Below are 72,089 nucleotides of genomic sequence, written 5' to 3'. Positions count from 1 at the left end.
CCAGCGTAACATTTTCTGTTAAATTTTTCTGTCGAAAGGATTATGAACCTTTGAGAGTTTGTACCGCCAGCATAACATTTTCTGTTCAATTTTAAAGTACAGTCAATTTTTGTTGATGTTATAATGAACATTTTGGAGGTTGTACAACCAGCGTAACATTTTAAGTTGAATTATATGATGTGATAATGAACCATTGGAGTCTGTACCGCCAGCGTAACATTTTTGTTTAATTTTTCTGCGAAGTGATGATGAAATTTTGAGAGTTTGAACCACCAGCGTAATGTGAACTATGTTTTGATGTGATAATAATCCTTTAGGAGTTTGTACCGCCAGTGTAACATTTTCTGTTTAATTTCTAATTTGTACTGCCAGCGTAACATTTGAGTTGAATTATTTGTTGATGTGATAATGAACATTGGGGAGTTTGTACCGCCAGCGTAACATTTTAAGTTGAATTATTTGATGATGTGATAATGAACCTTGGGGAGTTTGTACCGCCAGCGTAACATTTTCAGTTCAAGTTTCCTGTCTTAATGTAAGTAGGGTTGTACTGCCAGAATAACATTTTTGTACTTTCTTATAAAAAGTGAAAAAAATGTGTGTTGTTTTTAAAGAAATTTCCTTGAAAATGGCCATTTTAAAAGGGATTCTGTGGAAAATCCTTTTTTAAAATATACTGCTTTCAAATCGTTTTTCCCAGCATATGCTGTCCTATTTATAGCTGAGCTTCCTATGCCTTTATCAATGATAATCAGCGAGGTATGCCGATTAGAAAAATCGAGCTATCTCAATCGGACTGGCTCGGTCTTTTACATAGGACGCCATTGTGAAGAATTGTTTAATGGTATGATAACTAAGACGAGCTGCTTCGCAGCATTGTCAAAAAGGTATGTGGTATTGTGTGGAGATACAAAACACTTCACATCATTTCATAAAATAATAGTTACAAAATAAGTAATGCTAAAACACTGTCATCAACCTACAGTACAAGAATATTTACGTATATGAAATTACAAAGTGGTGTTATTTAATTACCTTTTACAAAATTAACATTGCTGGTTTTGTAGTAGCCATAAAACATTAATCTTGGATTAACAAGTAACAACCAATTTATTAATTACACAATAGAACGGAAATCATATTAAGTGCATTATGCATTTACTAAACAAGCTATTTGCTACTGTTTAGAATTACATTATCTTACTAAAAATGATCAAAACAGGTACTTAGTGCTTTTACATACTTGTGGTTAGTTTTGTATTACTAGTTTGACATTTATTTGCAGACACTTGTCGATATACAGACTAAATTTGCATGGGAACTTTCATATTTTTTCAGTATTATTGCCTTCAAATTGTTAATGTAACAACCCTTTGACATTGTTTGCACATCTGATCTTATTACATGTATACCATAGCTGATTTTTGTTTATAGATAGACATATATAGACTTTTCAAAGTTCTATAAAAGTTCACACATGTTCCATCCAAGTAAACCAACAGAACTAATTAAGATCACCACAGATAATAACTGTGTGTATAGCTTGGAAATAGTGATAGTTCCGGAATCCCTCCTTTGTGGATTTCTGTATACCAAAACTGTCAGTTTTGCTGGATAGAATGGCTTGAATGATGCCCAGCTCTTGCCTTGGCAGAACAGCTTCTAAAAACGGAAAACCAATTAATAAACTTATTATAGTGATATGTAACCTTTCGGGATATCGGTAAAGTGCGAGCAGACGAGGTGTAAATACATTAAAAATTAAAGCTAAAAGACAAAAACGTTAGATCGGAATATCTTTAAATTTTGTGAATAAATGTGTTTCTGATGGATAACAACGACAACTTATACTACTACTACTACTACTACTACTACTACTACTACTACTACTACTACTACTACTACTACTACTACTACTACTACTACTACTACTACTACAACTACTACTACTACTACTACTACTACTACTACTACTAATACTACTACTACTACTACTACTACTACTACTATTTCTACTACTACTATAACTTGTACTACTACTACTACTTCTACTACTACTACTACTACTACTACTACTACTACTACTACTACTACTACTACTACTACTACTACTACTACTACTACTACTACTACTACTACTACTGCTGCTACTACTACTACGCCTACTACTACTACTACTACTACTACTACTATTACTACTACTACTACTACTTTTACTACTACTACTACTACTACTACTAATACTACTACTACTAATACTACTACTACTACTACTTTATCCAATACTCGAACAGCAAAAGTCTGTGGATTAGTCCTATTTGTATTCCCCCAGTAGGGTGGCATTTGTCTGTGAGTCTGTGCGTACGTCCGAAAAATTTAACATTGCCCATAACTTTTGAAATATTGAAAATAACAACTTGATATTTGGCATGCATGTGTATCTCATAGAGCTGCACATTTTGAGTGGTGAAAAGTCAAGGTAATCCTTCAAGCTCGAAGATCAAATATATGGCTTTAAAGTGGCGCAGTAGGGTACATTGTGTTTCTGACAAACACATCTGTTGCTTCAGAGTTGTTCCAGCCTTACATTTGTGTAATTTCAGACTCAGTTCGGCCTTTTTGCGTGGGTCAACTATTGTTTTATTTGAACATTAATGTTGTTTCCTTGTGCATGGCAAAAGTTTCCTACAATAAACATTTAGAAACCTCAATAAGAACCCATTTTAAAATTCTTTATCAATAGTATTCTTAGTCCAACATTCTGCCACATGTTTGTACCAAGTACTAAAATTCTGTCTTGCTAAAATGTAGAGTGCTATTAATCGGCCTTGTACAAGTTTAGAGTGTTAAAATTCTTTTTGACAATATAATATGTACAGATACAATTCTGCTTCTTTGTAATTCTGCCCGGAAAAATACATTTTTTTTTTGTACAGATTTAGATACAGATTCTGTATCTGTATCTTGTCTGTACAGAATAAATGAATTCTGTTTTTATTCTGCCCATATTTGGTACAGACTCTGTACAGAATCAGCACAGTTTTATCGTACAGGAACCTGAGAGTATAAGTCATGATTATGCTGAGTTCACAAGTCACTGTCTCCTTTTCAGCTTCTCACATATACGTATATAAATACTCCCAAATATGTCTATGAATCTGAACGTGAACATTATCATATCAAAGCTTTGTGCTGAATGAGTTATTCTGTGGCAAAATAGTTGTGTTTACATTGAATGTTAATTTAATGTACAACTTATAAATACAATTCAATTTTTTTATGAAAACGTTTACTAAGTTATCAGTTACCAGTAATAATTTATTCTGTACTTTTTTCAAATTAAATTTACTAATTGATTACTCAGCTTCATAGAAATTTCATAAGTCAAATATTACGCTCTGTAAAAACCACTAAGTTTAGAATTCGGTCTTGTGGCTTCACAAATATTGTATTAGTATAAAATTACGCCCCGCGAAAGAAACAAAGTGCAAAATTCCGTCCACAAATCTGCTTCACACAAATTCAAAGAATGAAAATACGCCCCGATTTGTTTTACGCCCGAATAAAAGTAGAATTACGCCCAGAAATAATTTTAGTTCCGGGCGTAAAACTCATTTAACCAGTTGTACGGGCGAAATTCCAAAAGTACTTGCCAATTCTGTCCCAATTACGCCCGGAATCCGCCCCATTATTTTGTACAGACAAGAAGTACAATCGTTCATGAATTGCATAGTGTTCTACTTGCAATTAAATGAAAATGTATTGGATCAGAGTTGTGTTAGTTTTTTAACCAATGCAAATAATTATCGCAAAATTTATGCAACATTGAAAATGTTTTGGTATATTACAGTTATGATATTATCTAATGCGTGTTTTAAGTTGAGAACAAAACATTAAAAAGTGTAAGATAATTTGGTTTATTTCTTCAATCATTGTGTGCCAAGTCTATCATAACTTACTGTAATAACAGCGATTTCGATGGCGAAACCATAAACAATCATCTTTTAACAAAGTGCATTTACAAAACCTTTCAGTGGAATTGCCTTACCACATGTTTTACATGAGCAAATCTGGGATTCATTAACACATAGGACAAATATATTATTGATATATATTTGGTGTGAACGACAGAAGAACATTATTACGCAATATAAAACAAATCACGTTGTTGGTTGCTTTCAAACAAATTTTGTTATTAATAGGTTTGCCAACCAAGTGCTTTGGTCCATAATAAATTCTCCCAGCATTTAAAGAACAAATGACGCATTTGTTGTTTTTTCACAAACGTATTATTCACAAAGCCACAAATCAAAGTCTCAAGTCAAAGTCACAATTATAAAAGTTAAAGTCAGTAGCTTAAGTTTTCTAATAGCCTTAATTCATGACATGTATGGGATTCCATAGACATGTGCCTTAAATAGTAACCATGAACCGCGCATGTCTGTGCGCTGTTATAGATGAATCATTAATAAACAAATATTTCACTGGATGAACATCGGCCGAAATGGTTGGGATTTATATTTGCATAATTGCCGTGGTTATACTTGCTCGCGATGCTCTGTGTTTAAGTAAGTGATTCGGTTGTTTTGTTTTACATTTTACTGAAATCTGGTCTGCGTTTCAAACATTATGTCAACAAATAAACATAATTGAATTCAGTTCTTGAAATAAGCTATAGAACTTTTTAAAACTAGATTATGTTATAAATTGTTAATGGTATTAGCTGTTTAAGCATTTAATTAAACCGTCATTCGGCGAGATGTTTGTAATTCAAATGAGGAACATTGTGAAAATGTGGGATGATTGTTATCACCGTTATACTTTAAGGTTTGACATGTTGACATGTTGTTTAAATTAATAATGTAGATCATATGCATGTAACTTAATATTGGTTTCATGATTTCATTTTTAAAAAAGCGTAACGCCTTAAGATAATGTACATGTGTACCAATTTCGAGATATAACGCATACGAACAGTTAACACAAATCACTTAATGGTATTTTGCAACAAAATCTGAAGATTGAAACATATCACCTTTACGTTAGATTGATTTTCTTAGGGCGTACTGTCCTTAAAGCCACACGCCTTGAAATGAAATACATGTTAATCAATACATTTAGATGCAATTTGAAAGTGTGCAAAATTGTCATTTAATCTATAGCCTAGTTAGCAAGTTATTTTTTTTAAATTTCAAAATCGAAAGTAGGATTTCTATACGTATACGTCCATTTCGTCAAACGCGATTATTTTTAAGTTTTAAGGTAAAAAAGACGGATTTCTACCTTGAAACCACCAGATATATTCGTATATGCATAGATAATAATAAATCTATAGCCTAGTTAGCAATTTTTTTTTAAATTTAAAACCGAAAGTAGCATTTCTATCTTGTAACCACCAGATGTATTTTAAGTGGCATATATAAAATATGTTTGTTATTTATGCTTAAATTTACTATGCCAAATAAGTTGTGTGGCTTTAAGTAATGCGTCCACAAATAATCAATAATCACGCATCATTAAACGAGGCGCTAATTAAATATTCTGTATTTGGTTAAACTAACCGTTTAAATGAACAGTTGTTTAACTACCAGTTAACATTATTGAAATTGATTTTATGTCCACCATTTACAATTAGCAAACAAATAAAAGGATAGAAAAAGTTTAATAACAACAAGTTAGAAACATAGAGAATTGGTTTTGCCTATAATGGGCAAAGCTCTACCCAATTTTCACAAGTTTTTTAAGTGGTAAAAAAAATAGAACAAATATGAGCATTGCAAAAATAAAAAATAAAAACATATGATGACATAATACAACTTGGTACATACATTCAGCTTTGTGTTTTGCATAGGTCAGTGTATTCCTCTGTTCATCTGTCTGTTCACAAACAATAAAATGATGAGAAAGTGACATAAAACTTGATTTTTCGATTTCTCAGAAAGTATTTTAGAGTATGTGACAAAATGTGCTATACCTATAAATAGCTTTTATATAATTCTGCAAGACCTTTAGGTTTGACTAGAAGTCGAATGTCAAGTCACTTTTCCTATAAGTATGACAAAAGTAAATCGTGAAATATATTTATATATATATATATATCCGACATGCCGTGATTTTACCTGAATTTACTTCATACTATCGCATGTCGCCCTGAATTGTTATACCGCCCGAAAGTGTAATCAACCTATTTCTTAGTTTAAAGCCTCTGACCTTGAAATGAAATACATGTTAACCTGTACATATAGATGCAATTCAAAAGTGTGCAAAATAGTCATTAAATCTATATACGTATACGTTCATTTTGACAAACGCGATTATTTTTAAGTTTGAAAGCGCAAAAAGACGGATTTCTACCTTGTAACCACCAGAAATATTATAATTGGCATATATATAATGAAATATATAGCCTTGTTAGCTAGTAATTTATTATTTTGTTTAATGTCAAAACCGAAAGTAAGATTTCTAGACGTATTCGTCCATTTCGACAAACGAGATTATTTTAACGTTTCAAAGCGCAAACAAAGACGGATTTCTACCTTGTAACAAGCAGATATATTCTAATTGGCATATATAAAGTAGGTTTCTTATTTATACTTAAATTAACTATGCCAAATACGTTGTGTGGCTTTCAATCACATCTTATCGATTTTTTTCACAAATTCTTGCGATCTGAAATGTTATAGTATTTTCTTCATAATTACGATCGCGTGTCGTCCTTTAAGTGCCCTAGGGACCGTTTCATCAAAATTTCGTACGACAAATTTAAAATACGAAACGAATTTCAAAGAAACGTTATTTTTTTAGACAGATGCATATTATTACTTATTTTAAGCCAAATAATTTATTTCATCATTTTCTTTTCCATGGTTTATATCTTGCAGAGCTATTTATCAACAGATTGTATTTTTTTAGGTCCTTAAATTTAAGTCGTAAATTAAGTCGTTTTATCTTGTATGAAACAGCCCCCTGAAAGTTTATTAGCATATCTCTCAGTTTAAAATTGTACATCATCGAATTCTAAACAAATACCTTTGCGATCTACAATTTAAACATGTATATAAATGAGGTAATGTGACCGATGAAGGATAAATACACATGCTGTTTAGCAACCTGGTTTGTATAGACTTATTTAATTATTACATTCACTTGCACCCTTCCCCCCCCCCCCCCTAAAGTGTAATAACGCCCTGAAATGAAATAAACTCGTTTGTTGGTTTACAAATGTATATAATTTAAAATGTATATTTAAAAAAGGTAATAAGATGGATAACAGAAAAACTAGGATTATGTGATACATTTTTTATACATCTGAATTGTAATACATGCACTTAATGGCAATATTCGAATTCCATTCTCGCCCTGAAGTGTGATAACGTCATGAAAAGAAATCAACTTTTTTTTGGTTTGGAATTGTAAATCATCGATTTTTAAAACTAAAATTCTTGCGAAATGTTTGTAAAAAGTATAATAACGCCCTGAAATTTTATAAACATGTTACATGGTTTTAACTCGCATATAGCTCTCAAGTATTGTGGAATTTAAATCTGTTGTCGATCTTATTTGATAATCATTGATAATTGAAATTATTTACTATATGAAGTTTGACTCATTAATAAACATTTATGATAGTGTGATTTCAGATATAATCGTCCTTGTTCTGTCCGATTTCTTGTACTTTATTGGCAAAATTGGTGGCACAGTACGAGCCTTATTAGGGTACGGTTCCGACGCCCAAACCGAAAATGCCTCCTTTTTCTTATAAACTATTTTATACTTTGTAATCGACAATATACAATATTAATATAAAATATATTTTATTAATAATGTATGTCTTTACCATATATAATATTTGTCTTTTAAAGAAGCGAACATTGAAATCCGCGATCGCCCATCGACATTAAACTTAATTATTTACTATATGAAGTTTGACTCATTAATAAACATTCATGATAGTGTAATTTCAGGTATAATATACCTTGTTCTGTCCGATTTCTTGTACTTTATTGGCAAAATCGGTGGCACAGTGCGAACCTTATTCTGGTACGGTTCCGACGCCCGAACCGAGAATGCCTCCTTTTTCTTATAAACTATTTTATACTTTGTAAGCGACAATATACAATATTAATATAAAATATATTTTCTTAACAATGTATGTCTTTACCATGTATAATATTTGTCTTTTAAAGAAGCGAACATTGAAATCGGCGATCGCCCATCGACATTAAACTTAATTGTATTATAAATATCGATGGCCAAGCTCGCTCATCGACAAGCAGATTAAACAATGGCTTTGAAAAACGAAAGGCGAGCTCGCTCTACGACATTCGTGTCTTTTAAAGAAGCGAACGTCGAGATCGGCGATTGCCTATCGACATTCATCTTTTACTATGAATATCGATGACCCTGCTCGCCCATCGACATTCAGATATAATATATAATGAATTAGAAAAATGGCTTTGCTTATCGTTTTTTAAAGTCATTATACAATCCGAATATCGATGTGCGAGCTCTGCCATCGATATTCTTAGTCGACATCGTAGATCTCTTATCTCCTATCAACACTCAACTTGTACTATATCGAATATCAATGGCCCTGCTCGACATTCGGCACTCAGATTATATAATGACTTAGAAAAATGAGCTCGCCTTTCGTGAAACAACGAACATACTCTGATAAACACTTTAAGAGATCTTTTCACGTTTTGGTAAATTGACAAAATTGAAAAAAGTTGTTTCAGATTCGCAAATTTTCGTTAAAGTTATGATATTTGTGAGGAAACAGTAATACTGAACATTTACCATGGTCTAATATAGCCATTATATGCATCTTTTGACGATTTAAAAACCTGAAAATTATAAAGCGTTGCAACGCGAAACGATTGAATAATTTGGAGAGTTCTGTTGTTGTCGTTTAATTTCGTTAAACTACGAAGATTGCTTATATAAAGTATAGAATATATATAATTGGCATGATGGCCGAGCGGTCTAATTGGCTTTTACACCAGGATTCCGGGGGTCACTTGTTCTAGCCCTGCTTCGAGCTACTTTTTTAATTTTTAATTTTATTCTTGATTTTTACTGGAGCTTTTTCGATCCAATGTTTACATTTATCAATATAAAGCATTTTATGACAAACTTCAAAACATGCCAAAATCTGTGGAAAGGCCCCTTTAAGATGGAATGACAGAAAAAAATGGCGATACTACAAAGCGCAATTCGTTTAAATTTTCGACACAGAATCAATATGCTTTACGTAAGTCAGACATACAATTAGTGGTTATGTGTCGTATGAATATACATATTACTGATAATTGCCAAATTTAGTCCATTACTCATGAACAATTTTAGTGTTTGTGTGTCGTATATAAAATGTAGATAACATTACAAAGGCTGATTAGTATTGACTGACTATTCAAACGATATATATATAATACGATAGGAACAGGCCTCATTTCATTTCTTGAAGTTATCCTAATCACTTATTTATTTAAACATAGTCAAACGGAAATTTAAAGAAACGAAGGGTGCTGGCGCAATAGATGTTGCATAATTATTCTTGGAAAAGTTAATATACATCAGTAAGTTGGACCAACGTGCGACGTGTTTTGACAAAGCATCACAAGCATGGCGAAATCAATGCTACATTTTCAAACAAACCACCAATTAAGCCGATTCATGCCAGCAACGTATTTGAAAGAGTTCAGATAGACTTGGTCAAAATGAAAGAAATCTCAGTTTCTGGCACAACGTATACATACATTCTTATAATTGTTGATGTATTTTCAAGGTTTGTTTTTCTACGCCCCCTTAAAAGCAAATCCCCCGAGCCCTTTGCAAGAGCATTAAAGTCTGTATTTTCAGAGAATGAGTACCCGTATATTCTCCAAAGTGACAATGTACATGAATTTTTGGGAAATGTCAAGCGGTTTTGGGGAAGAAATAAAGTGAAAGTCATTAAAATCCGTCCTTACCATCGTCAGAGCCAGGGGAAAGTAGAGCGACAAAACAGAATCCCACGGTCAAAGATCAGATATGATATGATGAAAAGGGCCAGACCTGGCTATAATTGGGTGGAAAGTCTTGAAGACGTAGCCGCCGTTATAAATAGACAACACAAGGAAGTTTTAGATTATCAAACGCCATTCAACATTTATTTTGGCAGAAACATTGATGTCAACGAATCACGAAAAAGGCATCCAATGCATCTGCTAGATGTGATAGGCGAGTTATGGCTAGATACTGGAAAAGTAAAGCATGCTCTATATATAAAAAAGGAGACACAGTCCTATCAAAATATCCCTTTGGTTTCAAAAGGGTTCCATATAAGGAGTATATTGTTCGTGGTGTAGTTTAGAAAAGGAACAAAGCGTTTGACACGTACCTTGTCAAATATCGTGACAATGAAAACGTCACTCATAGAAGATGGCTAAGCATTGAAAACATCACCAGTAGAACGATCAAAGAAGAACACAGACGGAGAAAATGGTCGATAAGAGAGTTTCAATTGATGGAACAAAAACGCCAACACAAACGAAAGTACTATATTGTTCTTCATAGCGACAACGTTTGCAATGAAGTCAACAATAGTCGAAGCAATTCGAGCAATGAAACAGAAGACGATCAATTAGAATACCATTTCAGTACAGATGGACATGAACAGATGCAATAATGGAACGACTACAGGTCAAGAATTATTTATAACCCTGAAGGTGAAGGAGACTGCCAATTAAATACCATAAGCAATCAACTGACAAGAGTTGGTTTGTACCAAAACGCCGCTAGCCTACGCGAAAAGGCCGTTACACATCTTGAAAAGAACAGATATTACTGCAAAGACTTTGTCCAAGGAGATATGTATCAGTACTTGGAAAGTATCAGACAACCAACCATTTACGGAGACCACTTCATCTTGTTGCCCTTTCCAGATAATTTAACTGCCAGTTCCTTATACTAAATTCGAAAGACATTGACCTCACAAGACTGGTGTCTAAGGATGGAGAATATGCAGAAGATGTCGCTTGTTATGCATTCGGTTACTTTTCTGAAAACATTGGCGAACACTATGTTCCCCTAGATCTGGAAGAATCGTACAAGCAGAGATTGCTACGAACGTTTCACAATGAAAAAGGATCGAGATCGAACAGACATTTGTATGCATGAAATCGAGACAGAAGACCAATCAAGACAAAACGAAGATGAATACGCACATTACATCCTTATATGCGCTACACATTGCAACGTGTTTCGCTATATTTTTCCGAGGTAGTTTGCCCCATTGGCTATCGACGCATGTTTCTTAGTCCTTCACTTATGCCCACTGTTCCACGACCTGTCAGTGTAGCGCGATTAAGTCGCAAATTCGGGCGAAGAAGTGACGTCATGCGTGACGTAAGATCACTCCTTAGATTTTCTGGGCCGAGGTGGTATACCGCCTGGCATTGGTTGTATGCCATTGGAGACAACTGGTATTTGTGACGTGACGTAACCTGGCAGTGAAGTGAATATTTGAGTATGTGCATCGTTTCACAGTTTCTTTTTACACGAAAATAAGACAGAGGAAGTATCGGTGGTAAAATTGTGCCAATGCATCCAAAACAAAGGGATGTTTTATACCAGCTCTCTTATTGGTGGACATTACTGAATGTTTCGTTTGTACAGGGCACATCGGCGGAATTCCACGCCCACCTCCAGCCCCACTCCCCCTCCCCTAAAAAAGATATTCAAAATTACATAAAGTCCATTTTTTTAAATTCTTCCAATGCATATAATAATAATTAATAAAATATATTGATGAAATCGTTTAAGAAAGAAATTAAATGCCAACACATATTATTTCCAAGAAGTTCCCAAAGGGGCTCGAATTTACGCCATAAGAATTTGCTTGGTTTAATGAATATCCTCTACACTGAAGTACCGTTATAGTCCATTATCGTTAGCGAACATGCGCATAGGGAATGTTCATGGACGATATGCGAAATATTTATAAAGATTTTACAACTACAATTTTCCAGCGCCCTCAAAAATGCTAAGGGGACAACTTTTTTTTTAATTATAAAATTCATATTTTGCAGAATATTTTCGTGCTACATGTATATGTTTTAAGTCATCATTTTCTGAATACTTAAAAAACATTTAAAAAGTATGCCCGTTTCAGTATGTAGGTTTTAATTTGGCTTTATGTACACACGATCACTTTGGCAAATTCAGTTAATTGTGTTCAGAGTTTTTATAAGATTGTTTGCTTATATTCAAGTTTACTTGGATCCTGCATGTATAATAAGATTTGAAAATAATTGAAGAATCACAATTTCAAGATAAAAAAACAGTGTTTTATTTATTTTTTACTATTTCGAATAATCAATGCTTTCTGTTTTTCATACGCTTTCTGTCCTGTGTAGAATGACTCATAACTGCAATAAACATGATATGAATAATTCAAAAGCGATGAAAATCCGACATTATTTATTAAATTTGTATTTCAATAGTAGCAAGTATTTCTTTGAAAGTTCATCTAATCACATGTTCCTAAGTGCGCACAACCAACCACCACCCATCCCCGCAAAAAAAACAAAACTCCTCTTTGTTTGGGGCCTATACATGGTTAGGAGAGATACATGTAACCATTAGGCAGATATTGGGTTTCTGCATAAAGGATACATGGCTAGCACCAAACATTTCACATTTCGCTACTTTATGTATTCCATATTTCCTGTTCCATAGTATGATGAACAGAGTAAATGTTTTAGATACGCCACTGTTCTTGACATTATTACATATTGGTCACCCAAAGTACTTACCATTGGCCGTTACAAGCTTTGTTCTATTAGGATTGTAAGCTGCTATGCCGTGCTTAACAACTTGTCACTAGCAATAAATAAAGGATCATGTATCTCTGTAAAATTGGAATATTGCTAGAGCAAATGGAGCTGTACTGCTTTATATTGTTTGTTGGAACAATTCAATCAAACTGTAAAGTGTATTATAGATTTAAAGATTGCTTAATCGTCTTTATTGACCGTTCAAAGCCGGTCATCCCAACTTTTTTTATTATAATGTATAATGTACGGTGTATGTTGTGTGTATCATGCAGTGCAAGCAATACTGCTGGAGCATCTGTAGTTTCTTTATATGTCGAGTATCATGTCATGTTTTTATCGTTCATTGGTCGCATTTCAATATTTATATTCCTTTTTTTTTAGTCTAAAATATAATAAGTTTAGAGCATCAAGACATACAGTCTATACTAAGAAAGAATATTATTACACATCAGGGTAAGAGTTACAAACGATTGCAGTTGTATAATACAGATTATTACAGTACAGCTGTGGCCGTTTCATAAACGTTCGTGCGACAATTTTAACTGACGCGATTACTTTGTAATCTTAATAAGTAGAAGAACTAGCTCGCCATGCTCGTCAAATATATACGGCTCTTGAGATGCCAATGTAATTAATTAAGTACTAAAAATTTATAATCATATAATATGGACTTTAGCAATTATGTGTCTTCGAAAAATGTATCGTATCGTAAATGTGTACCACGATGTTTATTGAAACTGTCCCCAGGTTATTATAGCACTTTTCAACAAATAAAATAGTTAATTACATTTTAGGGCGCTAAAGCACTTAAATGCGCCAAACATGTTAAAATGAAAAAGATACATTTGGAGGAAACAAATATATCAATAGGGTAGAATAATCCATCATTTTAATAAATGGGTAACTTTCCAACAACAATTAGTGCATAACAGGTGGCACAAAAGAGAAAAATTGTAACCGGACCGGGGGAAACTGTGCCTTATCATCAGAACCACAACACAACTCGCTTGCTGCATTTACTCTTTACACTTTCGGGCGATATTACAATTCAGGTCGACACGCAATTGTAATAATGCAATAACTTTATTACAATTGAGTTTGTATGAGAACACCTTTTTGTCATTCATAGGTCGTATTACCTTATAAAGATACATTTGTATATACATGTATACACTATATTTTGCAATAATATGTGTTTGAAAATGCGATATGATCAATTTAAAAACAAAAAATAAGTTTATAACACTTAAAGGCGTTATTATAATTCAGGGCGACACGCGATTGTTATAATGTTATAACTTTATTACAATTGAGTTTGTATGAGAACACATTTTTTTGTCATTGATAGGTCCTATAACCTTATTAAGATATACTTTTATATACATGTATACACTTTATTTGGCAATAATCCGTGTTTGAAAATGCGATCAGATGCAATTTTAAACCAAGAAATAAGTTTATTACACTTTCGGGCGTTATTACAATTCATGGCAACACGCATTGTCATAATGTAATAACTTCATTACAATCGAGGTTGTATGAAAACATCTTTTTGTCATTCATAAGTCTTATTGTCCTATTAATATAAATTTTATATACATGTATGCATTATATTTTGCAATAATCTATGTTTGAAAATGCGATCAGATGCAATTTCAAACCAAGAAATAAGTTTATTACACATTTTGGCGTTATTACAATTCAGGTTGTAACGCAATTGTAATAATGTTATAAAGTTTATTACAATTCAGGTCGTTATTACACTTCAGGTTGTAACAAAGCCCAAGCGAACACAGTCGATGGGGCCGAAGGTTTCTCAGTTCTGTACATTGCTGGCCTACCGATAATAATCTTCTTGGCGTCAATTTTGTACTTACGGTTTGTACAAGATTGTCTGGATATGTTATATTCGTTTCACACGATTGAGACGTGTTAACAACGCCATGACTTTTATTACCCAACCTTTAATGTTGGTTGCGTTCAATGGTGACCCGGTTCGTGTGTACTTACTTTCGGATTATAGCTTAAGGTAATATAAGCCGCATTATTATGTGAAGCAATGAATGCTTACCAATTATTATATGTTTTATTAAATAACACAATCTGCAAATTATACTTACCTTTGTTGATGTTTTGTGTTTTGAAACTCTGCTCAACTTTTAAGTTTTAATTGCAAATTGTGGCACATTTAACTACTACTTTTTTCAATATTTTTATACTAATTGTTTACTAATTGGTTGTATGAGAAAGATGTAGTATATAAAACATATGTGCATATCTCATTATTCCAAAATTAATCGGCAATCGTAAAGTTTAACCATGAAACGTCAAAGCTATGAATTAACAGGATAAAGGTATGTTGAATTATGTTCAAAGAAATAAATAACAGTGCACAATAAATCTTTTCCAGTTAAACTATTAAATAAGAACCATTGTTCGCGACATCTGTTATAAAAGCTGTATGCGCATCAAATACAACCGGGATCGCAGTTTCCTGGCGGGTCACTGCCAAAGGTTATTTGCAAAAGTCAAGAGGCAGATAGTAGTCACCCGTCAAAGCAGGCTAGTATTGACGTTAAGACCTAGCAATGCAATTACGCCCGAGCGGAAAACAATCGTGTTGACGTACATTGTAGAGAAAACAATCGTGTTGACGTACATTGGCGAAATGAAACAGTAATAGAAACGCACAAACCGAAGGCATTGAAGGGCCGAGCTGTGTCAGGTTTTGTCGTGTTTTCAATTACATCAGTCAGTTTTGCCCGCCGTGTAAAACAACACGAACCATATCCTTAAGCCGAAGGACCAGGGCACAATTAATTGTCATATACAAGAACATCATTATATTAATTTTATTAATATTACATCATTGGGATTGCTTCAGCAAACGTTCCCATCATCAAGTACTAGTGTTCTATTAACTTTATAAAAAATACTATATTGATTAAATGCTTTTGTCTCTATTTAAGATAATATTATACTTAAAACAATATTATCAACTAATATCCGAGGCATACATTAGCAATATTTCAATGTTAAACAAAAGATATTCTAAAACAAAGTTTAACCGCTGTAAAAAAATCGGTTAACAAAGAGACCCAATATTTTGCAATTCTCTGATAGTTACTGTCATTTGTATGGGCATCCATGGCATTCAGACAAATGACGAACACATTTCTGAAAATAATGTAAACTTGTTTTACTTTTGACCTTAAATAGATGTTGTTTAAATTAAGTATTTTCTATGTTGGTTTTTGCTTGAAATGTCAACCTCTTGACAACTTATTTTATTCATAACAATGCGATGCACATGTTTGATAAATAATATATTATTTTAGCTACGGTAGAGGGACATGGCGAAACATGAACAACCCACATGCAGGGAGCGATCCCGCAAATCCACAGCCAGGGAGCGGTCCCGCTCATCAACAGCCAGGGTGCGGTCCCGCAAATCCACCGCTAGGGAGCAGTTGCGAAAACTCGTCGGACAATCCCGGCAGCATCCGAATAACCAATTAAAAACAACCACACAAATATGGTTGTTCAAAAGTGTAAAATTAAAAGGAACTTTAGATATTTAAGACTTTAATAATGGGTTCATTCCACCTTCACGTTGGTATATTAATACACAGTACTTTTGGTGTATATTATATCCTGCGTATACTTGTACAAGTGTTAAATTTAAAAATAGCAATTCCAAAATGTTAATCTACCGATAAGCAGAAGAGATCACAATCACAAGAATTGAGTTTGTAGTATTGTATGTCGTTATTATGTTACAAATAAGTTGTATTCAAAATAAACAAACCAATATATATATAAACATTATATAAACAGTAATACACGATTTGTAACCACTGATGAATACTTTTCATTTTCAATGTGTGACAGCTTTCCGTTAATTTAGTATTATTCTAACATGGTGTTTATTTATTAAACGGTGACGTGACTTGATATTTGAATAATACAAAGATTTTTATACTTTGTTTGAATGTATATTAAAAAAACACTCTTTCAATTTGATTTATTAGTTGTAGCTTAAACGATTGTTTTACTTTAGTTTCAATAATCAACTGTTACTTTTTGCTGTGTCATTTTGTATTTTTGTAAATATAGTTCAGTATTTCTTGTCTTGAAAGACAATTTCGTTCAAGTTTTACAATATTTAAAAAAGGCAATTTGACATGTTCTCAAATATTTCTCCCTTTTTGTTGTCTTCGTCAAGATTTGTTCTTAAACCATTCATTATGTTACTTTTTGCGGTGAATAATGTTTTTGTGTGTTTTTAATTCATTTGAAGTGTCATATATGTTTCAATGTTGATTCAAATCGGATTTGAAACCTTTGATGAGTTACGTGAATAACAATTGAGTATGTGTTATATCCCATTGATTTCTAGTAATTAAGACAAACAATATAATAAAATGGAAGTGCATGACGAGGAGGAATTCGTGAATTTAGATAATATATCGCTTTTAGTGCCAAAGAAATGCTTTCACTTATTGCACAAAATAGGCGGACATTATGGCAGACAGAAATTCCTATAATCTTACAAAATCCAAGCAAATGAAAACTCGACACACCCGATAAGATCCCGTTATATTAATTGATTTTCTTTACGTCCATCCCAACCTCTAACACCACGCTGATTGATATTTTTAGAGCTGATTGATTGATTGTATCATTTTATGTATAAACCGGTTAAGACTTAAAGGCATCACTCCACTAAATGATAGATGAAGAAAACTGTAGTAATGACTCTCCGAAGATTCCTTAGCAAAATTAAAGTTTGTGTGTATACAAACGACCTCCATGTTAGTCGAATTTCAAATGATGTTTCGTTCTACATATGTTGATGCCACCTGAATTATGTTATATATATATAAATATATATATATATATATATATATATATATATATATATATATATATATATATATATATATATATATATATATATATATATATATATATATTATAAAATCAAGAAATAATATTTAATAAGAAACTATATCATAGGTAATGTAATTTATCTTTGTATTGCATTTTTACCCGCCTCTTTTATACATCTATGTACTGTATTTCTCCTATTGAAAATGATTATCCGTTCTACCTTCTATATGGTGTTGGCACTTAAAATATGTCATCTATATTGTATAATCAAGAAAGAATATGTAATAAGAACCATATCATATGTAATGTTATTCATCATTTTTATATAGTATTGCCAGCCTTATCTATACATTTACGTACTTTTTTGCTCGTGTATTGATGTCAAACATAAATTGAATTGAAATAAAAGGTTTTTTGACTTGACTTTGACTTTGATAAGCGGCGACAGGGTTTGTCGAGCGTATTGAGATCCACCTACATTCTTCATTTATCTACATACTATAATGATCTAAGCTGTCGAATTCAAAATACAAAGATTTCTCACACGAATATCATTCCTTCCCGTTATAACTTCATCTCCCATTATAAACGTCATCTATATTAAAGTAAGCATATGTGTTTTTAACAAATATTTTACGTTCTTTTGGTGGCTGTGAAGGTTTTTGCTTCAAAAAATGTAAACATAATGAGTAATTATTTCATATACATGTATAATATAGTTTAATTGAAATAACTGAGTATGTGTTAAAACAAATACTTACATTATTAAAAAAACAAATGTGTTGTTGTTATAACAGTGAAAGACCTACTAGAAGGTTGCATGAGCATAACTCATTTTTATCTAAGTATATATTGAATATGTTTTTTTCTAATAGATACTTCAAGAATCGTCTACGCTGACCAAGATGTTTAATATTTGGTATGAAACATAACTTGTTGGCCTCGACGGGGTTTGTTATAAAGATTACACCGATGTCGACCATTAACCATAGACTTAAACTTGGCAAACATTTAAAAATCTTTTTCTTCGAAACCGCAAAGCCTAATGCTATTGTAATTGATATGCAGCATTTTCGAGAAGTCCTCTACAAAGTATGTTTAAATTATGATCTTTGGGACAAAATAGGCCTTGCTCGGTCGGTTTGTGATGTATTGCACTATACAGGCAAAACATGTAAAATATATTGTCTGCAACTGCAGATGGCTTTTATATATAGTAAACAGCTTTGTACACTGGTTCTCTACATAATTTTCCTTTCATAAATAATGACATCATTTTTGTCTTCTCTAAAACAATTTTGTATAGATTTGATAGATTGCATATAATATCGTAAAGTGGTTATTTACTGACAGAGATGTGTAAAGTATATCATTTGGATCAAATGGAAATAATTTATATTTACTTAGATTGCAGTATATGTTATCAAATCTTCTTCTGAAACCACGAGGTATTTAGTATCGTGATGTCCTCCATTCATTCTTTCGTGTGAATGGACGACCGTCCTTTAATTTTCATTCAAACGACATTTTTTCCTTAACCTCAGTTGAGAGAGTTTCTTTAATATTTACTTGAATTATCCTTAGAGGACCCTTTGCCCAACTCGTTTTGGTCCGCATCATATATAGAGACCAACAGAGCTTTCATTTTTTTTATTTCAAACATAAAACATGTTTTCCTTGAAAACCGAAATGCTCAGAAGGTTTCAAATTTGGTATGTAACATCATTTAGTGGGCATCAAAAAAGTTTGTTCCAAACATTAATTTAGGCTCAAAACTAACTGCTCTCCAGACTTAATATGACTATAGATTTACACAGGAAAATAGCTAAAACTGTTCTCTTAACAAAAAATACCAAGGGGTGTACATTTTAGTATTTAATATCGTATACTGGGCAATTTCTAAATTTCTTCATATTACCCCAAGTATTAAAAAAAATCACAAAACCAGTCGTCTCGAGTATTATACCACTAAGCTTAAGTGTGTGCTTTTTATGAAAAAAGTTAATTGATCCTCAGTGCTCTCTTGTTTGTTTTAATAGTTTCATTAAAGGAGATTTTTATTTATGATGCTTGTGATAACTTTTATACGTTGAATACACTTTTTCGGCATTGACAACGGCCGAACACTCTTTGTGAAAGTTGCGTTAAAAAGGCACTTTCGTCTTTTCAAAGGGCGATTTATTGTTGACGTACATAGTTCATTAATCATTGGATCAATCAACACTCGTTAAAATATTATGTAAAGAGTTTGGCAAAAGAAAGAGAGATGCAAAACGAATCTTCCAGAACGTTCATTTGCTGTAGTTATTGACTCTTATAATTTGAAATATTGTAGACTCGATGTTAGATATTTAGGTTCCCCCGACAATACCAATTTAACTGCATAAGTGTCTGCATATGTTAGTAGACTTTTTATTGAAACCTGAAGGCGGATTTCGTGGAAATTTCACTTAAATATTTTTGGAGAATTTCTCGCAAAGATTCCCAAATGGAACTGAAGCTGTAATTCAAGTATTACCTGAAAGAAAATATTCTAAGCCGCGTGGTAGATTTCCAACTCGTTTCACAGATATTGACTCAAAATCGTCCTCTACCAGCATTGCACAAAATTGACACCCTAAAAGACCGGAAAGACCACATGTATACATATAATTCAGTTTCAAAATATTATAACAAAACTGTTTTTACGGGGTTATATAAAAACATTTAGTAAACAAGGTCTGATCTACCAAACAAACAACAATTTCGAATGATTGCGGGTAAAGTAAATCTTGAATTATTTTTTTCCGTTAAAAAAACTCAATAGATTATTAAACGCAATGCTGCATTGTTTTTTTTTATTGGATGGTTGGAAGCTTGAGAGCAATGCACTTTCTGTTGAAATATTAATTATTGTGTTATACCGGCGCAATATTTTATATTAGATCTCTAAATAAGTAATGATTCGAAATGCGAGCGATTTGCTTTAAAGTTGAAATGTTTGGAAAAATGTTTTGAATTTTGTTTCGCTGGCATGACATTTTAAGGTTTGGTCCGTAAATAAGAAATTATTCGAAATGCACGTGATTCACTTTAGAGTTAAAATGTTTGGAATTTTGTTACGCTGGCATAACAGTTTAAGGTTTGGTCAGTAAATAAGAAATGAATCGAAATGCAAGTGATTCACTTTGGAGTTGAAAAGTTTTAAGGTTTGGTCTGTAAATAAAAAATCATTCGAAATGAAAGCGATTCACTTTGGAGTGCTTGGTAAAATTGTCAGGGTTTTTATGTTGTTTAAAGTGCGTAAATTTACGAAGAGCTTGGTTTATGCTGAAAGATCACATATTTAGCTTAAAGTGTTGTTGGTTTTGTTTAATTTCAAACTTTAGCATTACTACTTTTGCAATTAATTGGTTCGTAAATTTATGCAATACTTGGGACAATCTGTGTTTATTACTTTAAATCGTTTGTAAAATTATCTGGTCTTTTGATGTTGCTTTAAGTGAGTAAATTTACGCAAGGCTTGGCTTATGAAGAAAAGTGCTTTGGACAATTTTGTTTCTTTGAAAAATTGGTAATAATATCAGGTATTTTGATGTAGAGTTTAAGAGTGCGTTTCACTCAGCTGCGTACGCAAATCTTGTTCTCAAAAACGCGTTTCACTAAACAGCTTAAATTAACGCAGTGCGTAAATTCTGTCGTAAATTTACGCTAGATATGTACTTCGCGTAAATAAAAAAAATGGCGTAACGCCGATCTGTCTTGAATGACAGTTTGTTTTACCCGAAGGAATCGAGTTGAGATCGAAAAAAGATCGGACGATCAACGAACGCTTATCTCCCTGCGTGCGCCCGACATCGGATTCATTGTACGTGAATCATAACGAGCATCGTCCGGCGTCCGTCGGGCATCGTGCGGAGGCCCTCCGGCAATCAGACGGTCGCCGGCCGATGTATATGCCTCTGGGAAATACCTTTACTGTTGCCGATACACGTTCAATGCATCCGATGTCGGGCGATCGCCGGGCAATACCCGTGCGTTGATCGTCCGGTCTTGTTTCGATCCCAACTCGATTCCTTCCCGGGCCCGACGTCTGGTAAAATTTTAAGTGAGAATCGAAATTAATCCGGACGCCGCCCGATGCTACAAATTGGCCCGGTTTCCGTGAGATCATCGGCCGGTCGCCAGCACGATGAGCGGGAAATACGTCGGCCGCTGATCAGACGGTGATCGGTGTCTATTTGTGACTGAGGTATAAGCGCAAAGGAAATCGTTGAAAGGTATCGTCTGTCGCCGGAGGGTCTTATAAAGGAGGTTTTGGCGTGACGTCACAAGAGGGTTTAGCGTTACTAAAAATAGATTGGTCGTCACACCTCTCGATCGCGGCCATTTACATATATCAGAGTAAAGGTCGTCGGTAGACTGAATACTGACAATTTCACAAAACAAAACTATAAATACCCGTTTTCTTTCTTAAAGTAAGACTTTAATAAATGATGTTTAAAAAAATATAAACATTTTGATTATAATTATAAGTGGTGTGGATGCGATAGTGTTATTTTTTATCAGCGATCGAAATTTAGTGTAAAAGGTGCATTGAATCAGTTATAAAACAAAGCGCTAAAAAATCGCAATACATTACAATCTTCAAATATATTTTTTATTTTATTTTACATTGAATGAATTTTCGTTTTATTTACATTGAAAGAAAATGTAAATAAATTTCAACATTCAAATAAAAATAAAAACATGCATCTGGGACCTGCATAATTTGCAAATTGAACTGTCTTTGCATGTACATGAATATAGCAAACTTTTTACTAGTGATACTGATCGATACAAATCTAGCATTGTATGATACCATAAATCTATACATTTAATTTATTTTACGCAAGTATTTTTATATCCTTATTATGATCAAACGTGATTGCTTGTTTTCATGATGTTGTTTCAAAACTGCAGTATACAGAATTGTATTGATACGCATATTGTTAAGTTGCAAATATATGTTCACTAAAAAATGCAATTTCAGTCTAGCAAAAATTCATCACATGTTATACGTTTACCACCAGCACCAGTTATAAGCTCCAAAAATGAAAAAATACAAACGATAAAGAATAAATACATGTTTTCAGATTTAACACTGTAACTTAAATTTAGCAATGACATTACAAAAAGGGGCTTCAGAAAAAATGATCGATCATCAGTTACTAAAAAGTTTATATCTAAATTATTGTCTGAATTTTCTTTTGTTTCTTTAATTTTTGTGTTGATATGATTAATCTGGGGCTTTGCATGTTCAACCGCTTACGCGTCCATTCCATAACGCTTTCCCAGGCTTTTCGTTTGTCCGAACCAGTGAGGGAAACGGACAGATCACCCTCGAGCACGTCAAACTTGTTTTCAGACTCGGAAACGAGCGTTTCAAACTCGTTTTTTGACCAATTCGTTTTCTTTTTCTTCGTCTTCACGTCCATTGTAACGATGGTTTACAGCGAGTATAAACGATCTTGTCAAATATTTATTAATTAATATAAAATGTGTAAACAACTTATTAAACATATATTTTTATATAAATTAAAATAAAAGTTAAGAGGAACATATGTCGAAAATGCTAAATAAACCAGATATTTAATTCTGAAATCGAAAAAGGCTGTGCAGTCGAATTCGCCACCATGTAAATCATGCATGTACGATGTAAATCTTAATTTAGTTTCACGGTTTATTTTAAATTCCTGCAACGATATCTATTCATACGACACACGAACACTAACGCTCGGGACGCTAATTTGTCTTTGCTGCATGTTATGAAATTCGTCTTCAATGTTGTTGTTTTGCCTTTTTTCTGTAATTGTAACATATTTTATCAATATATTACAGTTTAACACATGTAAAAATCGTATAATCTCGCTTTACGTTAGAAACTGTTGCATACGATTACTTTCTTACGCGTCCGCGCGCACCTGACAGGCTAAACAACACTTACACGCAGCGTCAATTTTGCGCACATTTTAGTGAAACGGCGTACGCATTTATTTACGTTCGGCGTAAATTCTGTTCGTAAACCTATAGTTGCGTAAATATACGCTATGTTAGTGAAAATTTACGCAGAGCTTGGCTTATGCAGAAAGATCTTATATTTTAGTTGAAAGTGTTGTATTTTTATGCCTCCGAAGGAGAGCATTTAGTGATCGCACTGTCCGACTGTCTGTCCGTCTGTCTTTTCGTCACACTTTTGCGTTTAGGTTTCGAAAAATGCTCATAACTTGTATGTCGCTACAGATGTAACCTTCATATTTGGTATGCATGTGTATATGGACAAGACCTTTCCATACGCACAACAATTGTGACCCCTTCGACCTTGATCTTGAACTTAAGGTCCGCGTTAAGGTTTCGAAATCTGCGTTTAGGTTTCGAAAAAATGGTTTTTCGGGGGCATATGTCTTCAGATGGAGACAGCTCTTGTTTGAATTTCAACCTTTAATATTACTTGCTTTTGCCATATATTCGTACGTTAACGCATTGCTTTGGGCAATTTTTGTCAATTACTTCGATAAGTTTGCAAAATTATCTGGTATTTCTTTGATGATTTTAAGGGGTAATTTTACGCAAGACATGGCTAATGTAGGAAGATAGTCAGACAAATGTTGTATTTTTGAAATTCAAAGTACACAATAACTGGTGTTTTTACCAAATAATTAGTTCGTAAATTTACGCAGTGCTAGGGACAATTTTTGTTTACAAATTCAAATAGTCTGTAAACTTTTCAGGATTTTATATTAATTTTAGTGCGTAAATTTACGCAGAGCTTGGCTTATGTAGAAAAGTGCTTTGGACAATTGTGTTTGTTTGAAAAGTCGGTAAAAATACCAGGTATTTTGATGTAGATTTTAAGTGCGTAAATTTACGCAGAGCTTGGCTTATGTAGAAAGATAGTTAGAACAATTTTGTATTTGTAAAATTCAAATTATAACTCTACTGTTTTGTGATACCATGATTTTGTTCGTAAATTTACGCAGTGTTTGGGACAATTTTTGTTTATTATTTCGAGAAGTTTGTTTAAATATCTGGTATTTTGATGTTGATTAAGGTGTGTAAATTTACGCAAGGCTTGACTTATGTTGAAAGCTAGTCAGAAATCTGTTGTATTTCTAAAATTCAAAATACAATATAACTGACCTCTTTACAATAAATAAGTTCGTAAAATTACGCACTGCCACTGGAAAAATTGCAAGGGTTTTGATTTTAAGTGGGTAAATTAACGAAGAGCTTGACTTATGAAGACAGATCCTATATTTTTGTTAAAAGAAGTAGTATATTTGGATTTTAAAGTTAATAAAGTATAATATTGCTATCTTTTGCCATAAATTAGTTCGCAAATTCACGCAATGCTCGGGACAATTTTTGTTTATTACATTAAATCGTTTGTAAAATTATCTGGTATTTTGATGTTCATTTAAGTGAGTAAATTTACGCAAGACTTGGCCTATATTGAAAGATACTTCGAAAACAAATCGTATTTGTGAAATTCAAACTACCGCATGACTTTTTTTCACAAATTAGTTCGTAAATTTACGCAGTGCTTGGGACAGCTTTTGCATAGGTTTTCGATTTCTATGTAAAATGATAAAGGATTTTATGATGATTTAAGTGCGTAAATTTACGCAGTGCTTGCAAAAATCGACAACTGTATTTTGAAAAGTTTTACTATTTTTTGCCATAGATTAGTTCGTAAATTTACGCAGTGCTTGGGCCAATTTTTGTTTATTACTTTGAATCGTTTGTAAAATTATCTGGTATTTTTATGTTCATTTAAGTGCGTAAAAGTGCTTGGAACAGCTTTTGCTTAGTTTTTCGATTTCTATGTAAAATGATAAGTGTTTTTTGATGATTTAAGTGCGTAAATTTACGCAGTGCTTGCAACAATCGACAACTGTTTTTTTTTAAGTTTGCCAGAATGAAATGTATGTGAAATAAAATAAGAAATAAATCACATGTTTTCTTCATTTCCCAACGAAAAAAGGGAATATTGAGGACTATTCTCTTTTAAAATGCCAGTGAGTTCCTAATGGTCTCAATAGGAAATTGGCCTCGCAAGGTGTTAGTCCTAGGGCTATTGCCATTGAAAAGTAGGTTTACTAATAAAAACTGAATAGAAAAAACACAAATTAATAACAGATGTATGAATAAGTCTTTTGCTTTGAGGTTTCTTAAAAATAATTACGAATATATAATTCTTTAACATTTTCGGGAAATAATTTATATTTACAAACTCTGGTTGTTATGTAAGGCAGGTGACAAATCAGCTCTAAAATACAATGCACAAAACTCGATATAAAACAAAAACATATTTCAGCTGGTGTCACGCATTTGAACAGTCAATGCAAAGCAATTTGGAGTTTAAATCTGTAGAAATTCTCGTTAAACCTTTAACTTATCCCAGAATCCATCGAAAATCACACCCGTGTAAATAAATATTACCTTAATAGCAATTTATGTAATACGAATAAAACAGCACGACAGTAGAATATATATTTTATTTTATTTATTGGTTTAACCATTTCATGGATTATATTAACACGAGCAACATAACACCAACTCCATGAAGCACGATGAAAAGTAATAAATATCAGATGAATATCTTGCTGCTATCAAGATTTCATAAGTTAGCATCATTTTGTAAATCTACCAGATCATTTGAAGCATGTCAGAATGAAGCCTTAAATGAACATTTATAATCGCCAATTACATAACTTGGGTGTATATGCATTATACTGAATTCTTACACTAGATATATACACGTGTTTTCCGTTAAAGGAAATGTTTACAATAAGTTTAAGGTGCACTAATATATTATATATGCATACAATCCTTTGACGTCTTATGTTTATTTTCTTTCCATTAAAGATATAAACATTTGAGTTGTTAATATATTTAAGTAGTCTTTAAATGTAGTCCAACTTAGCGAAGAATAATCAATATGCAAGCTACTAGATGGAAGCCTTGATTCAATTTTTGACGGATGGTGTAAATGCGTTGAGTGCTTGCTTGATTTCAGCATGCAACTGTGTTTTATAAAGAAGGCAATTAATATATGTGTCGTGTATGCAAAAAGTTATGTATATGTCTACCTATTTTCCTTATTTTTCTTTTTTGGAAGAATCACGGCACAGAGCCTGCAGTATTAAAGCTCGCCCACACAGACGGCACCAATATTGTAACACTGTACACATTAATGGTATGGCCTAGCGGGATTGCCATTGACACATCGGGTATCGAATTTACGTGTTCGTTTAACTCTTAGTGGCAGATATGTTTGTATGTGAATTTGAACGTATGTGCTCTTATTATCTCCACCGAAATGACATTTTGGAAGGGGATATATTAATAGTTTCCGTCTGTCTGTCTGTCCGTCCGTCCTTCCGTCCGAAACTTTATTCAGAGCATAACTCCAAACCTATTCAATGGATTTATTTTAAACTTATACTATTAAAACATGACAATTAGGAGAAGTGCAGTGACCAAGAACCATAACTCTATCTACCTTAGTTTTTGAATGATCTGCCTTAATATAATTTCAAAGTACATTTTTGTCCGGAGCATAACTCTTAATCTACTGAAGGGATTTACTTGAATCCAGAAATACAAACAGATGAAAACTAGGAGAAGTGCAGTGAACATAAACCATAACTTTATCGGCCATATTTTTAATTATCTCCCATTATTAAATTTAAAAGTACATTTGTCTCAGAAGCATAAATCTACTGAAGGGATTAACTTGAAACCAGAAATATAAACAGATGGCAACTCGGAGAAGTGCAGTAAACATGAACCATAAAACTATCGGCCGTAGTTTTTGAATTATCTCCCTTTATTAAAGTTGTAACTTTGTATCCGTTTTGTCACAGATGGCACAGGTGCCATGTTATACAAATAGTCTTCTACTCTCTAAAACAAATGTTCTCATACAACACATTTCGGTGGGGATGGCCATGCTAACATGGCTCTTGTCATTTATATTCAGATGTAAATACAAACGGTAATTGTGTCGGTGTTCTTTTGTCAGGCGTGCTCCATTTAATTGTATTTGTTTTCTTTAGAATGGTAAAGATTGATTTTAACAATACATATCGTTCTTTATCGTTTTATGCAAACATAAGGCTATATACTACTGGAAAGATATGGTTTCCTCAATTGCATTTAGCCTAAATAAAAAAGGTTACCAGGAGTCAAAACTGTCTCTATTTTAATATGCATTAATGTGTTTGATAAACAAAAGCGTCGGTGTCGCAAAAATGTGTAAGCATACAATAATTATGCTAAGTGATATATAGCATACGAATCTTGCTTTATCTTTCTTTATGTTATAACGCCAAAATAATAATGACATAGTATACAGTTGGGATATTAATCTTCATTTAAATTGAAAACACAAAAAATAATACGATTAATCCGCTTTATATTAGGAGCATGCCATATACATTTCATAAACGAAGTTTATGTATATGAACGACTATGGGTTAGGATAAAAATTTGAAACAGAAATGCATTTCTAGCAAAACAGATCACATATAAGAAAAGTGTTTCCATTCGGAATATTTGTTTAAAATTATATGGCGTTTTCAGCAAGCGAGTTGTACGTTACTTATTGCAAAACAAACATTATCTACCGCTGTGGATATGAAGCGAACACGTGTTTTCAGTACTTAAGTGACACTGGAGCTCACCTCATGCACCTTAAACCTCTCGGCAACTATCTCGTATCATATAACTCGTAAAAAATTGACACATGTGATGTAAGTCCCAATACAAACAAGATAACCATAAAACTGTGTGTGTATTTTTTGGGGCTTAAAACAAGGGTAATGCCAGCGTATATTGTGAATGAGAGATACCGTTTAAATGACACAAACTGCTGATCTTTCATATATTCAGCTATAATACAGTTGTTACTGTAATTTTATAAACATTCTTTTTCATTATTGACAACATTATGTATTTTTTCTAACAAACAACATTTACAAATAAATTTTAAATTAAACTTCTATGAACAGGAAATCCATATATAGCTTAAACATCGATTTTACAATGTATAGATACCGAACAAAGACACACGCTGTTGCAAGGTACGTACCCAATCTCCTAGGCATTGTATGAAAATGCTGCTGTACTCCTACAGCAAGGCGATATCTGCATAAAACCAGTGGCGTTGGCGGAAAATCCCGAAGGCGTAGCTCGCTTCCATGTATGCAGGACATCTTATTTCTAATATAATTAAATAAAATTGAATATTTGAATATATTACAGATTGTATTGTGGAACTTTAAATTTAATAATGTTCAGAAAACCTTGAATATGAGTATAATCTAAATATGTTCCTTTGCGTGTGTCATGTATTGAAAATGTCTCGTATGAATAGTTTTTAAACATGTGCAGAAAAATGAATACATTGCACGGAAAAGCGAAAACCATATTTACGACGAAATCGATCTTATCGGTGACTGATCAACTACTGATGTACCTTCCCCACCTTCTTATTGGCGACACATGTATCACAGCAGTGAAATTTCTTTTTTGCATTGAACACAATCGGAATGGGTTTGATCAGTTATATATTATTCTGACTAATTATTTGACATTGTCAGTACTGCCCAACAAAAGACAAGTATTGTATATATGTTTGGCTTTCGTCATTGCCATCGACGCAATATATAATTATTTATTTGTTTTCAAAACATGTCGTCTTACTGTCTATACTTCACCACCGCTGTTTTAAACAATTAAAGAACAAATATGTAATTATGTGTTTATAGGAAACTTATATATGTGTAAAATTCACTCATATTGTTTTAAAGTTTTTCGTAATTATACAGTTAGTATACTATAACTCGACACACATAAATTATTCAGTATATAGATTTAATATTGGTATTGAAAGAAGTATTTAAATAACAAATATGTTGTGTATTTCTACAAGACTAATATTTTAATTCAAAAACTCCTAAGAGCAGGTTATTATTTGTTTATTTTCTCGTGCTTTAATTATTTATCATAATCCGTTCAAAATTTACTTAATTCAAGTCGCTACAATAATCGTAAAATAAAGTTAATTCATAAATAATCTGTGTTTCTTACAGAATGAGCCATCTTTTCAACGCTTTATTTGGTATGGTAACATTGATTTAAAGAAATACATAATGCTCGTCTTCATTTTTTGTGCCACAATACGATAGTAAATTTCCCGCCACGAAATACAAACATTTACGAGCGAACGCGAAATTGGTTTCGGGAAGCGTCGAAAGAGCGATGTTTTTATGAGAAGTACCTCGTGCTTCCAACGCTTTCCGAAGCCAATCTCGCGTCCGCTCGAAAATAATCGGATATCGGCGCCGGAATTTCTCATGGACTATATTGTCAAAAAAATAAAAATAAACGAGCATTTGTATCGCATTAAATCTTTAATACAAGACAGATCTAGCGTTGAAATATTGGCTGTTGTTATAAGGAACGCTGATGTCTTATGTGTTAACTTAATTGTTTCGAAATATTGTACGAATTATTCGATGACTTTGCGTGTGCATGGCCTTTTAAACAATCGTGATTTATGCCCCTCTTTAAAGAAGGATATATATAGCAGTCCCACTGTTCGTCGGTGTCTGCGCTCCCACCAACTGTCAGAATGTACTTTAGAAATGTCCTAACTTGTCACAAATGTAAACCAACACGAGACAATATGTTGCGTGTAAAATCTGTCTCTCTATCCCAAAGGTCAAGGTTACACTATGAGATAAAATGTCAAATTTTGCCGTAAAACTGCAAAACATAAAAGTCCTTTCACAGACATACCTTTGCCGTATATCGATGCATTTTCAAACATATTTACACACTTAAATCTATAATAAAACAACGCATCGAGTGAGAAACCCGATAATCTACCTTAAAGGTCAAGGTAACATAGAGAAAACAAAGTTCAAAGTTGAAAATGTCTGTCTTAGCCATACCTTGTCCACAAATTGATGAATTTTTAAACTTTGCACAAATGTAGACCGTGTTGAGTCAAAGTTTTCATTGTCAACCGTCAACCGTGCCTCAAATGTCATGGCCGCACTTAATAGTCAAATAAAAAATTTGAAAAAAAAAACTTGAACTTTAGGACACCTTTTTCTTTGGACACATTTATATTTGTACAATATAAGAAACAGATTCTTCTGATCTAGAGAAAATGCAGACACAGATTACAACCTGATCACCATACACAGCTGACCCTACTCTCAGAAACATGGTAAATGGGATAGTGGTTGGGTCACATGTGAATGTTCATGCAATTGAGGCTGTTGGGAAAACGATTATAAGAGATATCATAGAAAAGTCGGTCTTTGGTTATAAATTCACAAGCAAATTCAGAGCAAAATTTCTTTGGAATAGCTTGGCGGTTAAGATCGCTTCTGACAGTGCCATTATCATTCTCTTCTGTTCCAGCGTTTTCTGGTCGTGTCAAAATATGGAGATCCTTCCCTTGCAGTTGTATTGTCTTATGAACTGAGCTCCCATCCTGCTGTCTTCTTTGAAGCCAAGAACATACTTTGTACAGCAGATAAGCCTCAGATCGCTCAGGTTATTTGAGAGTATGCTGTAGACACATCATGTTAGGCTGTGATGAACTGTATTCATGAAACAGATGCATGATGGTGGCACTTCGCTGCATCGTTAAACATGGAGAAGGGCGACTCATATAACGCAATAACCGAGTCTTATGTAGATTCAGTGAAAGGCATAACGGACCAGCGACAGTGGGGTTTTATGTCTACGAAGACGGTGATCTTCAAAAGTCAAAACGCACTGGAAACGTGAATCATATTGTGAGTTTCAGCAAAGAGACAGAATGCTCATGTAAAAAAGGAAGACTTTTGTCTCGTGACAGAAACAAAGCCGTCATGATTGCTCTAATCAGCACAACTCTGACTAAAATGGGATGCTAAGTTGTTCTTTCTTCAGGGGATGCAGACGTTAAAATTGTTAAATACAGTATAACGATCCCGTCGTAGCACCACAACGTTGGTGAGCGAGGATACATATTTGCTCATCTTGATTCTGCATTACTCCGAAAAGGACAATAAAACCATCTGCTGCCGCTTTTATGTAAATAAACAGTCAAAGGAACGCAACGTGTATAATATTAACCTTTTGAAAGAATTCGTGCTTATTCAGGCTGTAATTAATCTTCAATGATTTTCAGCAACGGTAAAAAATCAAGTCTACAGAAGTTAGCAAAACCTGATCCTATCATGAATTCATGTGCTGGTTCATTCTCTCTTCCAGATGTCGTAAATTGGAATTTATGAGTATTCAACTCCTTAGTGATAACCTCAGTTCGATGAAAGTGTTTCTTGTCTCCTAAACTATTGCATTTTACATAACAACCATAACGTTTGAGTAACAAGTTATGGACTTGTGGTCCTTCGTATTGTGTTGACGACCATTGAACGCCGTGTTGGATTTTTGTTTAACATAATTAGCTGACATTTTGTCTGATGATATAAATTTGATATTAATGTGTTGTTTGCTCTCTGAAACCTGGGTATATACATCAAATTCATCAAATTTGAGTGGATAGTTACATAGTTATATTTTATAATAATAAGTATGTTTTGGCGGCCATCTTGGCGGCCATATTGGACGCGGTGTTGGATTTGTGAGTAATATAATAAACTTAAACAATGTCTGATGATCTGAATGTGTAATTTGCTCCCTTAAACCTATGTATAGACACCAAAATCGTCACATTTGAGTGGCTAGTAGCATAATTATGATCATTTTATAGATTTTGGCGACCATCTTTGCGGCCATCTTGGCGGATATTTAGGACGCCATGTTATATTTCGGTGTTACATAATTAACTTACACTTTGTCTGATGATATTAATGTGTTCTTTGCCCCCTGAAACCTGGGTATAGACATCAAATTCATCAAATTTAAGTTGATAGTTACACAGTTATGATCATAAACAGGTTTTGGCGGCAATCTTGGCGGCTATTTTCGACGCCATGTTGAATTTGTGTGTACTAAATTAAACTTAAACAATCTCTGATCCTCGTTATGTGTTCTTTGTCCCTTGAAACCTAGGTATAGACACCAAATTCATCAAATTTGATTGGATAGTTACATAGTTATGATAATTAATAGGTCTTGGCGGCCATCTTGGCGGTCATCTAGAAAAAAACTTTCCGGAGGTCCGATTGTGGTAAACGTTTGATATGTTTTAAGGACCTTCTACCCTATCAGGATCAATTAAACTAAGTTTTGTAGCAATTGTTTGGGGGTCAAAGTGTATGTTTACCCTACTTCGGTTCAATTTCTCCCAGACAATTTATGAAAATTAAGCTGATTGAGGCCCCATCTTCAAAGGAGAAAAAATACCAAAAGCTGCCAGTGCCAGACTGTTATCAACCATTTCCAAATGCTACTGGCATGCATCTTCCAAGATATATAGGTGTAGTTTTGCCCCCTTACTGGTACACCCCACCTTAATTTTGGGTACTTGGCTGAAGGACTTATATGTCATTTTCATTGTTGCTGGTGTGTATTCATCATGTGCATTTCGCGAATATCATAAAAGCTATAGCAGGTATGGTCCACTTGTTTCCCATTGTTGTAGATTCAGTCAAAGGTTATGTGGAAGAAATTCTTGATGTTGTCTCCTGTGTTGCGGCTTATTATTTCAGAAAGCAGCTCAGTACCCCATTCGTTAACCAAGATTCGATGCATGAATCCGGTTAAGAGTTATTCGGATAACAAAGTGTAACCGTCCTTTACCTTTTGTCAATGTCATGCACGTTCGGTTACAGTAGCCTACTTATCAAATTGATCCCGTTTCTTTTGGCGACTTCCACTTGTTCTACGCGAATTTATTAACAAGAACAATGAATAATTACAAGAAAAGCCAGCTTTTTCAGTTCATATTAATTATAATGTTTAAATGTGATACCTTACATAAACACATTTTATATTCTATATTTGAACAATAGAAAACATATGAGAGGAACAATACAAAAATATAAATGGAATTAAATGACCAAATGGCGAAATAAAATTTACACCAGACTAGCACTAGAGTAAATAAACCTCAGCTATAGACTAGCACTATAACTGAGCCATGTCGAGGAGGCGACCGGAAATACTGCCCTAAAGATAGCCCTAACCACAGTTGCACTATTGATTAAGCTTCTCGTTTATGCAATAATGCCAACAGACAATCCACACCATTCTATGCTATTTCGCAAATGTATGCAATTCCTATTTCAACGAACACGATGCTGGTTCGGAAATAGATATTATACAAGCGCAATCACAAAGGCCACCGCAACCGGCCAAATAAATTCTCGGTACGCCGTACCGTGCAACATTTTATACATGCGCAATCGCTAAGGCCACCGCAACCGGCTAAATAAATCCTCGGTACGCCGTACCGTAGGTTTTCCAGTGCAACACATAGTACAATATTAGCAAAGCCAAAAAGAGCTTTTCCAGGTACACATAAGCACGCCGTGCCATCGAGCGAGTACTAGAACACCCATACTATACCGAAAATAATTTTGAAAGTATTCCTTCCATCCTCACACATACTAGCACTACGTGATAGGTGACAACAAAATGCTAAGTTTACCTCCCCCGGTCGTATGTATATCATTATATAGCTACCTATTTATACTTTTAATGGTTCCGATCTGCTCGAAGACATAGAATTTCCGCCACAAAAATAAATTTATTTATTTGCCCCCAAATTCTATGACATGTTTGAAACTAATTTTAATAAACACTCGCGCAACGAATCTAAATATATATATATCGAGTCCGACGTCAGATAAGTGAACGCCATCATTTCTAAAAAAAGCTGGTGTTTTTCCATACTATTATGCTCGCCGGAAATGCCCTATTAATATATTCAATAGATTGTAATTCGCTGATTCTGAATTACCAATAATAAATGCCAACGTAGAGATATTCTTGAACAATAAAGATGCAAGTTTATCATGAGCGACCATATGCAGAATCGAGCATAACATAGAAATCGTTATATGGGGCTCTTTTATCCACGAATGGCTTTTGCCTGTGACAGCCCTGAAGTATTTCGCTTTCAAAAAATATGTCCGAAATGCAGTACCAAACGTTAATCCTATGATAAAATGACAACCCCGAAATATAGTTATAGAAGACGGCGAATAATGCTTCTCAAAACAATACGTAACCAACAAAATACTAGTAACATGGCTATACAGAGCTGGCCATACTAGAGCTAACCTTTACAACTCCCTGAATTTATTAAATGAATATATCGCCGTTATATATGCTAATTGTGTGTTTTTAGAAATGCCTGCGAGTTCCAATTATTAAGCTTTATATTGAATACGTTCCATCGATAAGCCGGCATTGGAGTTGCTACCGTTTCCGCAAACGGGCCCAGCCTCCGAAAACGCTCTAAACACGTGACAATTACATCATTGTTTACAACGACATTTGCATGAATGATGAATAATAATGTCATTACCAGTTTAAATATATGCTTTCTTACACTTGCACATTTCGTTTAAATCATGTTCACATTTTGTTGATTTATAGTGCCGATTTGTAAATACACTCCGTCTGCTTCATGACTACAGTTTCAATACTCGTATAACCCGCCCCATGTTAACTTTACTATCGACCGCTTGTTTTCACGTAGTTTAAATTTCAGCCGATACACTTATTTTATCGTATGCTATGATTTATTTTACCCTGTCAATAAACAAGAGCTGTCAGAGGACAACGCGCTCGACTATTCGAGTGCTTGACAGTATAACGTAAGCCATCATGGAGAGGGGGTATAATGTGGGTGTGTGGTCATTTAATAGATGATCTTTAAAAAAAAATTAAAAAAAATATTTTTTTTTTTTTTTTTGGGGGGGGGGATTCTGGGGTGGGGCGTGGGGGATAATTTGAGTGGAGCTATTGTGGAATGTCAGGTAAGTGTTGTTTTGTCAAAGTATTAATAAAATCTGATCGTAAATAAAGAAGTTATGGCAATGTAACTAAAGAAATATGCATATTCTAAGTGAAAAAAGGGTCATAATTCTTACAAAATACTTGGACAGTTGTCTGCTCTTGTTTATAGATTGGGGTCATGTTGATAGAGAAGTTTGCAAAATATGAAAGCAATATGTCAATGGACATTGAAAATATTTGGGTTGGTACGCAAACTTTAACATTTGCACGCTCACGCTAACGCTAACGCTAACGCCGACGCCGGGGTGAGTAGGATAGCTCCACTTTATATATTTCATATATAATAGTCGAGCTAAAAATGCCCATTAACGTTTAATTCATGGGCGCAGCCATCTTTATTTTTACGTCATTGACTTGATTATTTTAAGCTTGTGTATAGTGTGTCGTGTATTTCCAGTTGTAATGCATTTTTTTACACACGCAGCCATGTTTGTTTCTTATTGATATCGTTGTATTAAATGTTGATAACTTGCTAGTGTACAGGATAATATGTATTTAAACGTACAAAGTATTAACCTTAATGGATTTAGATCCAAACACAAATACAAACACACTGATTTTGTTATTTAGTTGTTCTTCTTTGTTTTGAAATGCGCAGAAGCGGACATCACGTGAAATTGGCGCTCACGTTACCCAAAGCGTGCATTCGTCACAAGTTAATAATAGGCTAGAGGATTCCGTTATGTACATGATTAGGTTTCATATTTTTGATGCTTTTGGCATTTTTGGAACAATTTTTGCGAAAATCAGTATGGAAAAGTTTTAAGCTTAAGAATGTAACTGACGAATACTGATCAATTCTGGTCAGTTGAGATAGCTAAATTGTTGTGAGAAATATCAACTCGGGCGGTTTCAAGCAATAATGCAAGATTAACATATTCGCCACAACACATAAATGTCGATGTGTAAACGACGCGGACACATAAATTAATATATCATTTTTAGTTTGTCTATGAAATATATAAATTATTTGAATATTATCCATTCTAAACAGACTTTACTTAGGTAAGATTTCGTTTGCATTGCACGCTAGTGCCTCGTGCTTATCCACGTTGTGTCCACGTGGTAGCTCATCGGCTGTGCGGAAAATATCACAGAAATCAACTACCTCACCATTTGCGGCGTTATCGTCTGCGCGTTTACGTTTTGAAGTTGGCACTGCTGCGAATGCCGCCTCTGGCTTTGGTCTAGGAACAGGAGCTGATGCCGACTCTGGTACCGGCGCCGTTTCCGCCGCATTCCGTCTACGCCATCTGGCCCTTTGTTCCTTCGCCGGGGCCGGATCAACTTCCGCCAGCATCCCCCGTCCCTCTCTCTGTCTTTTTCGCTACGGCTTACCCCACCCGTCTTCGCACGTTACGACCTCTACCCGACATTGTAGATTTAAGTTTTATGGATGTGTAAACACAAGTTTCTCAGTCAAAGCTATTTCGCAAAAGGAACAAATAACGTGAAATACGAGCATATATACCGTATTAGTGACGTCAGACAGTCACTACTGAAATCGATTTCACGCATGGTTTATTGTCCTCTGCTTGTTTCTAATGATTTTTACTAAATTTAAACTTTTATCTACCGAAAACATGTATTCGCTACTTCAAATAAAAGAAATTATTTTTTTTAAGAAATTAATTTTTATTATTATATAATTTGGTCTTTAAAATAAAGCACAATGTGTAGCCTTTGTTTAAGCACTAATTTGTTTGTATTACAATAAGATATAATATAATAATGATGCGATATAGTCGCCCTAGTCCGTTTTCCAATTTTGAGTGGCGGTTGCCATGGAAACTAGTTGATATGAACACTTTCAATTGAGTTTATATTTGAGGACAAGTGAAAAAAAATACTTACGTGAGTTATTGAACAACTTGGTATAGGTGAAAATTTATCCGATGGGGGGTGCCAAGCCCGTAGCCAGAGTTTTGAAAATGGGGGTGCGAATTTTTGCCGGCGAAGTGGGAGTGCGGGAGGGGATGTCCCCCTCCTGCAATCGGGGGCTTTGGAGGTCCTCCCCCTAGAAAATTTCAATAATGAAACATCATTTTATACGGTGTTTAACCCGACACTGGTATGCGCGCACACATTTTGTTTACATATGCAACAACACATTTATAGAATGTTAAATCAACAATAAGAACGGTATAAAATATCATTATTTATTGGAATCTTGGAATCTAAGATAAAATTGGTGTGTTTTACCATTCCAACATTCTACCATTTTAAATCGAGCAAATCCAATGAAAATATTTGCCTTATTTTACAAAACAATTGTTTGTCTGCTACTGTGGATAGTACTAGAGGCATAGCTTTGCTCTAAACGTGCTAATAGTGTATTGTACAACAAACACTGATTAACAAAACTGGGTCTTCTCTTATTTGCATCAATACTTAACATAAATCAAAATGGTACAACTGGTTACTTTAATTATTTTTTTTTAACTATTTTTAACAAATAAGTTATCTTTTTTCTAAACGTATTTCAGAAACATATAACACTTAAGGCTTCAGTAAGACCCAATAACCACAAATTACTGGTCCTATGGTCTCAAAGTCCTTAACAATGTATACCAGGACGTTGAAGAAAAAAGATGTACTTATTTGCCCATTATATGCTCAAGATCCGTCACAGTTGATGAACATTTAACGTTGACGTCCACCTGATCATATGTTATAACGTTTTAAATTCATTATAACAACTGTTTAAGGGTAGAACATGCCTAGTGTCAAGTTTGACATTAAGTGTTGGGTAACTACAAAAAAGCTACATTGCTTTGTAGAAATGATTTGTTTTCTTGTCATTCAACAAAATTTTTTTATCTTGTCTTGACCATAGCTGATATTTTTGTTGGAAACCCCTTTAGGGGATCCGAAAATGGTTCTACGGTGATATAACAAAAAGATAACGCATTTTGTCGGAAATGCTGTGCACCATGTGTAATTGTTATAAATCGTGGTAAAATCAAAGTTATTAACCAGTGACTCATTAGTCTTCGGCAATAGCCATAGGGTGTCCTTTAATTTCAGTCATTTTCGAAAGCTGACATAACATTCCATTAATAATCAGCTTAAATGTATTTTCATTTTCATAGGATTATTTATTTAAGTAAATCAAATTGTTTTTAGATAATTGTCGAAAAAGGCTATTGGACTGGGATTTCAACCCACAATAAGTAGGCTTCATCATTGTGTTATGATATCTGTTAAAGTTATAGCTTTTATACAGACATTAGTTACGATGACAAAAGTTAAAAAACAATCATTCAGTATCAAATATCCTTAAATAAGTATCGATTTTATACGGATTAGGGTGCCAGGTTAATAATTTTTCATTATACAGAAAACAATTATCCATTTATAACAACGATTCAAATTCCATTTCTCGCGGACCGGCTTCTTAGATCTTCTCAAATTTTGCTGTCAAAACGTCTGTTGATTTCAACAATTCTATGTTTAAAAATTGTAAATAAAAATCACGCGCTATATAGGAAATGACTTAATTGAGATATGAATTATATGGTGATCTGTCGGTTGCTTATTGAATACATTATTTTAACGCTTAAATACGAAGACTTACTGGGCTCCTGGAGAAATAAATAACCGTTTTTGCGTCAAATAAAGTTGTGTGCAACTTAAAGTACAATTTTTTTACTTGTCAAAAAAGATTGGGTGCGAACGCACCCAACGCACCCCCCCCCCCCCTGGCTACGGGTATGGGTGCATGGAGACCCCTATTAGGACATGACCTATCTGAGCACTACCTGTGTAAGAACTTCTTACTCTTGTAGTACATGTCTAGCGTGTACACATGTCAAGTTTTCCACTCTTCGGATCGAACCGCTGACTCTTGGAGTACAAGTATTGCGCTTAGACATGGTGACTTGGTGCTAAATGTGTTTTATACCTTATATAAGCAATCCTTGTAATGTCATAAAATATAACCATAACAACACAACTTGCCAAATTATACAATCGTTTAATTATACAATCGTTTAAAAGCGTTTTATAACGATTTTTAATTGTATGCTTTTTTAAATCGATAAATGATGCATATAATGGGTACTGTAGTGCATAGTTAATTTTCAGTATAACTGTTTCCTTGTGAAAACATAGCTACAAAGAAAATTTGAAAATCTAAAACGTTTTTATTCAATTTTGTAAATTAATGAAATTGTGAAATTGTCCCTTTAAGTTGGTATTCAGTGTAAACATATTACATAATATTTTTACATGATAAAAAGATGATAACTTTGCTTTATATGTGTACTTATTTATTACGCTCCGTTTGTAATGCAATATTTTTAACTCGATGTGCATCATGTAAAATATTTGCATAACTGAAGTAAAGTTTGCAATTATGTTGCTCTGAAAAAGAATCAGACACGCTCTAAGAAAAAGATGAATGCGCGCAAATTGTCTTCGAAGCTTTCCCTGTTCAGTTCACGCACGTTTATCAGGGAAGACCCTTTAGGATTAGACTGGATATTTGTTTAGAAGATACTTGATACAAGGGATACATTCCACAAAGCGGTTAGTGTCGACTATGTTATGCCTTAGCGGACTGCGCAGGGTAACTGTACTCACATGCATTCAGTCCCGTTTTCCTATAACGTGGGTCAAATATATATCATACCATATACATTGCGTAAATTATTGCCTTATGTTCAGGGTATGTGTACCATTGAGATGTCCGTTTTGAGAGGTAGTTGTTTTTTGGTATGTTCATCGATTATTATTCTTGGTCCTATAGTGTATGTATGTGCGTTCAATCTTGATTTCCTTTCGTTTTACACTGCGTGAATTTGTTTGAGTTTTCTAATTGTTTTACTGAAGTGCATGGTTTTGTGAGATATAAATGGGGTAGATGGTGCGCGGTTAGTTTACGTGGCTATGGCACAGTAATCAATTCATTTTCGTTATATGTCGTTGGCGATGGTCACATGTGGATTGTTGTGTGTTCTGCTAGGAACATTTTGCAGGCGAGATAACATAAATGCGTAACGCAGTTTTTGGTGTGTTTGTTTATTTATTGACTGACGTGTGGATTTCAATTGGTTTTGGTGTTTCAGTTTCCCGTTGAGAGAGTATAAAATATATACTCGCGCTTTGTTCCAAGGTGATCCTGATTGTCTTTTTTAAAGGGGTCTAGTTTAGTCTATATATTTTGGTAATTTGGATGGTTGTATGTGAATGACAATTGGTTTTATAGATTTCAGTGAAACGATTGTAATAACTATATTGCATTCAAAGCTGTCACGGACTTAACTTATGGATGCATTAATACTGGCATTCGCTGTTTACTTAAGCGATAATCTGTTTTTCCGTAAACAAGTATTTAAATTTAACCGGCCCTATTTACTACCGATTGTATTTTATTTCTAACTCGGGATCTTTTGGATATTTGAGGATGTTTATTTCATGTGTTTAATATTATTCCGCGTTAATCAATAATATATATATATATATATATATATATATATATATATTCATTGCCTGATTGTTTGATAATATTAATTCAAAACCAACGATCTTGCCAAGGCAGTTCAATTTTATTTCTGTAAAGCGATTTCTCCTTTATTGGTAAGTTCCTAGGTATATTCTTCTGGTGAATCAGTGGCCAATTAACTGCTATTAATAGATTTTTATAATTCCTAGGTGCTGAATAAGTGACCTGCGATCAGTTTGCGTACTGTTCTTTCATCCTGATTTATATTCTCGGAACTGGGGATATGTGTTTCACTGAACCGAATTCTCTAATATTTATCGGTCTTTTACCACAATCGAAATATATGTTTTTGTTAATAAGAATTCGCTTACGAAGTATTTTCTTGCTGTAGGTAAAGACAGGTGTAAAAGCATGTACTTATTTCTTTTGTTCTTGGTAACCATTTGCTATTCTTATATAATAATTTTATATGATAATTATATCTAATATAACATAAAATGAAAATTATATTTAATAAAAAATAAAATTAACAATTAATGTAAATGTATTAATCCATGAAGTCAGTGTTTTGTTTTTAAAGGGATTACATCTTTCCCCTCTCCATTAAATTAGAATTCCTATACTAATATGATAGAGCTGCCTTAATTTTATTTTGCTTAAACTTTCCAAAAGGGCATTTATTAACTACCATATAACATCACACGGTAGGTAAACAACGCAAAATACAAATATGACTTTTCAAAAACATCAACATCTAAGCTACAATCTCTAAAACTATGTAATTATGACAATATATAGAAACCAAAATCAAGAAAGATACTGATACACAATAACAAAATATTCATGTTTAAAAACACACGTCGTATATATATATATATTTAATCTTAAAATTTATATTTTAAAACTATACGATTTTTTTTTACAATGCAGAAGGATGAATATAAATTATGAAAACTATTGTAATATAAATTTCGTACATGCATTACTCAACTATGATAGTCATACCTGTTGAATGATTTTTTTTTCTTGTTTTTAGGTATATAATTTTGAATCGCAAAACAAACACATTTTATTACTATATGAGATTATATAATGGCATCCACAAGGAATATGACAAGCTATCTAACAACATTTTGTCATAATAGATTCGTCAGTTTAAAATCTATTTAAACAGATATGACATCTGGGCCAGAGTACTGATTGGATACTAGAGTATTTACTTTCAAAATAGTCTATGTCTAGATTACAAAATTGTCTGATAGTCATCCGATGAGTGTTTTCAGGCATCCGGGTATAATGAACTAAATGTAGAAAAACTAAGGTCGAAATTCTTGAACCGATGTCATAATTATTTATTATGATTCTACATAATTTGTAATTTATTATATCGTCATGTTCCCCTTTACATTTGAATATTACTAATTATTTACGTTGCGCCATAAGTATGTAATAGCATAATTTCAAATGCTAATTAACATGTTTTGTGAATTATGTTGTAAAGCTTGTTTTGTGTCATCTGATCGAACACTCTTAGTAATGTTAACACTTTGATGTTAAAAGCAATACACGTCATCACATTTGAGAATATATGTATTACATTTGTGTTTACAAATCTTTTTCACTGTGGAATCCAAAAAAAGAACAACAAAGCACACCACTTGTATCTTATGCAAATGATATCATATTCTTTTGTCATGGTTACAAAAATGTTAAATTGATTTTTTAGTCACACAGATCACGCCTTTAAGTCAAGTCTTATACGCTTAGTTAAAATGATGTATTTTATTTGTTGAATACTGCCATATATAAAACGTTGTTTGTACGTATAATTTGCGCATTAACATTCATAATATCATTGAGGTATAAAACAATAAAAGTGAATGAGTCTTACAATTTTTACAGAATAATTCAAGAAATCGCGTGTTTAAATGTGTATAATAATAAAGGGATGTCTTTGATGGCTTAATTAGCTAAGTAGCTCTTAAATTTTTATAATGGTATACAGACAGGCCATTTTTGTTGAAACACGCCAATATTACCTCCGGTATCAAAAGCATTACTCCATAGGAAATTACAGTACAAGTGTTTTACGTGCAGACAATCAAAGTTCATCTTTTTGAAAAACTTTATATCGGCTCAGTTTTAAATACTATCAGTACAATATTTTTGATCGCTAGGATTTTACTATATTAAAAGAAAACACATTACACAAACGATATTAAATAATATAAGCATATAAGGTTAATAATCATGAGATAATATTTAAAAGCTTATCTGCGAACATCAACACAAAAACTACTTTAGACTGATTAATAAATATTTTTTTGAAACCATCTGCATTTATTGTGCTTACAAAAACAGAACATTTCATCAAATTAATTTAAACCGAATTACATTTCAATATACCAGGGACTTGCATCGTGCATTATACATATTAAACATTGTAATATGGTTTAACCCTACCACTGTTATTTTTCCATTGGAAACATTTAAGACAAAAAAATCGTGCAGAACTAATTCAAAACTTTGCAAACACATTTTTAGACATATAGATGGATCATAATTTGATCATAGCCAAATCAGCGGCGAGCAAAACATATTTTTCGAGATTTAACACTATTGTTTTTTTAAATATAATAATGAAATTCATACATATATTTTAAGTAGTATACACAATATTTTGTACGCTGCAAAAAATATCGCGTAACCATGAATCTGTACAAACAATAATGCAGATAAAAAATATAATCACAAAAAAGATCGTCTGCATCACCAAACGTATAATATGCTCCCCGGAGAACATGTTTAAATTAAAATGTAATCATCGGTACTGTTGGGTGTTGAAACAAATGCCACAGAACTAATCGCATCATAAATTGGTTTCATCAAAAAGTCCATAATATCGAAGGAACATTTAACATCGATGTAGATATTTAAGTTTTTTCAGTTAAGCAGTATCCAAACAATGGTATCAATAATTCGATGCATATTTATGCATATTATTACACGTTTAATATCACATGTAAGCTCAAACATTTACACCGAATCAAAAGTGCCTGATAGCGGTTTGATGCATCTTCGGCGTTTTCTTAGAGGCTTGCTATTTTCGTCCTCCTGGTTTGCAATAGCTTTTCTTATGCGTTCCCTTATTCTCCATATTGTACAACTTGTATAGCGTCGGCTGCTTGACCTCTGTAAAATGCAACAACGACGTTTCATATCCACGAATATATGTTATTATTACCACCACAATATGTACACATTTAAGATTAGCTTGTAATTGTTGTGTGTGCACTGAATGATTTTAACACGTCAACTGTGTGTGTTTGTATTTTCGCACTGAATACAGATTAATATTCGTTTCAAACATCTTTAATGCCATAAACACAGTGGAAGACAATGTTTGTGAACAGAAATAACTTTAAATGTATTCCTTTACTGATGAATCTGAAAACAACGACTTTGTAATTAGAGTTGTGCGCAATCGTACAATAGTATAAAGACTATAAAGTTTTCAATATGAGATGCTGCAACATATCATTTTTAGATTCAAAGGTTCACTAAATAACGCAATGACGACAGAGCATTCAATTACATCTCAATAGATATGGTAGTCAATTGAGTGTATATGTTTGAATGTGGCAGAATGATCAACACCACCACCTGGTATACTTAAAACATTGGGAAGACACACACTATTAAGGAAGGTCATGTTTTGGAAAATATTGTTTATATTTTTTTAAGTATTAATCTGCATATAATAAAACCATATTTTTATGGCAAAAACAGTTCATGGAATAGCTTACCTTCTCTTACAAGTGGCACGTTGACATGCTTTTCTTTGTTTCCACTTTTATTGAACATCTTTGTAAACTTAGCCATCATGTATTTAATAATGTCTTTGTGTGTGTCCTCTGTCTTGTTGTCGACAACGTTGTCTATACTTGCACCAAGTATTGACAAAAATATTGATAATATAAAAAACACTACTGCAATTATGTAAAAGGTGAAACATATTTTAGCCAAGATCGGATTCGTTTCGTCTATTTCCGTAAACGTGCTCTTACCAATCATTGAAAGGCACAAAGTGGTCAAACATTTGTAGATACTCATGTACGACAGTAGATATGGTCCGAATAAAAACCACCCGAAGAAAGCAAATCCTAGAAGTATGTACACAAACGTAGCTCCATACCAGAACAAATCTTTTCCGCACTGCTCAAATACTTTCACAATGCTACTAACCTTCTTTAAGGTAGCAAATACTTCAAGTATTCTAATAGTTGACATAAAGACTATTATTGCTAACAAGACACCTAGAATTTCGTCCCAAAGCACTATATGGCTAAAGTTCACAAACCGTTTAAAGTCGCTTCTGTATTTGCTGATGGTACTATCTGTAAAGCCCGACCTTATGAAATAAATCACACATGTTGATCCACCCAATAGAAATAGTACACACTCGTAGGATTGCCAAAATTGGCCAAAGTATTTCAGCCTTTGCTGATATATTCGCAAGCATATTTTGAAAAACAAGACCAGAAGATAGATAACGAATATGACTTCACATACAAGGGCAAACATGCCGTTCGGTCCAACGTGGTTATACAATTTGATCGGATAGATCCAGTAAGTTTTAAATGCTCCACCTGTCTGCGGAAACTCAACCATGAAGACGTTGTAGATGAACATGTTTGTTTCTGGACTAAACAATGTAAATTCAAACAACACCACTCTAGTTTGACGATCGACCCACAGGTTTTTAACTAATTCTTCGACGATGTCCACACTCACATTCTTGTTAACATCAAATGGCGAGATGTATCCTCCGCCCCCGTATGTCGTGTAGAAACCAGTTAGCGGTAGACCCCATATATCGAGCGCTGTTAAACATTTTCGCAATATAAATATAGGTAACACAACTACATAGACGTTCTAATATGACATACATCGGGAAAATAAGAGAACGGTTTTACCGAAATTGGTGGTTTTAGTAATGTATGTATGTATAACAAGAAACGTAAATGTTCCAAATAATCATAATATTAACTGATTTCACAAAGCAAGAATCTCGAAAGTAAGAATACTGTTATGGAGACCGGCGCACTAATAATGCATTGGAATTAGAAAACATGTACAAGCAGTGTACAGAACGATGTGTCAAAATTACGCCTTCAATAAAACGATTCGGTATGCTTCAGCGAATTTTATGTAAATGATGCATTAAGGTAAATTACTAGTTTATTGCAAGTATGGAACTAAAGAAACATGTAGATAGAATGTCATTAAAGTAACATTATTTGTTCTGAACTGGAATTTCTCAATAATTTTCGTTTGAAAATAATAACGTTTTTAAAAAAAAGGATATATATACGTTGTTGTTTTTTTACAAAAATCTACAAGATTGCTTATCGCAGTATTCCTTGCTTCACGTAAGTGCAATACTGTAATGTTGCATCGCAAATTGAAATAGTTCTTTTGAGTTCGTTTAACATTATTCGAAGAAGGTTCAAGAGTATTGATGATTGAGGAGTTTAATTGACATACCTGAAGTAAAAGACCAAGCGTCTACGGTTATGTTGAAGGTTTGTTGGACCATAGAACACGGTTTGGATTGCCATCCTATACAGTAGCCCTCCGTCTCCTCATCTAGAAGGTTGTATCCTCCGTAGCAGGTGTTATTACCAAAGTATGGTATGTTGCAGAAACCTGTTGATGAAGTCAATGCAAAAATTATGGGCCATATTGAGTTTGCACTAATACCATTTTGAATTGTGGGCATACAATACATCGCGGTATCTAAATGACCCCAATCACTGATTTGTTTCTGAATAGAACAAATGCAAATAAAATGGAGAGTTAGAATTACAACTTGATTGGTCAGTTGAATTGTATTTAAGGATTACACTTTCGTTGTGATCGTTAAAAACATGCATTGGACTAAGGTATGCGGTATTTAACGGTGAGAGAGAATGAACGCTTGCTGTATACGTTAAGCATATGACTATTGTTAGAGATTGCTTTCCTTCACATTCAGATTCTGACCTGCATGTGTACGCAGCTGACGCAGTCTCGGGGGCCCTAACCTGTAGTTGTTCAGGCCTGTCATAAATGTGCGGTAATACCAGTGTAAAGCATCCCCGTTGATATCGGTCTCCGGAAACAGGTTTGGTATCATCGTGTATTTGATCCAATTAAACATATCCTTTTGAGTTATAATCTAAAAGCAAATAATAACATATGTTAACGTGAATAACACATTCAGTTTAATTTGAGTATATGTTCTGATAATCATTGACATCAACATTGAATAGGCGTTTATATAATATCTATAATCCGTTGTTTTGGGGAGAACTCGAAATATCATTATATTTTGAACATGATTTCTATATCCGTATTGACCTTCAACCCAAATCATGCTGTGTATGGAATGTGTTAAACACGTGTGCAATACGGCTAATATTATTATGTGGATGACATTATTCACGAAGTAAAATAGGTTCTTGTTAAGAAACGCGTATATGGGACACTTCATGTACAGTTTCAGTGTGTTTTTATAAATTAAACATAATTACAAAGTATGTCGAGCAACATTGTCATGAAATATACGTTTGCATAGACTTGATTGAGGACACTAACATACATATGAGTTTGCTAATTTGGTTATTCATTTTAGCAATGTGTAGCACCCAATCACAACAAACACCCGTTTACAAACATTTCCTTTCTCATAGAAAATAATATTCAACGTACCGACTCAAAAGTTGGAAGGTGTGCTGGCGAAACGAAGTGCCGCATAAGCTCCTGTCGATGATAGTAAGACCTGCAGAATGCATAAAATTGTGTCAAATATAACACCTATAACACGTATCACGTGTACAGTTCAATGGTCAAATGATCAGAAACTATACAAGGGATTCAAAAAAGCAAAGTAGTTGATGAGGTTTTTTTTTTTCGTTTTGCATATACTCAATTATTATTTAATTCAACTATGTGCTTTGAGTTGCAGGTATTTGAAAAAAATGACCAAGATATGTTTCTCTTATATTTATATAAGAATATTAACAATTACATATCATCCCGGTTAGCAAACGCTATAACGCAGACAATAAACATGAGAAGTGTAGTCAAGATGAAGTCCAGGATGCATTTGATCAAGTTCAGTTCCAGCCGCCTTTGCTTTGCCGCCTTTTTCATCTCTTTTTGATTCATGGGCATCGACACGTTTCTAGGATTCGCTTAAAAGAAAATGTATGATTATTTATTTATTATGAATGTGGATACGAACATAAATGAGCATCGTCCACTACCGAAGTTAAAACAAGAATATCAAATTGATTTATTGGTTCTCACCGATAATACGCTCTTTTCACGTGTATAATAATTTGGGAATGCATAATTGTTCAATGAGCAATATATCCTTGAAATCTCACTTGAACAGTACGGGCGGGACAGTACGCGCATAGTCACTTTGTAGGTAAACTTTACATTATGTTTTGTTATATAAATCGATTTCATTAACGCTTGTGATTTGTTCTCATAATTCGAGATCATCAATAATAAGGTAAAACTACCTGAATAATAATGTTAACCAAAGTAGGATGCTGCATTAGAGGGGTCATTGAAATCGGATCATGAGCGACTGAGATCAACAGTGGAAAGAAAAAAATAATATTAGAAGGGCAATACGCCTCGTACGAAGCGAAGTAAACTTATGAAATAGTAGGCGTACGGAGAGACAACAATTAAACAAGAAACGAATACTGGTCCAATGCGATTACAAAACTTATAATTCGCACTTACATGTACGCAGAAAAGGGTGACTTTGTGCTCCACCTTTTCGGACGCTTTACAACGTATTTTTTATAATGCATTTGCGTTAAAATATTACAATACATGTGTAGCAAATCTGGTAGCAAAATTATCGCGAAGTGTAAGATATAGATGTCCAAGATTTTAGCAGACATGTTTGTGATAACATTTTTATATATAAACACTACTTATCATTTAGAAAATGCGCGACTAAAACGGTAACGGTTTTGACTATAACACATATAACAGCATCAATGCACTTCGCTTTATTTCGAGATAAACATTATATGACGCCGTCGTATTTAAGAATATGCGTCGTATGTTCGATTCATGTTCTTATAAAACAACACAATTCTCATTTGCTTAGAATCATGCAAGCTTTAACATTTTGAAATTTTTGTAAGGGTTAAGATAATATGAGTTATACAATCATAAATAAATAGTAATTTGATGCATGTACTCAATTTGAAGTCAACGTGAACGATTAAATAATAATTTGTATTAACTTATTTTGTACGGTATTTATTCTTAAAACTTACATTTATACGACAAATATTCATCTTTTATTTTCTTCAAAATCGCTATTGTCGACGACATATAATCATCTGAAATAGGAAAAATAATTGTCTTATTTATAACTCGGTAACATATGTGAAAACAATATCCAAATTAGTTTATATAGCGAAAGTAGTCTCGTTAGGGGCTATATTTGGTATATATCCAGAACGACTATTATAAGATAAATAAAATTCATGGCAGCTAAATTAAATTGGAAGTGGGAACTTGAATATGCTGTTTTGTCCAAAAGGTGACCGTGACTGGCTTGTCTTTATATAAACGCAACTGCAGTAACATAACCCCCATAATAAACGATTTACGCAAACTAATACGCCTATAATTGTTCATTTTGAAGTACATATTATATTAAATATGATCTGTTTGTATGGCATATACAGTTACTCAATAACTATGCATGCCGTTTCATTTAGGAAACGTTAATTGATTTAGTATAGTTAATTGTGATTAATTAACACATATCAACACAGTTTATTACTCTTGTCTTCGCCTGTAAGCTTTTTATAATTCTGAACTACGTTGTCCATATCAACATTTGCTTCCCCTTTCGACTTTCGGAAAAGGCAGGCGAGAACAAAGGCAAAACACATCACCTGCAAGTATATAACCTTTCCGTGCACAAACACAGCTGTTCAAAACAATATAAACGTGTTGGTTTAAATAAAAACTCAAGAATTTAAAAACCATTTAAAATTCGGCGTATTTGTTTCGTTTTTAGATATGAATACTAAAATGTCAGCTGCGTAAACACTTAATCCCTTTGGTTCAGTCATAGTAATTACAATTGTACCAAGTTCAAGAGAAAAACAAACGTACATCAACACATTTACACGGTGAAATATGTATGTATATAATGTTCGTGTTAGATACCATGACTGGGTCAACAAAAAGCATGGATTCAAAGTTTGACAGAAGGAAGGATGTGAGCCATTCCTCTGATTTCTGCTTCCCCCATTGCATACTGTAGAGAAGAACGAAAAAGGCGGGAACCAATGTGCCTGCAACAACCAGGAACCACCCAAACATGATACACCTGGAATAGAGCCACCATGATATTAATTGCCCGTTTTTGTTAAGGAATGAGTCATGTTAATAACGTATTTCATGATTCAACTAAAATAAGGCAACTATATATAATAGGTATGATGTTCAGGAGTATTTATATGTAAATAAATTAGTTTTGAATGTATTATTGAAGCATAATATGCATGCAATAATACGCCACATGGTTGGTGCTTGGCGAACCGATAACGTTGCAATCTGTTTCCAAATGAACCTATGACGAGAATACACGTACCACCAAGGAAGTCGAGCACCTGTAGACTCTGGCACTTCCGATGTCAACAATATAGATCGCAACTGCTTTGCGAAGTCCGGAGTTGCGTCCCTTTTCGTTGATGAACACGGAAATCTAAAATTAAATAGTCTTATACATATATGAATGTTAATTGCTCGTTTCGTATGTATTTAATTATAACATTAAACCCGGCATACGTACACACAATAGCAGATTTTCACGTTTAACAGTCTAACCCACAACGGGGACGCATGTTATTTGTACCCAATTTAATTCAATGACTCGAACGCAAATGTTTTACATAATATAATAAATACACATACATATATACTTAACACATTTCTGAGTGTCTCATACCTGCAGCACACACCAGGACAAGTACAACATTTACAAAGCATATCCTGGCGCCGCTTTGTTCGCTTGAATATGAACATCAGCAGCATCACTGGCGGTGTTGTAATAAGAGAGCATATTATGGACACAAATATCTGAAATTAAACCATACATATGACATAAATGGATCGCACTCGAAGTAGTTGCCATTATAATTGAACCATTTCAACTGTAGATAAGGGTAAACATTTTCTCTTACTAAGATCCCACTATCTGCATTAGATTTCACCTTGTGTTTATCACTTAATTTATACAGCACGAACTGATCGGATAGCTTATATTCTTCAAATACGATTACACTAATACTGAACAATTGTCAATGATTCGTGTGCGTGACCGGGTAACAGTCGAAAATCAACGGGCGGTCTTCAAATCTCAATAGAAACTCCAACCAACGACGCATTGTAGGAAACCGACTCGAGGCTCTTTCTACTATACATTTTCAAACAAGTTTTGTTTGAGAAATCGGACAATCATTTATGTATAACGGACATGCAGACTGTTTGGTTATGCAAGACATATACACATATACACAATTGTTCCATCTGCAACACGAAATAGAAAACATGCCGGGAATGGGCTGAGCGCTAACAAACTCTTGTTTATTTTGATTTGTCAAAGTTTTACAAAGTGATGCGGTACAATTTATACATATTCAATATACTAAATTTTACTTAAATTTGAAATTGGTTTAGGGAACGAATATTTTTTTTATTCAAACAGTATGTACGCGCTTAAATATCTCACTTGTTGTGCTGTGAAGCGGAACGGTCCCGCTTGTATTAAAGGCTGGGTCTCGTAGTCGGCTTCCGGTTCATAGAACATGGCGTTAGCAATCATAGTGAGACAGATGTAGACAAGGGCGCACGACAAACGCTCGACACGAGTGAAGGGGCTGATTTGTGGCCGGTAGAAAATGGAGACCCACATATGACTTTCTGACAGTCGGTATCGGGTCTAGAAGTTTAAATAAACAAAGTAATGTTCAAAGCGTGCCAGTGCGAATATCTAGTATACCCTTTGTTTTATAATTTTATGTAAATTAAGTACACGAATTCATATGTAAAACACGTTCATAAAGATATGAATCTATTAGCGAACTTCAGTAATGACTTAATAAATTAATGAACGAATGAACGAACGGAAATGTGACGAAAATGATTATATGAGTGAAATGTCAGCCCATACCTAATCCACTACATGCTTAATGATTATCAAAATAAACACGAGTCATCAACGAATCGAACACCTTAGCACAACATTGGTGTTCTACCTTTAGCCATGGGAATACTTTATTGAAGGTTTACTACTTACAAATACTCTGTTTAACGAATTTTAAGTTTCACTATAATAGTATTCTTTACTGTGTACCTGATAGAATAACCTGTTTTCGAACTCGATGGGTTCATTTCCACTCTTTGCATTCATATTCACAAAGACTTCTGTTTCAACAGAGAGCCACTTCTCAGCGACGAACGTGTATCTGAAATCACGTTTTTTCTCTTTAGGTTCTTTATCTCCTCTATAAGCACGTATCATACTCATTTGCATAACATAATTGTGTAAATAATATATCGAACGTAAAACCGTTGTGATAACTTATGTTAATATTTATGTATATAAGAAAAACACAGACTGATTTACTTTTGTCTAATTAAGAAATAATCGACGGGTAACCGTTGGTTATTGCGGTAATAACCAACGGTATGGAGTTCCGATGCGTAGGAATTAAACCACGAGGGCGTAGCCCGAGTGGTTTGATAACAAGCATCGGAACGACGATTATTTCGATTCTAACACGATTTCATTAATAAGTTATCCGCGATTTAAAGTTTATAAATAAGAATTATATTAACCGAACGTCCTCCACTTTTCCGCGAAAACGTTACGTCATCACAACAAATAAAATCAAATGACGTCGTCTTCATTCATAAACAGTGCGCGGACAATCAAAGTGACGTCACTTTAAACAACCGTTGGTATATCGGGGTAATAAACAACAGTAGTTTTCCTTCTTTGTATATAGAAAACAAGTCACGTACCGTGGTAGAATCCAAAACAACTTACGCTTGTTTTGTGTGAGCGTCATACACAGACACCTGATTCAGGTACCAGGAAGCGTTGTCACCCTCTCCTGAGTTATCATGCCAAATGCACATGTGCATCAGCGGTCCCAAAGGCTTGCGCGTCGCCATCAAGAAGGTCATGACACTTCCAGTGCTGAATTCCTACAAATGTGTGTATTTTTTAATAAACTTGCATATGAAAAATACTTTCTTACTCCAATTCTATGTGTTATCCATCTGATAAAGCGAGAGGTTTGCAATAGTTGTTGATTATTGTAATAATCAACAGCGAATAAGGCATAATACAATATAGTCTATGAACAAAATCTGCTATTATATTAAATTAAAAATTAAATTAAAGGGGCGAAATAAATGTTAATAGTTCAATCATAGCCGAACTATACACTGACATACACAGTTACCTCATATAAGTATTTCAGACAAACAAAAAAACTAGGATAACGCGCTGTTCGCATTTAGGAAAAACGATAGCAAGGAATTTATAACCAACTCGAGACTGGATAACTGTTAAAGATCTATATGGTGCAAGTCGGATCCCACTGAACGTATATGGCTGTTTATATATGAGGAACGTCTGCTATTCCTATAGAAAAATGCGATATGATGATGTAACATATGAATGCATTCATTATATAAACATTCTCTCACCTCCCTAACTCCATCAAACAGCTCCCGAGATCCTGTGTCGCCAGTTAGTCCCGTCAAAACAAAAGCTATGCGCGACCTTGTACCAGCCCCTTTCCGCATGCCCGTTAGAACCCGTATCAAATAATAGGATGAGTCCGTGAGCCGGTTGTCGCGCAGTGCAGTTATGCCCCACTAAACATATTTTCCAACAAATATTTAAATACTGTCGACCTGCTATCAATATAAGTTCATGTCTGTTTTCAACACACAAATGATCGTCCCGATGTTAAAGATGCGTGTGTGTTCCAAAATATTAATTGTGTGATCAATTTATTTTGATTAGTTTCTGTTACAGCATTTCTTAAAAGTACATGTGCATTTCAAAGTTAACACAATTCGATCAAGTACACGCATATGGGCATATGGCATCGGTTTCTTTTATTACACGTGTTCTGTGTGAAACATATATATGTCCAACTTAAGAAAAACACATTAGCTGATGAACACAACATCTATTATGTATAATGTTATTTAAATGCATGTATATCGGAACTAATCTCATAGAAATTAAACTTGTCAAAATGTATTATTATATTTTGATATTGTGTTTTGATTTGAATGTCATCGATTGGAAGGGTAATCTTATGCATATAATGGAAACATGAATGCGGTTAGGTAATTAGTTGTATTTGCATAATTTCATCGCGCCTCAATTAATTGTTTTTCTGTATCACAGGTGTAAAGAAAACCACCGAGACAGTACATGGCAATTTAATCGAATGTATGTGTTGCATTGTATTGTGTAGCTTTCATTTTTAAATGAATGATATCATGCTTAGATTTATTCAGACGTGTACATAAGAGATTGCCGACTTCGCGAGCTGTTGCAATTCTAATCTCGATTCGATATAAATCCTTATATTGGGTCGATATGCAAATCTATATCGGACCAATATTGGAATGATATAACATGTTTGCTTGTATTGTCTCTTAACTGCAAGCGTATTCAACATATCATTTACTTGTTCGTCTGCTAAAATTAATACAAACCACGACAACATTACTATTGTATATTACAAAGACCTTATATTTCAGACTTTTCCGTATATTTTAAGTCATACACCACTAAGCAAACATATATTATTTTATGGTTCTGGCTGCTCTTACATGATAAACATGACTGACTAGTACTTATCATTATAAGTCAAAATAAACATAGAGAATACTAGGTTAGCGTTGAATACAGAGAAGTTTATGTTGCGAGGCTTAGAACGCCGGAAGCGCGAGCCTTGGCGAGCGCTTTCGGTGTTCGAGCCGAGCAACATAAACTTCTCTGTATTCAACGCTAATCCTAGTATTCTATTTATCCCATTTGATTTTTTCAACGTGACATTTAACATAAATAGATCTAATAACCTTAACAATAATTTTAATTCAGTCATAAAAGCGCTTAAAATCTAACAAATTTAACCATGCGTAGTGATATACATGTATTTGTTCTGGTACGCAAAATAGTCTTTAAAAAATTCACACATAAACTGTAAAACAAGTAAAAATATCACCATATGCCTACATTCAATTTTACGCAGTATGCAAATTTTAACACATAACGACCGCGAAAAGATGATTTTACTTTACTATAATTCATTTTATTTTCGAAAGAAAATGATCAAAATCCAATATGGCGGCGATTGCTACTGACAAAATGCTGTCGATGTCAACATACATGTACACCATCGACGACCTAGTTCTGGCTACCATAACTTTAAATGTCGCTTTTTATGATTTTTGACTGGGTCGACTTTGTACAGGTCTGTCAATACTAAATAAACTGTACGCTGAAGTTTCTTTAGCTATCGACGACCTTGACAATTTTGACGAGTAAACAGACAACAGCGACAGACACTTCATTTGACAAAATATACAGGGCAATACGTTTTCCGACTTCGGACGACGAATTTAAGGACGCGCAGAACGTGTTTTTATATAATGTTAAGGGTATGCCGTGTGTGATCCGATGCATCAATGGCGCCCATGTTAAAATCATTTCCCCGAGAACAGGGAACGACAAAAGTACAAACAGAAATCAAAACACGTAAGAACTAGTATCTTACCTTTAATTATCCTTTAAAATCCATCTAATAATCCATTTAACTCAAAAATTGACGAATTTGCATCTAGGGTCTTTAATAATTATTTTAGCATAGTTAAATAAAGACCCTTATGCCATTCTATCACTTTATTCAAATGAGTTTATGAACGCGATAAACTTTCTTCTTCGTCACACGCTACGTCATTTACTGTACATTACTGCTGTTCAAATGAACCGGAGCAGTTTATCTAATAATAGCCGTTGGTAAACTCGGTTGCATTTGCAGATTTCTGCATACAAACATAATTATGTTTAAACTTGCACAATGTTTTATTTATCTATGGTAAATGCCCTTATTGTACGAGAAAATAATTTAATATATACATACACAAAGAATGGAAAACATTCCAGTACACAACAGATAAATGAGCAGAAAATACCCGTGTACAAAATGGGACGTTCCCAATTCCAGTGTGGTGCTATTTTTACCATCTTATACTTTACACAGCTCTATGCCTAACGTGAATTAAATAGGAAAGCAAACATAGCAGATTATTCATGAACTGTGCGATATGTGTATGGCTTGTTGTACATTCTTAATATTTAAGTTAAATGTCAAAAGTAGATCTATATGCTTTGGTTATAAACAATGCACATTACACGAAATAAGGAAAATGTGATCAATTAACAATTCAGATATGTCGACATAGATCTACAGTACATGTAGAAAACATGTGAAATAAGTTGCGTTTATAATAAATCATCAGAAAAAAGGGGGAAAATGACGCAATAAGTATGTCATTTTATGACGCCATCAATCAGCTGATTCATTATACGGATGGCGAAAAATTATGTCATATGAACTAGATTTAAAGGTTGAAGGTCGTATAATTTTGAAGCTTAAGTTTTGTCGACTTTGTTTCTTATAAAAAATCATTCAGTGGTAAGGTAAATATAAATAAAAAATATAACAAAACAAAAATCGTGTAATTTTATATTTTATTTCAACATTTCTTTTGGTGAATATGTCATATATATATTTTTCTGCAAACTATGCACATTTTCTTCTAAGGGATGACCTTAAAATTCGATCAATGAACCAATCGACCTAATTTTAGCGCATATCGCATGACGTCATTTAAAAAGTAGTCCGTGCACGCGACAGGTATATTCCACAGTGTTGAATACAAGCAAGTATATTCCACAACGTGTTATACCGTCAATGTCGCTGTGAAAATGGGATAAAAAACAAAGGCTGACTGCCTATTAATATATGCCACAAGAGTAAATATGTATTTATGCACACACAACAAAAACAATAAATACCTTAAGCCTATCCCGTCTATCCATTCTTGCAAAGACAACAACGCCAATTATGTAAAGAACCAACAGACACGAAAAGGTCCCCACCACTGCTGCCTGATTTAGTGGTGAGAACTTCAGAAACACAGTGGCAAAGTCAATTGAATTTGGAGCAACGAAAAATGAATTGGCGAACACCAGGTCTGTGATGTTAGTACATCGACAGTCTATTTTGTTCTTTCTTGGTCTCCACGTCATCTATAAGGGTTAAACACACTTATATAATGATCGATTTATGGTATATACCCAATTTTAAGGAGTCATTTGAATGTAAAATTATACACAGAACAGGTTCCCATTTTGAATGCGGAATGTACGGTACATACACATAATTTTGACCACTTTATTTCTCAAAAATAGGAAAAATTGCATAATACTGTAACATGATATTCCTGGCACAATTTGAGTATTATTTAGTATCTGACACAATTAAGTTTGACAATTATGACAGCAAATGAAAGGAGATAACAAATACAATATATGCTTTACTTAACAGGTATTTTTCTAGTGTGGTACAAAAATATGGACAGTTCTAAAAGAAATATATACAATATATTTTGATTATACACATGTGTACGTTTATACATTATGTATTTTTAAAGCATAAACGTCTACAAAAAGGTTCTTACCCCGCATTTGTCGGTCTCCCATTTAGTTGCGGCCCCGTTCCAATTTAAACAACCACCAGTGATCAGAGTTAGGTTATATTGGATTTCTTTCACTGAAATTTGGATTGTGTGTAACCATATTAAAACATAACGGAGTGTTCAGAAGCTAGAAATACAACAACTATCGTAAGAACTACTTTTTAAGGTGTTTTGAATAGTATTTGTTATTGTTTGCAATAAACTCTGATATTAATAAAGGACATTATTTAACTCGAACATTACGAGGAGTGTGGGAGGGATCGTATGTGTTTTACATTAGTTTTTATTTTTATGTAAAACTTAATATAATTAATTAAGATGCATAAGTAAATGTAAACATAAAAAATATTGATATAAATAGAAATACATATTTCTTAATTTAAATGGATTTATACACATTATGTTCACGAAAAACACTATAGAATTCGTGTTACCTTCGACATGTGATTTATTCAATGCATGTGAAGAATTGTCTACATTATACTTAATCGCAAATTTTGCGTTGTCCTAGTCCACGTTTAATTGTAGCCATGCCATATTAAATAAAATAATACGGCTAATGATGCGCGAATTTATTTAGCACACTTTGTTTAAGAAAAGTAAATGATGATAAATAATTAAAAGATTACCAAATCCAGGGACTTGGACTGCGAAATATGTAAGCCCAGTATGACCTAGCATTGCACTTGCATTTATGCAATGCTGCCAATCATCGTTCTCCTCGAGCAAGAAATCAAAATCAAAGTCCAAAATGCTCGGAGCTTGGTGAAATCTAAAGTACACCCGATACGACGTAATACTATTATCACCTAACGGCACCACTTTCAAGCATACGTTGTCAGTGGATTTGCCATACACAAATCTGTGATAGGAAAATTCCGATGCGTCTTCTGCTATGACTGTATCGTTCGGCGTTATCGTGGTTGGGATGGGTGTTTCGGCGTTTTGTGAAAACGTCATTCTATTCGGTGTGATTCGACGGTACTTCGTTTTTGTGTCTATTCTCAAAATATTAGACGTCACGAAGCTCGACGTGCCGTCGGTATCATACATGTACACATTTTCTGTGAATTCTATTGCCTGCAATCAGAAAATTTAACGAATGCATGAATACCAAATTAAATTTAACAAGTCGTGCATCATTATTTTTGTTTTTCATATAGTTTAACTACCACTTAAGAAGACCTTTTCCAAAGACAAAACAGCTGTCACATACTGGTAAATATTTTCGGAGGCGAATCAGAAATTCAAGAAATTACAACAACCAAGCATGAGTAATTTAAGAAATATCACTCGCAAAAAAAATAATCGTGTTACAGACCAAACATCTATTAAAACTAGATACATTTAGATATGAAAACTGCAACAAAAATCTCTGTGCGATGAAGAGTCCTTATTTTAAACATGCTTAAAATACCTTTATCAATAATAATGGATGGATTTTTCCACGTTTGTTTACATATAATGTCAAATAATTGAATAAATTAAGAAAACGAGCCCGCCCATTTGTTGAATTAATCGTTAAGCATATAGAACATCGTTAGTGAAAATATTTCAAATATTATACAAGATGTGTTAAAGAAAATTATTTTACATAGTTGTGTACAATATTGTGGTATATTTTTTACTCTTTTAGAGCTGACATACTCACACTAGACTTGCCAATCGGTACGACCAATATGGAGTATTAGCTGCGAAGTCCTCCAGAAACATAATTGTATGGTACGAAATGATTATAAGTAGATTAACGTTATTGATGCGCTTGAATATTACACGAGGTTGCTGTTAAAAATCTTACACTCCACAAGTGGTTTATTTCTTAATTAATGTACATTCACATATACAAGTATGGCCGATACACTTACAGATACGGACACGTCTTCTTCACTACCTTGCCCGTCTGGTCCAACTGCTTCTGCAAGCCCGTCAAGCTTAAATTCCGAAGTCTTTGTTGTCGTTGTCGAGTTGGCTAGGAGCTTAGCGGTGTTCTTACGTATCAACTGCTCTGTTTTAGTGTTGTTAGAATTGTCACAGACCAGACATACCCTAAGTACGTCTTGCATTTTTTGTGCCAGACGTTCGGCCATTTTAGCTGCCTCCTTTGTCTGATGAAAAGAAACCCAAACATCGCAAACCATTCTTCAAAAGCCGAACTGATATGTATGCCTACGACAATAACTTAACGACTATTATTGAGGTTCTGTGTAATTCAACTTGTCTGAATGTAATGTCAATCAAACTCTTATAGGCAAATGCAAAACAATTACACATAAGGAATTGCCTCTTTATAATATACATTAATTAACCACATAAACCATATGTGTAGATGATACGATAACATTTGCAGACATACGATTTCATACAAACACGTTTTGTACTGACTAACTTCTCATTATCAACAAAAACATAAAGCCGAAAATAAGCAAAACATGATAAATAGGGCTTTAATGTCACTATACATGTCGAGCTGAATGTAATTGTCTATAGTATCGGTCATGAAACAGCAATGGTGTACGTACTGTGTTCTTTCTATTAGCTAGCTCGTATGATAACTTCCTCTGCATCCTCTGGTACAAGTAGGCCCTCTCGTTGTCAAACATCGAGGAGGCCGTCAGATTGATATCTTGTCCGATCACGGCCAGCATGTCCGAAATCTGAACATAATTGAATTATACAATCTATCGGTATACAGTAATTAAGGGAATAAATATAAGATTATACTCCAGCTTTAATAAAACTCGTTGATTTCCATGATCGTACTAAGTTTTCAATAAATCATGACGCCCAAAGTTTTAAAATTCCTGTATACCCATGATCGTATTAAGTTTTCAGTACCTCATGGACTACAATGTTCCATATTTGCTGTTTAAGTCATAGTTTGCTTATCAAAAAGGTTGCGAGTGTGTTTGTGTTCTTATTTTTACAGCTGTGTTTGTTTGTGTTGTTTTCATTTGTTTTCATTGATACTGGTAATGCAAATACCGTTTCGTGATAATTATTTTAATATTTACTTTGTTATGTATCCAATTGATCTGTTTGCACTTATACATAGTACGCACGGTGTATGCTCGAACAACAATTTTAACTCAAACATAGTATCATCCTAAACATAAAGTTGAATACTGAAATACATCGTTATATTTGCTCACTACGCCTCAAAGTGGGAATTATGAGCTTCCTATAAAAATGACCCATTGTTGGTAAAATGGAATCCGTGGCTAGAAATTACCTGCTTATGCATAATTCAACTGTAATGATGTGACTACCTGTCCGATGATAATGCATACATTAAAATATAAGACTCGTGCTCGAAAACTGGGCTTAATGCACGTGCACTCTGCGCAGGCAAATCAGGGACGATTCTATTAAATTTTTCATTAAAAGTAACGCTCGTCTACCAAATTTCCCGTGAAGGTGAACAGTTTCGTCTTGTGCGAACTGCACAGGCTAATCTGGGACGACATTATACGCACACACATTAAGCCTAGTGTTCCTACAACTAGGCTCATATAAATGACGACGTACCTGTGCCCGCCCGGCGTCCAGATTTTCTACAGGCCTGAGTTGATTCATATTGTCTGGAACTGCCGAGTTCACAACTGCTTGCATCATGTAATACACCTCTACAATTGTGGAAAATAATGTTTATTTTTAAATTACATGTATTGTGTTGTATTGTTTGGAGAACTAGTGATTTTAGTAAAGACGAGCGACAAAAACTTTCTCTTGGCTAGATATGATGATATGACTGTGGTTTCATTACTCATTTGTTTAAAATTGTGCCATTAAGCAACGTCCAACAGCTGCTATGAAACATACAGGTTAATAAAACTTGGTTGCAATAGATGTAATATCGATCGGAATAATAACTTACATCGCAATTGGTCCGATGGGAGATCTAAATCAATATTTAGCTACATTTATTAGTGTTATTCGTTGCTACTTATGCACTACACCATATACATCGTACTATCTCTGCAACGTATGCCTCCACTGTCTCAATGTAATTTCGATCAAAACGACTAAAAGAGATACAGACCTAAACACACACACACCGACCCCTTCCATACTCGCCAACCGTTTCCAAGCATCAATCTTTGCATGATATGACACAAAATGATGATCTACATTTAACATAATTGTATTTTTGTCATTATTTAATGGCAAATTACAAAATGTTTAAATCGTAATGCGGTGTTACACGGTCATTACAGGTACCCAAACCGTCACTTAATGCAACCGATTCTAGAAGCCATTCCATTCAATTAAGTTTTTGAACTATGATTTTACATTATTTCTAAATAAAAAAGCGCTTTACTTTAGCAGTTAGCGTTGAGTTGCAATGGCCTAAAATGCATGTTTAATGATTAAAGTATTTAACTTTTAATTGTTAAGTCTTATTTTCTCTAGTTCTCGAATCTGAAGAATTTAGCATTTCAGACATATGAAAACCAAACCAACTTCCTGTGTCATATAAAACGTGTATAAGATTTGCGTTTGAATAATGCGTATTATGATACCTCCAGCGGTTGTTTCAATCATGGCTGATAAGTCGACTACCGAATCCTGTGGAAACTCAAGCGATGATTCGCCCACTGTTTCACTCAGAAAGATCAGCTCGACCTTAATGAAAAGATATCAGTCTCGCTCTGTGAAAAGGGGGTTAATGCAAGTTCGTAAGTGTTTTCTCCGATAAGCCTTATCAGGGACGACACGTTCCGCTTAATTTTATTTTTATTTTAATGAAGATTCTTTTTGACGAAGGTCAATTTCACGCTGATTGTGTCGTCACTGACTGCACAGACAAACCTGGGACGACACTTTACACACATGCAATAAACCCTGTTTTCTCAAAGCGCGACTAAATAGTTATTGAATAACACACTTTACAGATTGTGTAAAGGGCGCGCATTTCTATTCGTTGATATTGAAAGAAAGCTTGGTTAACAAACAAACGTCATGAATTGCATAATAGAAAACATCATGCCATGTTGTGCGCATGAATTTTTTTTATTATTCTAGATAAAAAGTGACAGTTTGAGAAGGAAAATGTATAAGCGTCGAGAATAAATTAAGTGGATCTTGACTCAAAAACCGGACTATTTACAAATTATTTAAGTATTTGAATAGAAGATAAACAAATTGCTTTAAAATGGACAACGATTTTACATCGATGTAAGTTCAAAACGTGTACATGCTGGAACAACAACAACGTTGAGCAAAAGTATCCACGAGGAAACATATTTCGTAATTAGGGGATAAATGTAACTGCTAGATTAAATTGAGGATATATATATGTATATGTTTTAAATGCTTACCTTTAAATCATCATTAATGAACTGCGGCTTTGCTGCAATGTTCTTGATGCCATTTGTGACAATTAATGAAAGGTACCTATCGCCCTTGCGGTATCCGAGCATATCAGTTTCCGCAACTCTTTTGAGGTCAGCAGCCATGCTCGCTGTGAACTGATTAACACAATAGTGATATTAATAAGCGATTGTACAGAATTTGTGACGGGAATACTAATAGCATGATATTATTTTATCCTTTTAACTATGTACTTTAATGATTCACAATGCATTATATCGGACGTAACCACCCTGTTTTCAGCAAGGAATGGACATGGTAAGAACAATAATAGTTTTGTAAGCATCAACATGTTGTCTCCATGGTAAGGTATGGACAATATCATTGGGTAAACTTTTTAATTAAAACTTGAGTACAACTTCATCTTTTATTTAATGTTTTAAACAATTTGATTTTTAATATTTTGAACATTTAATAATCATAAAGGCGTACTTATTGTTCTGACCTTTACGATTTATTTTGGCATAATTCAAACGATTGGATTTTCGAGTTAAATACAATTTATACTGAACTCGCTACAGTAACTGAGAAGATTTTTAGGCTATTTATGAAATAATGTAACATTTACAGAAACAAAATCACTGAAACAAAATCACTTATTACTAAGTATATTCAGGGAATTTAAATAACCACTATCTCTTCAGAATACCATAGGTCGTTGCACATCAATATTAATTAGGCAATTATTACTCAACAAATATTAACAAAAACATTTAAGACACTTAACGGAGGGCGTTCTCATTATTTGCAGCGGTCAGTCAGAGATTGGCAAATACAACTGTATTGACATAATGACCATTGCATGAAATATTAAATGAGAGAAATGCTTATCGTAATGTCCCAACACGGGTCGCATTTAGACGTGATGTACCTTCTGTATTGCTAAAGTTGCTGGATCAACGCTTTCGTTGTTGGCTTTAGCGGTTGCGTCTTGCAACGAAGTAATTGTTTGGTCGTTTCCATTTGGATTCAGATCAAGAAGAGAACCCCCGGTATTCAGAAATCTTGGCACTGGTGGCTTCCAGACTGGCAGCTAAACATTTTTTACATTTTGTAATTCGGTTGTCAAAAGCTCACATTCATGTTAAATGAGCAAAGAAGGAAAAGTGAAAAAAGTGTAAGTGCATTTTTTACAATATATTTAAGTTTTATTTACGAATACAAGCTTTGGTATTATCAACATAATTTTAAGGTATTACAACTTTAGAATAAGTTGTTGTTTATGTCACTTTTATACAAAATACAATCATACACTGAAATGTATCTGATATTTGAATGTTTCGATAAAAGTTCAATTTAACATGTCATTTTATTAGCTACAAATCATTAGTCTTAGAAAAACACTTATTTATTACATACATCCACACGGTGGAAGTTGCTGCAAATTGCGGATATGAGGGAGATGGTCATGTCACTTTTCCCCATGTATAATAATTGATTTGTAGCAAAAGGGTAATCCACTGTTAAATATGTTTCAATGATCGCTGCCCCTGCTAGTGTGGGGGTGACGTCCTGATAGTTGAATGCAGGAGACACCTGTACAAAGAATCAAATATATAATAAAAGAAACTGCAAAACTATTCCTAGCAGCACATGTTAATGCGTTAGATAAGCATAGGATAGCCATATTGGATTTCATTTTAATAAATTGTTCTTTAAAAAGAATGAGTTGTGATGCCCGTTAATTGCTTCATCTCCCATTTGTGTTTAGCATGTACTATCGCAATGCGTACCCCCAGCTTTATTCAATTGAATGTGTGGTGTCCATGCCGTGTTGATACGTGTCTGATTGAATGGCATTTTAGTAGATTGCTATACAAAAACAATTCGCATAATAGTTCTCGTCTGCTGACACAACTGCGCTGGCATGTGCCTCAATGCATTTCATTGGGGTGTTTACTTGCTCCAAGCACAAATCATGATATTTAGCTAATTATACACGACCATATTACTATTACTATTCGATGATTCCGTTTTGTTAACTAGAGCATCCAAAATGTATAACATTCACTTAAAGTTGACACAATAGTATTACAATTTACACGAACAATTTGTACGCATGTAACATGGACTTAAGCAAATCGCAAAATGTCACTGGTCGTCCAATACTTGATGATTCCAATTAGCTATCGTATTTTAGTTTAAAAGAGCAATTAAGCGCCATAATATAATCGAGAGAGGAATTATTTTCTATCATTAACTTAACTTAAACATTGTACTGAGCTGATTTTTAACTCTCGAGCGATCTTTTATTGGATGCTTTTGGTATAAATTTAAACCTACCACTAGGGAAATGGTCACTGGTAGAAAGTTATTCAGTTCGTCAGTGACTTCAACAGTCAACGAGGAAGCGTAATTTCCAACCTCCCCCACCTTCAGAATTAAGTGCGATCGTCGTGCCCCTGAAAGTTTGCACTGTAATTGTACTAATATGCATTGAATCCAAGTGAGTAATCTTTCGAAAAGACCATATAACACACTGAACATAGATGGCACTCTGTGACTTAATTTGTGTGTGAATATATTTCATATTTTAAATGTATCAGTTAAGTATTATCACGTGTCATTTAATAGTGTGTTTATCGTCATGAAAGTTTTAACTTAAAAAGTGTGAACACAAATCCCTCGACAATAATACAGAAATATTGATGATGTGTGTGCTATATTTGTTTTTTTAATGCTAGTACTAAGTAAATGCTGCATTTAGCTCTGTCTTGCGACTTGTACACGCAAATCCCTCGACAATAATAAAGAAATAGGTATTATGTGTTTGCTATATTAGTTTTAAAGGATTGTGTAAAGAATACGCTGTATTATCTTTTTCTTATTTCTCTCCGCGAGCACTCTTCAGGAAAACACATCTATATTTATCATAATTAAAACATGTATGGTCAATATTAAGTGAACTATAATTTGATGAATGTGCATTTTTCGAAGATTTGATTGTATAAACATATTACGTGACATAACACTGTATCAGCCCTTATAAGTTACGATCGTGATTATTAATATAGTTAATTACTAATGTATACCAATTATAATTGAACCTTCGGCACTGCTGAAATCTGCAACCAATTTTGTAAACAACAATTACTTGTTTTAAGGATCGGCTCGTGTGGTCTTAGCGCTTCTTTTGTGAACTGACGTACGAGAAACGTAATATGAGGATTCCGAACGTTTCCAGTCCATCCGTTACACGTGACAGTTACCCATTCTCTTGCCGAGACAGCTGTAATTATATATAGTGCTTGTCATTTCAACGCAGTCAGTGTAGTGAGATAGCACAATGTGGGTAAAATTTATTGACATTGGTTTCCAATACTAGTAGAAAGATTTTAAAATAATCGTTTTATGCTGTAGCGGATAATTTACGTTACCTAACAATTTGAAAGTAAACGTGTTGCGCATTGAAAATGCACGCGACAAAACATTATTATGTCATGGTAAATACCAACACTTTTGTTTTAACAAGGATCGTGTCCACAACTTGTTTGTGCATTAGTTTGATTCGTGTTTATAGGTACTCTAGGGATTGTGCAGTCTACCTGTCAATTTATCCAAAATGCAAGTACCGCCTTTTGGCAAGATATTGATCCTTCTATAGAAGGCGGCCGTTGTGGACACCCCGTTCCTTGTCACAGTAAGAAGTATCTTGTAAATCTCCCCTTGTGACAAATTGTCTTCGATTAAGAGAGCACGTGACTCATATCCTGCGAGAAAAATAGAACTGAATAGGTACATTATCATTTAGTGCCTGGAATGTTGTACTAAGACAACATTAAATACGATGACATATTCATCAAGAAAATTGTGTTTTAAATAAATTCAAAAACACTATGCCTCTTTATTACAATAATCTTAAGTGTACTTATATACCGGTAGCCGTCGGTGAGAAGTGCATTAATGGACGTAAATGTTGACATATACATATTTTCTTCAACTTAGTGGCATGTGTTTTGTTTGGTACCAATAAAACTTCGACATTTGTTGGTCCGTACGTCCAGTATTTGCATGACCAATCTGCAAACTATGTGCAATACAAAACATTTTAAAATGAGTGAATGTGTGTCGTTAGATTGATGGTTCATTATAGCAAGTGTCCTTTACCTGTTTCTGATGTAAAGGGGACGGGTATTAAAACGCTAGAGGATGCATTCCATATGCTCAGTGTCCATTGGTAATTCAAGGTCCGTGGGTCAACGGCTGGATCGAAATCAGCATCCACTTCTATTTTGTCTTTACTGAAGAGTCTGTCGCGCCCAGTAAAGCAATTGTAAACGCATCTGAAAATGGTTTCCAATTGCGCAATAAACAGCAAGGAATCATGTTTACCTTAATTTAAATATCTTCGAAAAACTCAATGCATAAATATGAACAGTTTTATATCATTTATTATCAGTACATATATATTCGATGAATAATGAATTCATACTTGGATACAGTTAATAACATTTAAAAAAAAGTAAATTGTAAGTGAACTCAAATGTAAAGTATTAATGATTTGTTTTAAATCGATTGTATGACATGTTCTAGAGCTGGTAATCACGTGATAGTCAATATGGCGACGTTCATGCCGAGGCAGGTATTTTTCGCCGTTTTATACCCTTTATTACTTGTGATTATCGTTTAAATGCTGCTTACTGTCCAGCAATATCAGCAAGAAAATGACTAGCGTTTATTTCGTGTTTGATATTCGCTCTTTATCTCGACTTTACTCGCTGCGAAATTTCTTAGCGGGATAACCTAATTAAAGCTTCACTCAGAAAATTGGCGGGGCGTAAAGTCGAGACATGAAGCGCATTTTAATACGAAAGGAACGTTAATCACATGTTTACTGATATGGCTGGAAAGTGAGCGTTATTTAAAAATTAAACAAAAGTAATCCAGGGTATAAACTGCCAAAAATAACTGTCTCGGCATGGGCGTCGCCATCCTGACTATCACGTGATTGCCCCCTCTGTGTTCGCGGCTGTATGTATATCTGTGTTTGTACCAATTAACATGGTAACGTAAACGCTTAAACGGACAATTGCAAGGTAAATGTGGATTCCTCCTGCAATCTTTATTATTTTTATCGTGCATAGATGAAGCGTATGAAACATATTCATTAAGGTGTGTTATATAGTTATATTTAAATACAAATTTTAAAAAAAGTTTATATAAACAAATTAGTAAAACGTATGAAAAGTGATGAAACCAATGAAATAGCAGACATACGGAAATATGGAAGTAACCACGTGTTTAACCCATTGCGATAGTGTGTTTTAAATATCAAATGAGGCTATATAGAATACGCATACTTATGCTCCTATTATAAAAATTAGTTTTATCTATAAAAAAAACTTCGAAAGTTTTTACTCTTTTTTAATTTTCATTGAAAATGTAGTGAGTTGTATCCGTTAATACGTGCCATTAAGATGTTATTACAAATTTAGATTATTTTTAAAGAAGTAACCACGGAATGTCCTTTTTAAAAATATAAATTATAATATTCAATTTAATCTAATTATTTTTATAGCATAAATATTAAACCAAAGTTGTTTACTGGCTTTTATGTACTTAATTATATAGTGCCACACATTTTCGCAATAATTTTGCTGCTGTGAATTTCAAATCAATTAGTAAGTTAAAATGTGCCTATGTTCAATTGTTAATTTGTTAATATGATTTATTATATTAATTACTAGGTACTATTTCTGAAATATTGGGTAGTACAGATTGGCAAAAGTTTTTCGTTTCAGAATTTCTTATGTGTGATCTAAATCGATTGAAGTTGTAATCTGCGGAACCCATTGAACACAATTTTGTTAAGACACAAACACAAACACCATTCCGCGAGAACTTTATAGCTCTGATCAATTATATTTTGTTCTATAAAACATGAACACCGACTTAAATGTACAAAGTTCTTGGGGTATTTGCTTATATGTTACAAGGAATATACCTCAAAGCCATTGGCACAGCGTTAGTGACCATCTTGATAACTTGAAAAGCAGAAGATGTTCTTGGTCCCCTTTTCAGTTTAAACATAATCAAAGCCATGTCTCCGTTTCTGAACAAAGATGTGTTCAAACTCAACAAATAGTCAGTGCCATTCTCAATTTGGTGATAGGTCCCGCCTTTTGGTAATGAGTGAGTATTCGTTTGAAAAGTGTCAAAACTAGTTTCAGAAGGATATCTCACGAATGCCCATGTTACTTCTAACGGTATGGCATTTACTGACGACATGTTATGTGCAGGATCATTCGAAACGGAAGCGTTCATGATCGCTACACCGCCGTAGGGAATTGTTCGAAATTCTCCACCTGCGATGAATGCAATAAGTTCCGGAAGAACTATTCGAATCACTATGCAATCCGAGTCCCAGAAGGTTGATCCCTCGCTTTTCACTTCAAGACATACAATGTAATCGCCTGGTTCAAGAACTTCCTTCTCCAGCTTCAGAACGGCAGCATTCGGCTGTCTCAACGAATCTAGATTTGTGTATACTGGAGTATTCGCTGTTTGAACGTTCGTTACGCTCCAGTACATTTTTGGGGTACAATCCGATGCATTGAATTCCATATAGCTGTGTAGCTGAAAATGATTAAAATTCAGGAAGGTCCTAATCCACCTTCATATTAAAGAACTTGATAACTATACTCGCCTTAATATGTCGGTGTATATAAATACGCATATTTTCATATCGAATACGTGTATTCAAAGTATATAACTTAAAAACATCATATCCTTATTTTGTTATTTAACACTTAAAACGTTAAGTAAATGATCAGGAAAGTAATTTCGATGTTCATAGGCTACCCCCATGTACCGCAATACACGAAACACTTATTACATAATTAAATTTGGGATGACCACCTTTAAACGGTCGATGCAATGCGATGGAGAATAAAGCACGTTGGCGGATATTCTTACCTCTCACATAGCCCATACGTAAGGATTAAAAATACATGTGGACTAATATATATTACGAAGATGCCTTCATTGGTTGCACACTATGTACCTTTAATTATCATGTTATTTACAAATACTATTTAAAAGTCTTACAGTTAAATGTTAGCTTTTAACGATATAAGTTACTTTTCTGTGACTTACAAACTTAACTATAGTACGCAACACAAAACATGAAAAAGCTTTTCTTACAAGTAATTCTTCGTTTGTGAAGAAAGGCATGGGTGATATAAACGTCTTGTAACTTTCATCAAGAAACTCGCGCGTTTTTACGCACGAGAACTGTTGGTCTGGGCACCTGCCTGCACCCGTACATGTTAACACAACGTCGTAGATTCCGGCCTGAAACATGTGTGTGATATCGTCTAAGGTTTAGCACATACCAGCTTATTATAGACACTGAGTTATAGCAAATACACTAACCAAGCATATGTACATGAAGATACATTTGAAATGAAAGGATCGTAGTTCAATCTTTGTCCATAGAGAAAAGTGCATATACCGTTTATCATATAAATAGTGCGAGCAAATAAACAAACATATTCCGCCTTAAAATCGTTTGAAGTTAACGAAACTGCAAAATCGTTCCAAGAGTATATGCACGTAAGTAAGGTTGTTCTTTAGTTAATAGTTTTCAGTGACACGAAATAGAAAACACACTCCTTATATTAGAACTAAGTGGACATTTTTTATGGAAAGAAGGTAATACCGGTTCTAAAAGTCTAAAACAAATGTGTTTCATCGACAATGTGTGTCCAAAAAACAATGTGTCCATAAGAAACTATATTCTGCTCAGATGTATTTTAAATAATGTGTGTATCGTCTTTTTTCTTTAACAATAGAGCCATTTTTAGACTTTTTGCTAGTTATACCACAAATCAAAACTATGTAACAGGGTTAATGAAATATCTGGCGGTGCAGGTCCCACATGTAGTAGAATTTGGGCATACGAAATATGTATTGTATTTAACATTGAATATTGTAATTCTTACAATTTTTGACTTGAACACTTTTCTCTAAGATGTTCTTCTAAGAATTTGTCGAACACCTTTTTAGTTATTTTTTCGAAAAACAATTTTGAGTGAAAAAACGGTGTTATAAAATACAACGAAATTCGTTTGTGAAACGATTCTGCAAACACGAGGGTCTCTCTAAAACGCATACGGGAAACGCAGACAATTTACAATATACCGGTAGGATAAATGTACTGTTTTATTCGACAGCGATTTACTTTCTAAGAAGTTGCGAGACGGTATGTTTTTTATTAGCTCACCCGATTGCTCAGATGAGCTTTTGGTATCGGTCTTTGTCTGTCGTCCGTCCGTCCGTCCTCATTTGGTTTGTAAACACTGTAGAGGCCACATTTCTTGTCCGATCTTCATGAAACTTGGTCAGAAAATATGTCCTAATAATACCTCGATCGATTTCGAAACTGGGTCATGCTGGGTCAAAAACTAGGTCACTATGTCAGACAAAAGTAAAATGGTCCAGATCGGTGAAACAACATGGCCACCAGGGGGCGGGGAAGTTTTCTCTATATGTATATTGTGAAAACATTCTAGAAGTCACATTTTTGGTCAAATCTTCATGAAATTTGGTGATTTTTTTTCCCAAGATACGTGAGTTCAGTTCGAAAATGGCTCCGGTCCGTTGAAAAACATGGCGGCCAGGGGGACTGGTCAGTTTTCCTTATATTAATA

The 72,089-nt window shown here is 33.9% G+C and overlaps 1 protein-coding gene and 1 long non-coding RNA gene across 2 annotated transcripts; one reads left to right on the top strand and one right to left on the bottom strand.

The window, feature by feature from the left end:
* The first annotated feature begins 4,424 nt into the window (after nucleotides 1-4,424).
* On the top strand, nucleotides 4,425-18,134 carry LOC127843738 (uncharacterized). Its single transcript, XR_008032313.1, has 3 exons — nucleotides 4,425-4,568; nucleotides 14,588-14,696; nucleotides 16,157-18,134. It is a non-coding gene; the product is annotated as an uncharacterized LOC127843738 (long non-coding RNA).
* Nucleotides 18,135-42,114: 23,980 nt separating this feature from the next.
* Nucleotides 42,115-50,591, bottom strand: LOC127843733 (polycystin-2-like). Its single transcript, XM_052373475.1, has 9 exons — nucleotides 50,434-50,591; nucleotides 50,042-50,156; nucleotides 49,527-49,592; nucleotides 48,248-48,413; nucleotides 47,929-47,998; nucleotides 47,221-47,395; nucleotides 46,723-46,884; nucleotides 44,982-46,058; nucleotides 42,115-44,367 (listed from the first exon to the last, which is right to left on the bottom strand). The coding sequence occupies exons 1-9, from the start codon at nucleotides 50,587-50,589 to the stop codon at nucleotides 44,276-44,278; spliced, it is 2,079 nt and encodes a 692-aa protein (XP_052229435.1). The 5' UTR covers nucleotides 50,590-50,591; the 3' UTR covers nucleotides 42,115-44,275.
* Nucleotides 50,592-72,089: the final 21,498 nt, after the last annotated feature.

Source organism: Dreissena polymorpha, chromosome 9, assembly GCF_020536995.1.
Source record: "Dreissena polymorpha isolate Duluth1 chromosome 9, UMN_Dpol_1.0, whole genome shotgun sequence".
NCBI classification, from domain to species: domain Eukaryota; kingdom Metazoa; phylum Mollusca; class Bivalvia; order Myida; family Dreissenidae; genus Dreissena; species Dreissena polymorpha.
Note: the sequence above shows the minus strand (reverse complement) of the source record. Positions and strands in the feature narration are given on the sequence as shown.

Excerpts from the sequence above, each read along its gene's own strand:
- LOC127843733 (XM_052373475.1), bottom strand. The coding sequence starts at position 50,589 with ATGTTTGGGTGGTTCCTGGTTGTTGCAGGCACATTGGTTCCCGCCTTT. Across the intron at positions 50,157-50,433 it reads TTTTTGTTGACCCAGTCATG|GTGATGTGTTTTGCCTTTGT; the intron begins GTATCTAACACG and ends ATATACTTGCAG. Across the intron at positions 47,999-48,247 it reads TTTGCTAACCGGGATGATAT|GTCTTACTATCATCGACAGG; the intron begins GTAATTGTTAAT and ends TGCATTCTGCAG.